Source organism: Musca autumnalis, unplaced genomic scaffold (assembly GCF_047663935.1).
Source record: "Musca autumnalis isolate F117 unplaced genomic scaffold, ASM4766393v1 scaffold_2, whole genome shotgun sequence".
Taxonomy (NCBI): domain Eukaryota; kingdom Metazoa; phylum Arthropoda; class Insecta; order Diptera; family Muscidae; genus Musca; species Musca autumnalis.
The window spans coordinates 194,990,735-195,062,823 of record NW_027411755.1 but is presented as its reverse complement, the minus strand read 5'-3'; the positions used below and the strand labels follow the sequence as shown (position 1 = coordinate 195,062,823).

The 72,089-nt window shown below is 35.8% G+C and overlaps 3 protein-coding genes across 3 annotated transcripts in view; 2 read left to right on the top strand and 1 right to left on the bottom strand.

The window, feature by feature from the left end:
• LOC141395059 (sialin) overlaps positions 1-8,093 on the bottom strand; it is an 86,302-nt gene extending 78,209 nt beyond the window's left edge. Inside the window, exon 1 of the mRNA XM_073970454.1 lies at positions 7,150-8,093. The gene's annotated coding sequence lies outside the window, so the exon portion shown is untranslated. The remainder of the gene's footprint in view (positions 1-7,149) is intronic.
• A 13,346-nt stretch (positions 8,094-21,439) lies between these two features.
• Positions 21,440-22,327, top strand: LOC141392483 (uncharacterized). The gene has a single exon (XM_073965420.1). It carries the CDS (start codon positions 21,440-21,442, stop codon positions 22,325-22,327), a length of 888 nt encoding a protein of 295 aa, XP_073821521.1.
• Positions 22,328-49,651: 27,324 nt separating this feature from the next.
• Positions 49,652-52,954, top strand: LOC141395058 (serine/threonine-protein kinase RIO3). The gene is made up of 2 exons (XM_073970451.1): positions 49,652-50,690; positions 51,772-52,954. The coding sequence occupies exons 1-2, from the start codon at positions 49,908-49,910 to the stop codon at positions 52,858-52,860; spliced, it is 1,872 nt and encodes a 623-aa protein (XP_073826552.1). The 5' UTR covers positions 49,652-49,907; the 3' UTR covers positions 52,861-52,954.
• Positions 52,955-72,089: the final 19,135 nt, after the last annotated feature.

Sequence of the window (72,089 nt, the reverse complement as noted above, 5' to 3'; positions counted from 1 at the left end):
AATGTATTATGTTTGGCTCCAAAAATTTTGTAACATCCCTGCAAGCAAAAACTATCGCGGAAGTGACATAGGCTTGTCGCCCAGGGCGATAAAAACAGTCGCGCCGAAAGTCGCGGAAGTCACCCTGAAGTGACCTCCATTGTGAAGAAATGAATCACACCGGCGTGTCGTCTTGGTAGTTACTCCAGCGACACTTCTAGAAAATCATTTCCGCGATAGTTCTTGGAACTATAAAAAAAAAATTATTTTTTTTATTTTTTTCTATTTATTTTTATTTTAATTTTTTTATTTTTTTTTATTTTTTTCTAAAGTAAAGTAATATTTAATTTTTCTTGATATTTCATTGCTTATTTCAATATTTTTTAAACATTAATGTTGTCTAAAATCGTCCACAATGCAAATTATTAAAAAATATAAATAAAAAAATGCATAAACTTTTAATTGTTCATGGTTCACAAAAAACAAAGAGTACGATTTTCCAATTTGCCTGTGTGCTAGCACACAGGCGTGCTCACCCCTGTGCTAGACCCTATTTTCTTATAAGTTGAGAGAGGATTTTGTCAAAGAGCGTAACAGCAAGACCCTCGCATATTTTATAATAAAGAGCTGTGTGTATGGTGTAATAGAAGACACGGAAGCGACGACGGGAGGATGAAAAATGTTGTTTTTGCTCTAGTTAAATTCTTTGTTGTTGCAGTTGCGATTAATTCTTCCACCAGTAGGCATTTGTTCCTTAGCTGACAACTAACTTGAAATCGACTTTCGCTTAAACTATTAGTCGAATTTTTGGTCTGAAATGTCTAAAAATCAAAGTCGACTTTAGGTTACAGATATTTGATTTTTCTACCCAGATACTTTTTATAGGACAAGTTCTGAAATGAACGCCTCTTTTAAAACAAGATATATTAATAAACAAAAAACCCGTTCAGTTCTGCCGAACTTTTTATATCCTCCACCATGAAATATTCCGAGCTAATATAGATTAGCTTACCGTTATATGGGGACTATAATAAAACGTGGACATATGCCCATAATTTTTGGTGGAGAAGTTTCTTTACCACTGGGAACCCTAAGTGCCAAATTATAGCTAATTTGGTCAGAAAATGTAGCTAAAACCCTCTTGTATTTGGCATTTTGTATGTACCTATGTGGCTGTTGTTGCTTTTGTGTTTGTATTTCTATGCATTTCAATAAAAGAGACAACCACCACAATTTATAAATGTGTGTATGTGTCTGTTTTTTATGGCTTTTGGGTTTGTATTTATATTTCATCCAAACAAATATTTATCTGCACCCAAACATATATTTGTTTGCAGGACCCAAACATATGTTATGTTAGGGACTGTTGCAAACATATATATGTTTGTTGCAAAATATGTTTCTTTTGTTTTTTCATAGTAGGCTGCTTTTTTCTAGGGGAGGGTTACTAACCCAGCGCCCAAACCCAAGTTTTTAACGTTCTTATGGGTGAACGCGCGGCACATTTTAGCTCACTACCTTTAACGGATGTTAAAGCCAGCTACCCCAGTTATGTTAAAGCCGGTGAGGACCGTTCCGGTGAGGACCGTTCCTTGGTATCTCTCATTCCCTACGTCACCCAAAATATGTTCGGGACATATGTTAGAGGGGCATTTTTTTCCACCATGTACACAAAGTGTCCACTGGATTCATAGTTTCATCTCAGCCGAAAAATAACGCATGTATTTTTTTTCTTTTTTTTTAATTCTTTCTTAACATTGTATTGTTATATAAACAAAAACTAATACAAATTTTAACTACGGAAATGCATTTCCTGCCTATTATAAGTATTTTTTAAAATATATTTCTAATTAATACTAATTAAAATATATTTAAATATAGAAATCGTTGACAAAATACCTAACCCTTTGAAGTCATTCAAAGTCTAAATTGACACACCTCTTTGTCGCTCCTCCGTAAGTTCAGCCCATTTAGGCTTTTAATACATTTATTAAATAAAATAAAAAAACAATAACCTTCATTTATTAAAACCCATAAATTGACACTTTACAAGCGAGTAATGTGTGAAAACGTGATATTGGAATAATTTAATATAAATTAATTTGCAAACAATTTGAATTGTTAAATAATAATTAACAACATTCCTCCATTGAAAGGAAGACGATGAGAACAACATGGCATGGTAAAAAACAAAGCAAAGCAAAGAAAATGTGTCATTTACATTTACTAAAAAATAAATAAATGGTCTTCTGTTTCATTACTAAAAGCAAAAAAAAAATAATTGTGAAATGTTTTGATTTATTAAAAAACAAAAAAAAATAAAGAAAATTTTAAGAACTACCAGTCGCAAATGAAATGCTCTTGTAATCCATATGAAATATGTAGAAGCTAGGGGCTCTATTTATATAAATTTCTTGTATACAAGAAGCACATGAAAAAGACAAAAAAAAAAACAATCTTGCAAAGAAAAAAAAAAAAAAAATAACGAAATAGTTTTGCTTTTGTTACCCAAAAATAAAATTTCTTATTCTCTAATAATAGATTTTTGATATTATATTTTATTTATCAAATGCTACAAAATGAAATGCTTTTTTAGGTGTGTTGATTTGATGGTCGATTATGTCGGGAGGAAGAGGCATATTTTAGTTCCAGACCAAATTTTTCGTAATTCCATGTGACACGAAACACAAGATTTTACAGAAAACAACCAACGTATTTTTTTCAATTAATTTTCATAATTTTAACATCTTATTTATATTGAAAACTCCATCTACTCTTGTGAAGCGTAGGGAATTCTGAAATATTATATGCATCTTCATATATGGTTTTCACACATTTTCACAATTTATCCATTAGTTTTTTTTCTAGAGGTCAATATCATGTGGAGTAGGTCAATTGGTGTCTCTTCACAGTTACACAATTACTGTGTCATAAAATAAATAGGGTGGTTCATTAATTAACTCTTCACTTCCCAGCAAACCAATCGTACCGACATCTTAACGAAATCGGAACAAAATTCGGACGATACGTCCGATGTCTGATCCGAAATCGTAACGATATCTTAACGATATCGAAGAAAGTATGAAGTGGTTGACATAATTTCGGAACGAAATGTCGGAGCGACATCGTATCGATTTCGATCCGATTTCGTAACGAAATCTGAAGAAAATCCTTGGGAAATTCGGAAAGGAAATTTCTTTCCGACATTCGTTCCGAAATCGGAACGAAATCGGTACAAAATCTGAACTATTTCCGCACCGGAAAATCGTTTAGAAATCGGAACGAAATCTGAACGACGTTGCTTCCGAAATTGTTCAGGCGTGTCGGACATCCGACATTTAGTTTGCTGGGTTCTTAGCAATCTAGGATTTGTGTGTGACTCAGAGTCGGATACAGCGGTGGATCATTTGAAGATTTGTTTATCAATTCAACAAGAAATAGACATTCGTTGCACGTTTTGTGGTCTGGTGGTACCTCAAAAATATTCTTAAAAATGCGTTTTGTGGTCTATTGGTCCCTCAAAAAATATTCTCTAAAAATCCAAAAAAAAAAATATTCTTTAAAAAATCCACAATTTGTGGTCCATTGGTTCCTCAAAAAACATTCTCTAAAAATAAAAAAATAAATCTTTAAAAAATCCACGTTTTGTGGTCTGTTGGTTGCTTTATTCTTTAAAAAATCCACAATTTGTGATCTATTTGTCCCTAAAAATATATTCTAAAAATCCAAAAAATATTCTTTAAAAAATCCACGTTTTGAGGTCTATTGGTAACTCATAAAATATTCTCTAAAAAATCCACGTTTTGTGGTCTATTTGGTCCCTACAAAATATATTCTAAAAAATCAAAAAAAAAATACTGTTCAAAAAATCCACAATTTGTGGTGTATTGGTTCCTAAAAAATATACTCCAAAAATCCAAAAAAATGTTGTTTAAAAAATCCACAATTTGTGGTGTATTGGTTCCTAAAAAATATACTCCAAAAATCCAAAAAAATGTTGTTTAAAAAATCCACAATTTGTGATCTATTGGTTGCTCATAAAATATTCTTTAAAAAATCCACGTTTTGTGTTGGAATTTACCTCAAAAAATATTCTTTAAAAAATCCACGTTTTGTGTTGGAATTTACCTCAAAAAATATTCTTTAAAAAATCCACGTTTTGTGTTGGAATTTACCTCAAAAAATATTCTTTAAAAAATCCACGTTTTGTGTTGGAATTTACCTCAAAAAATATTTTTTAAAAAATCCACGTTTTGTGTTGGAATAACCCTCAAAAAATATTTTTTAAAAAATCCACGTTTTGTGTTGGAATAACCCTCAAAAAATATTTTTTAAAAAATCCACGTTTTGTGTTGGAATAACCCTCAAAAAATATTTTTTAAAAAATCCACGTTTTGTGTTGGAATTTACCTCAAAAATATTCTTTAAAAAATCCACGTTTTGTGTTGAAATTTACCTCAAAAAATATTCTTTAAAAAATCCACGTTTTGTGTTGAAATTTACCTCAAAAAATCCACGTTTTGTGTTGAAATTTACCTCAAAAAATATTTTTAAAAAATCCACGTTTTGTGTTGGAATTTACCTCAAAAAATATTCTTTAAAAAATCCACGTTTTGTGTTGGAATTTACCTCAAAAAATATTCTTTAAAAAATCCACGTTTTGTGTTGAAATTTACCTCAAAAAATATTCTTTAAAAAATCCACGTTTTGTGTTGAAATTTACCTCAAAAAATCCACGTTTTGTGTTGAAATTTACCTCAAAAAATATTCTTTAAAAAATCCACGTTTTGTGTTGACAAATATTCTTTAAAAAATCCACGTTTTGTGTTGGAATTTACCTCAAAAAATATTCCTTAAAAAATCCACGTTTTGTGTTGGAATTTACCTCAAAAAATATTCTTTAAAAAATCCACGTTTTGTGTTGAAATTTACCTCAAAAAATATTCCTTAAAATATCCACGTTTTGTGTTGGAATTTACCTCAAAAAATATTCTTTAAAAAATCCACGTTTTGTGTTGGAATTTACCTCAAAAAATATTCTTTAACCCATTTCGTACTTGGTGTTCGATTTTTCGAACAGTAAAATCACTTTTTTTCGAAAAAATATTTATGGATGAAAAAGGTTAAATTTTAAACATGTTTTGGTATATGTACAAAGCCTAATCTGTCAGCAAATAAAAAAAATTGTTCCCTTGAAAACCCCACCCACCTCGATGTTAAGGGTAGATTTTTAAAACCTATATTTTTGGATCTTTTTTAAATTAATTTTAAAAAATTATAAAAAAAAAATGAAATTAAAAAAGTAATCATGGGGAATTATTGCCAATATATGTAGCCGTTTGACAAAATATAGAGAACTTGATTTAGATGCGCTAGCGCGACTTTACAGATGTGCAAAGTTGACTGTTCGAAATTTCGAACGCTGGTACTTAACCTACATATCGATGCGTATATCAAAACGTGGAAATTTACTGACAAATTGCGGGGAAAAGTTATTATAGCACCATATAAGACTAAATACTAATTTTCAGCTATTTCTAAAGGATAGTACGGCTAAAAGCCTGAAATACCCTAAAATCGTTAGGTACAATTCTATGGAGGCTATATAAAACCTGGACCTATGCTGACAAATTTCTGGAGGAAAGTTAAGTAACCTCAAAAAAGACTAAATATGTATTAATTTACAGTCATTTCTGTAGGATAATGCAGCTAAATCCTTGAAGTCTCCCGAATATCGGGCGGTACCGTTCTATGGGGGCAATCCAAAACGTGGACCAGTGCTGACACATTTCGGGGAAAGGTTTTGTAGGTCCAAAGAAGTCTTAATACCAATCTTCAACCATTTTTTCATACAAAAATGGTGAAATAAATCAGTAAAACGGCAAATAAATCAATTTTATTTTACTTCTATACATATAGCTTAAGTACCAGCGTTCGAAATTTCGAACACCACTTTCCGGGAAAACGAAAAATCGGAAAAATTTTTTGAGTTGAGTTTTGACATCAGTGGGTCTTAATTACCCTAAAAAGAGCTTTGTTTTTAAAAAAATAAATAAAAATTTTTTTCTCGGTACGATATGGGTTAAAAAATCCACGTTTTGTGTTGGAATTTACCTCAAAAAATATTCGTTAAAAAATCCACGTTTTGTTTTGGAATTTACCTCAAAAAATATTCGTTAAAAAATCCACGTTTTGTGTTGGAATTTACCTCAAAAAATATTCTTTAAAAAATCCACGTTTTGTGTTGGAATTTACCTCAAAAAATATTCTTTAAAAAATCCAAGTTTTGTGTTGGAATTTACCTCAAAATAAATTCTTTAAAAAATACACGTTTTGGGTTGGAATTTACATCAAAAAATATTCTTTAATAAATCCACGTTTTGTGTTGGAATTTACCTCAAAAAATATTCTTTAAAAAATCCACGTTTTGTGTTGGAATTTACCTCAAAAAATATTCTTTAAAAAAATCCACGTTTTGTGTTGAAATTTACCTCAAAAAAATATTCTTTAAAAAATCCACGTTTTGTGTTGGAATTTACCTCAAAAAATATTCTTTAAAAATCCACGTTTTGTGTTGGAATTTACCTCAAAAAATATTCTTTAAAAAATCCACGTTTTGTGTTGGAATTTACCTCAAAAAATATTCTTTAAAAAATCCACGTTTTGTGTTGGAATTTACCTCAAAAAATATTCTTTAAAAAATCCACGTTTTGTGTTGGAATTTACCTCAAAAAATATTCTTTAAAAAATCCACGTTTTGTGTTGGAATTTACCTCAAAAAATATTCTTTAAAAAATCCACGTTTTGTGTTGGAATTTACCTCAAAAAATATTCTTTAAAAAATCCACGTTTTGTGCTGGAATGTCCCTCAAAAATTATTTTTTGAAAAATCCTCGTTTTGTGGTCAAATGTTCCTCAAAAAATTCCACGTTTTGTGGTCTGTTGGTCCCTCAAAACATATTCATTAAAAAATTCAAAAAATATTCTTTAAAAAATCCAAAAAAATTCGAAAGATATTTTTAAACAAATTTAAAAAATATTCTTTAAAATATCCATGATTTGTGATCTGTTGGTCTCTCAAAAACTATTCTTTAAAAAAAATATACGTTTAGTGTTCCATAAATATTTAAAAGTTTCAAACTTTTCAATATTTCTACTAACTTCACTTACCTTCCAATTTGTAGAAAGAGAATAGTACCGGAATTTAGAAATTAAATTAAAGACACCTCACTAAACTATTTTTTACTCTAGGGATAATAGAAAATATCCCCGCGATAACACCGATAAAATACAAATTATTAATTATCAACAAAATAGTTTTCAATGTCACATTCACCGGAAAAACAACAAACAAAACACTCGATAAAACATTTGCAAATGACAGGCGCGGTAATTATTATTTGACAGTTCTTTTTATCAACGAAAAGCAAATAAACAAAAACCCGAAAAAAAAATATTTCGGTAATTGTAATGTCAGAGGCGAAAGAGTGGGGAGGAGGCTGATGATATCGCCCCAAAGATTTGTTGTTACACGACAGCGCGGCGACGTCGACGAGAAAGAACAGTTTTAGACCAAAAACAAATTAAAATGTAAATTGCAACACGAAATTCCTTTTGCCAAAAAGGTGGCAGACAGGGAAAATTTCAAATACAAAAAAAAATACGAACACTTTTTTTAACTTTTTATTTAAGTTGTTTTACCGAGAAAATTTTGTTAACATATGGTTTTGGTGTGGATTAAAATTTTTAAGGATTCTCGGTGGAGGGAAATGTTTTCAAAACTATGGCTTGGTTGGAAAGGAACAACAGCAAACACCAGGCGTTTTTATTTTAATTTTGTTTCACTTGTTTGCTGGGATTTAAAAATTATTTACAAAAACATTCGAACAAAAATTGAAAACCTTTTTTTTTTATTTGTAGTTTTGTTTTCTTTTGATATTCTTCTTGTAATATTGTTGTGTTGTTTGTTTAACGTTTTCAAAAAATAGTCAACATTCAAATCGAAGCGAACTATTGCGCTGTTGTCCGCCTTGCACGCAGAGAGATCGAAAACTGAAATTTTTGCTCGTTGTGACCGGCCTTTTTCTGTTTTCGTTCTCCTTAACAAACCCCAATAGCAGCAACAACACTGACAACAACAACAACCCGAGATCCAACAACAATAACATTGTCATCATCACCATCGACGACGAAAGCAGCAGCAGGCCAGCTAGCTATTGTGTGCACCCAATCTCACATTTGATTTTGTTACTTGGCCAAGTTGCTTGTTCGTAGTCGGGTGTTTTGAAGGGTCGGCTAGGAGACATTACATGACTGAATGAATAATCGTCACAACTGAAAACATCATCAGTGATATATGGACGAACAGAGCACACTACACTCTCCTAGCAAATTTATTGCGATATTGCTATCAAACACATTCTTACCTTCGGTTTCCCAGAATAAAATCTTAAAAAAATATTTGTTACATGTCTATTGGCCCCTCTACAAATATTCTTTAAAAAACCCAAGTTTAGAGGTCTATTGGTCCCTCAAAAAATATTCTTCAAATAATCCACGTTTAGAGGTCTGTTGGTCCCTCAAAAAATATTCTTTAAAAAATCCAGGTTAGAGGTCAATTGGTACCTCAAAAAATATTCTTTAAAAAATCCACGTTTAGAGATCAATTTGTCCCACAAGCAACGTTTTCTGTTCTTCTTGGACCTCCAAAATATTCTTTAAAAAATCCACGTTTTGTGGTCTTCCTGGGCCACTGAAATATTCTTTAAAAAATCCACGTTTTGTGGTCTTCCTGGGCCACTGAAATATTCTTTAAAAAATCCACGTTTTGTGGTCTTCCTGGGCCACTGAAATATTCTTTAAAAAATCCACGTTTTTACGTCTTCTTTGACCTCTGAAATATCCTCTAAAAAATCCAAGTTTTGTGGCCTTTGTGGACCTCTGAAATATTCTTTAAAAAATTCACGTTTTGTGGCCTTTGTGGACCTCTGAAATATTCTTTAAAAAATTCACGTTTTGTGGTCTTCTTGGACCTCTGAAATATTCTTTAAAAAATTCACGTTTTGTGGTATTCTTGGACCTCTGAAATATTCTTTAAAAAATCCACGTTTTGTGGTCTTCTTGGACCTCTGAAATATTCTTTAAAAAAATCCACGTTTTGTGGTCTTCTTGGACCTCTGAAATAATCGCTAAAAAATCCCCATTTTGTGGCCTTCTTGGACCTCTGAAATATTCTTTAAAAAATCCACGTTTTGTGGTCTTCGTGGACCTCTGAAATATTCTTTAAAAAATCCACGTTTTGTTGTCTTCTTGGACCTCTGAAATATTCTTTAAAAAATCCACGTTTTGTTGTCTTCTTGGACCTCTGAAATATTCTTTAAAAAATCCACGTTTTGTTGTCTTCATGGACCACAAAAGCTTTCCTTAAAAATTCCACTTTTAGTCTCTCAAAAATATTCTTTAAAAAATTCCACGTTTAGAGGTCTATTGGTCTCTCAAAAATATTCTTTAAAAAATTCCACGTTTAGAGGTCTATTGGTCTCTCAAAAATATTCTTTGAAAAATTCCACGTTTAGAGGTCTATTGGTCTCTCAAAAATATTCTTTAAAAAATCCACGTTTTGTGGCCTTCTTGGACCTCTGAAATATTCTTTAAAAAATCCACGTTTTGTGGTCTTCTTGGACCTCTGAAATATTCTTTAAAAAATCCACGTTTAGTGGTCTTCTTGGACCTCTGAAATATTCTTTAAAAAATCCACGTTTTGTGGTCTTATTGGACCTCTGAAATATTCTTTAAAAAATCCACGTTTTGTTGTCTTCTTGGACCTCTGAAATATTCTTTAAAAAATCCACGTTTTGTTGTCTTCTTGGACCTCTGAAATATTCTTTAAAAAATCCACGTTTTGTGGACTTCTTGCACCTGTGAAATATTCTTTAAAAATCCACGTTTTGTGGTCTTCTTGGACCTCTGAAATATTCTTTAAAAAATCCACGTTTTGTGATCTTCTTGGACCTCTGAAATATTCTTTAAAAAATCCACGTTTTGTGATCTTCTTGGACCTCTGAAATATTCTTTAAAAAATCCACGTTTTGTGATCTTCTTGGACCTCTGAAATATTCTTTAAAAAATCCACGCTTTGTTGTCTTCTTGGACCTCTGAAATATTCTTTAAAAAATCCACGTTTTGTTGTCTTCTTGGACCTCTGAAATATTCTTTAAAAAATCCACGTTTTGTTGTCTTCTTGGACCTCTGAAATATTCTTTAAAAAATCCACGTTTTGTTGTCTTCTTGGACCTCTGAAATATTCTTTAAAAAATCCACGTTTTGTGATCTTCTTGGACCTCTGAAATATTCTTTAAAAAATCCACGTTTTGTGATCTTCTTGGACCTCTGAAATATTCTTTAAAAAATCCACGCTTTGTTGTCTTCTTGGACCTCTGAAATATTCTTTAAAAAATCCACGTTTTGTGGTCTTCTTGGACCTCTGAAATATTCTTTAAAAATCCACGTTTTGTGGTCTTCTTGGACCTCTGAAATATTCTTTAAAAAATCCACGTTTTGTGGACCTCTGAAATATTCTTTAAAAAATCCACGTTTTGTGGTCTTCTTGGACCTCTGAAATATTCTTTAAAAAATCCACGTTTTGTGGACCTCTGAAATATTCTTTAAAAAATCCACGTTTTGTGGACCTCTGAAATATTCTTTAAAAAATCCACGTTTTGTGGTCTTCTTGGACCTCTGAAATATTCTTTAAAAAATCCACGTTTTGTGGACCTCTGAAATATTCTTTAAAAAATCCACGTTTTGTGGTCTTCTTGGACCTCTGAAATATTCTTTAAAAAATCCACGTTTTGTGGACCTCTGAAATATTCTTTAAAAAATCCACGTTTTGTGGACCTCTGAAATATTCTTTAAAAAATCCACGTTTTGTGGACCTCTGAAATATTCTTTAAAAAATCCACGTTTTGTGGACCTCTGAAATATTCTTTAAAAAATCCACGTTTTGTGGACCTCTGAAATATTCTTTAAAAAATCCACGTTTTGTGGACCTCTGAAATATTCTTTAAAAAATCCACGTTTTGTGGACCTCTGAAATATTCTTTAAAAAATCCACGTTTTGTGGACCTCTGAAATATTCTTTAAAAAATCCACGTTTTGTGGACTTCTGAAATATTCTTTAAAAAATCCACGTTTTGTGGACCTCTGAAATATTCTTTAAAAAATCCACGTTTTGTGGACCTCTGAAATATTCTTTAAAAAATCCACGTTTTGTGGACCTCTGAAATATTCTTTAAAAAATCCACGTTTTGTGGACCTCTGAAATATTCTTTAAAAAATCCACGTTTTGTGGACCTCTGAAATATTCTTTAAAAAATCCACGTTTTGTGGACCTCTGAAATATTCTTTAAAAAATCCACGTTTTGTGGACCTCTGAAATATTCTTTAAAAAATCCACGTTTTGTGGACCTCTGAAATATTCTTTAAAAAATCCACGTTTTGTGGACCTCTGAAATATTCTTTAAAAAATCCACGTTTTGTGGACCTCTGAAATATTCTTTAAAAAATCCACGTTTTGTGGACCTCTGAAATATTCTTTAAAAAATCCACGTTTTGTGGACCTCTGAAATATTCTTTAAAAAATCCACGTTTTGTGGACCTCTGAAATATTCTTTAAAAAATCCACGTTTTGTGGACCTCTGAAATATTCTTTAAAAAATCCACGTTTTGTGGACCTCTGAAATATTCTTTAAAAAATCCACGTTTTGTGGACCTCTGAAATATTCTTTAAAAAATCCACGTTTTGTGGACCTCTGAAATATTCTTTAAAAAATCCACGTTTTGTGGACCTCTGAAATATTCTTTAAAAAATCCACGTTTTGTGGACCTCTGAAATATTCTTTAAAAAATCCACGTTTTGTGGACCTCTGAAATATTCTTTAAAAAATCCACGTTTTGTGGACCTCTGAAATATTCTTTAAAAAATCCACGTTTTGTGGACCTCTGAAATATTCTTTAAAAAATCCACGTTTTGTGGACCTCTGAAATATTCTTTAAAAAATCCACGTTTTGTGGACCTCTGAAATATTCTTTAAAAAATCCACGTTTTGTGGACCTCTGAAATATTCTTTAAAAAATCCACGTTTTGTGGACCTCTAAAATATTCTTTAAAAAATCCACGTTTTGTGGACCTCTGAAATATTCTTTAAAAAATCCACGTTTTGTGGACCTCTGAAATATTCTTTAAAAAATCCACGTTTTGTGGACCTCTGAAATATTCTTTAAAAAATCCACGTTTTGTGGACCTCTGAAATATTCTTTAAAAAATCCACGTTTTGTGGACCTCTGAAATATTCTTTAAAAAATCCACGTTTTGTGGACCTCTGAAATATTCTTTAAAAAATCCACGTTTTGTGGACCTCTGAAATATTCTTTAAAAAATGCACGTTTTGTGGACCTCTGAAATATTCTTTAAAAAATCCACGTTTTGTGGACCTCTGAAATATTCTTTAAAAAATCCACGTTTTGTGGACCTCTGAAATATTCTTTAAAAAATCCACGTTTTGTTGACCTCTGAAATATTCTTTAAAAAATCCACGTTTTGTGGACCTCTGAAATATTCTTTAAAAAATCCACGTTTTGTGGACCTCTGAAATATTTTTTAAAAAAATCCACGTTTTGTGAACCTCTGAAATATTCTTTAAAAAAATCCACGTTTTGTGGACCTCTGAAATATTCTTTAAAAAATCCACGTTTTGTGGACCTCTGAAATATTCTTTAAAAAATCCACGTTTTGTGGACCTCTGAAATATTCTTTAAAAAATCCACGTTTTGTGGACCTCTGAAATATTCTCTAAAAAATCCACGTTTTGTGGACCTCTGAAATATTCTTTAAAAAATCCACGTTTTGTGGACCTCTGAAATATTCTTTAAAAAATCCACGTTTTGTGGACCTCTGAAATATTCTTTAAAAAATCCACGTTTTGTGGACCTCTGAAATATTCTTTAAAAAATCCACGTTTTGTGGACCTCTGAAATATTCTTTAAAAAATCCACGTTTTGTGGACCTCTGAAATATTCTTTAAAAAATCCACGTTTTGTGGACCTCTGAAATATTCTTTAAAAAATCCACGTTTTGTGGACCTCTGAAATATTCTTTAAAAAATCCACGTTTTGTGGACCTCTGAAATATTCTTTAAAAAATCCACGTTTTGTGGACCTCTGAAATATTCTTTAAAAAATCCACATTTTGTGGACCTCTGAAATATTCTTTAAAAAATCCACGTTTTGTGGACCTCTGAAATATTCTTTAAAAAATCCACGTTTTGTGGACCTCTGAAATATTCTTTAAAAAATCCACGTTTTGTGGACCTCTGAAATATTCTTTAAAAATCCACGTTTTGTGGACCTCTGAAATATTCTTTGAAAAATCCACATTTTGTGGACCTCTGAAATATTCTTAAAAAAATCCACGTTCTGTGGACCTCTGAAATATTCTTAAAAAATCCACGTTTTGTGGACCTCTGAAATATTCTTTAAAAATCCACGTTTTGTGGTCCTCTGAAATATTCTTTAAAAAATCCACGTTTTGTGGACGTCTGAAATATTCTTTAAAAAAACCACGTTTTGTGGACCTCTGAAATATTCTTTAAAAAATGCACGTTTTGTGGACCTCTGAAATATTCTTTAAAATATCCACGTTTTGTGGACCTCTGAAATATTCTTTAAAAAATCCACGTTTTGTGGACCTCTGAAATATTCTTTAAAAAATCCACGTTTTGTGGACCTCTGAAATATTCTTTAAAAAATGCACGTTTTGTGGACCTCTGAAATATTCTTTAAAAAATCCACGTTTTGTGGACCTCTGAAATATTCTTTAAAAAATCCACGTTTTGTGGACCTCTGAAATATTCTTTAAAAAATCCACGTTTTGTTGACCTCTGAAATATTCTTTAAAAAATCCACGTTTTGTGGACCTCTGAAATATTCTTTAAAAAATCCACGTTTTGTGGACCTCTGAAATATTTTTTAAAAAAATCCACGTTTTGTGAACCTCTGAAATATTCTTTAAAAAAATCCACGTTTTGTGGACCTCTGAAATATTCTTTAAAAAAATCCACGTTTTGTGGACCTCTGAAATATTCTTTAAAAAATCCACGTTTTGTGGACCTCTGAAATATTCTTTAAAAAATCCACGTTTTGTGGACCTCTGAAATATTCTTTAAAAAATCCACGTTATGTGGACCTCTGAAATATTATTTTAAAAATCCACGTTTTGTGGTCTTCTTGGACCTCTGAAATATTCTTTAAAAAATCCACGTATTGTGGCATTTTTGGACCTCCAAAATATTCTTTAGAAAACCCACGTTTTGTAATCTTTGTGGTCCTTTGAAATATTCTTTAAAAGAGATCCACGTTTTGTGGTCTTCTTGGACCTCAAACATTTTATATTTCGTGTAATGTGATATCAAGTCTTCTACTACAATATTTCCATTAGCTACTGATCGAGGGAGCCTATAGTTTAGTATGCTCTTGGCATTTCAAGTGTTTTATTTAGCTCTCTCCTAACCTTCGTAATGGGATGCAAATGTAAAGCATCTGCGTTAACAGCTACTGCAATGTGGACAAGTAAAGCATCACCATCGACAACTACAACAACAATTATCAACATCATGATTATCGTCGTCGTTGTAAATATCATTATAGATGATTAAGATTGTTGTCTCGAAACGTCATGATTGTCATCGTTTGTTCAGTTGAGTTTAGCTTAGTTTGAAATGCTAGGAGTTGTGTTTTTTCGATTTCTTTCTTCACTTGACTTGGCTATTGATGTAGATTTTTCTTTATTTTTGATTTACGTTCCTACGTAAATACCAATATAATAGGTGGACAGTTTTTTTATGGAAAAAGGTATTTACATGTATGCATATTTGTAGGTGGAAGGTTTATTCAGCAGCAGATAGTTATATATAAGAACTTATTTGAAGGGGGAAAGGGGAGACTTCTCTCATACCACTTATGGAAATATTTTTCATAATCAAAATACTTAGAAAATTTAGATACAATTTTAAGCCGAAAATCTTAACTTTTGGCCTAGGAATAAACCGCAGAACTTCTGTGTGCAAGGTGACGCCACTTCCGTACTGAATATATTTGAGACATTATCGATAGCATAATAATTCCACTCTTCCGATTTCCAAAAATCGGACTTATGACACTGTTTTTATTTTGCTTGAATAATAACACTTTACTCTCTAGCAAATAGCTAAACTGATCATACTACATCCCGCCATAGTTTGAGTTAAGTTAGCGCCGCCACATATTGACGGCATTTTGATTTGCTTGTTCTGTTGCACCGAATGCCACAACGTAGTTTTTATTATGTCAATTTTAAGTTTCTACGTTGCAGGAATGTTAGGAGCTTCTGGCTTAGGGAGATCTTTTCTTACGTTTGTAATTATACAAGCAAGCACTAAGTCAGAAAGCTTAAGTCGGATTTTCCGACAGATATGCACATACATATGGAGGTACATATACCCTCAGTAAGAAATGTTCTATCGCTTATTAATATATGAAGAAATAGTTTATTTATACAAGTAATAATAGTTTAAAAATTTAAGAATTTTTTAAAAATTTTCAAAATCATTTGAGAATTTTATATATTTATTTACATTTATATATACATTATTTTATATATAATTTATATTTTATAGTTTTAAATATTATGCCTATTTTATAATTTAAAACGTATATATATTTTTTATATTTCTAAATTTTATATTTTTTAATTTATAATTGTATATTATTTATAATATATAATTGGGTGCCACCGTGGTGCAATGGTATGCCACCCGCCTTGTACGCTGAAGGTCGTGGGTTTGATTCCAGGCTAGTCAACATAAAACACTTTTCAATGGTGGCAAAATACCCCTCAGTAATGTTGGCGACATTTCCTGAGTATTTCAGCCGCGTAAAACTTCTCTACAAGTGGTGTCTTAGAACGCCGTTCGGACTCGGCGATAAACAGTAGGTCCCATATCATTGAGCTGATATGAATCGGGGTGCACTCATTGATATGAGAGAAGACTCCCTTGTCCCGTATGGGATGTTTGTGGAACAATTATTATGTATTATTATTTATAATTTATATTTTATAATCTATATTTTTATGTATTTTATATTTCATATTTAATAACTTATATTTTATATTTTGCAAATTATATATATATATTATATCCTACATTTTATATTTTAAATTTTATACTTTATATTTATGTATGTTTAATATTTTTTATTTTATATTTTATTTTTTATATTTCGTATTTTATAATTAATAATCTATAATTATAATTTATATTTTATATATACATTATATTTTTTATTTTATATATATTTTATATTTCATATTTAATATCCTATATTGTATATTTTATTATTTACTTACTTAGCTGGCCCATTACAGAACATTTGTTCCATAGGCCGAACTAAGAAAAGATCTCCATTTCTCTCTATTTGTTGCTTCGCACTCTGGAATACCGCGCCTTTTCATCTCTTCATCCACTTGTTTGCGCCATCTATTCATTGGCCTGCCAATTCTGCGTGCACCGCCAAGCGGTCCGTATTTATATGTCTTTTTAGCGGGTTCATCTTCACTCATCATTATGATATGGCCTAGCCAACGCAATCGCTGCATCTCGATACGTTTAACAATATTGATGTTGTTATATAGCAGATACAGCTCGTGGTTCATGGGACGTCGATAATCACCGTCAACGCAGATTGGTCCGTAGAGCTTTCGAAGAAATTTTCTCTCAAACACACCAAACACTGCCGTGTCTGCTTGCGCAAGTACCCAGACTTCGGAGCCATACATCAGCACGGGTAGTATCAGTGTTTTGTAGAGCGTTATTTTTGTTTGACGAGATGTGGCTTTGCTTTTAAACTGCTTACTTAAACCAAAGTAGCATCTGTTGGCCAATACAATTCTTCTTTTTATTTCACAACTGATGTCGTTTGTTGTGTTTACGGAGGTGCCGATGTAGACGAAGTCTTTTACTACCTCAATATTATAGGAAACAACTTCCACAGTTGGTCCGAGCTCTATGAACGCTTTGCGCGTCGACACCATCAATTTGGTCTTTTCGCCGTTTACCGCCAGACCCACTTTCGCAGATTCTGCTTCGACCTTCCTAAAGGTATCAGTTACTTCCTTTACTGATCGTCCCATGATGTGTATGTCATCAGCATAGGCAAGTAACATGTGGCTATTGGTGTAAATTGTGCCATTTCTTTTGACATTTGCAACTCGTATTACTTTTTCCAGCAAAATGTTGAAAAGATCACACGAAAGGCTGTCCCCTTGCCTGAAACCTCTTTTGGTTCAAAATTCTTCGGAGAGGTTCTTTCCAATTTTAACTGAGGACCTAGTATCAGTTAAAGTCATCTTACAAAGCCGGATGAGCTTTGCGGGGATACCAGATTCAGACATTGCGTGGAATACCTTTGATCGGAGGGGACTGTCGAATGCTGCTTTATAATCGACAAAAAGGTGAAATGTATCGATCTGCATCTCTTGGGTCTTCTCCAGGATTTGCCGCAGGGTAAATATCTGGTAAATGCCAGGTCTAAAGCCACATTGGTATGGTCCAATTATATCGTTGACCATAGGCTTTAGTCGTTCGCACAATATCACTGACACGATGTTGTAGGCAATATGGAGTAGACTTATGCCCCTATAGTTTGAGCATACAGTCTTATCTCCTTTCTTGTGGACGGGACATAGGATGCTCAGGTTCCAATCGTCGGGTACTCGTTCTTCCTAGCAGATGGTGCTAACTAGCTGATGCATACACCTTATCAGCGCGTCGCCTCCGGTTTTAAACAGCTCGGCTGGTAAGCCATCGGCTCCTGCTGCCTTATTATTCTTCAGCCGATTTATTGCTGTCTTTACCTCATCTTGGCTGGGCGGTATAGATTCAATACCATCTTCTGGGATTGGATCTGTGGTATCTTCGTCGTCTTCGCTGCTATTGGATACCAACAGTTTTGAAAAATGTTCTTTCCATATCCTGAGCACACTATCTGTATCAGTTACCAAATAACCTTGCTGGTCTCTACAGGAGAATGTGCCTGTACCAAAGCCATCAGTTTGATGCTTGACTCTTTCGTAGAATTTTCGGACTTCATTCTGGTTCCTGTACATTTCGATTTTTTCACACTCCCGCTTTTCCATCTCTCTCTTTGTTGTGGGGAAAAGACGTTTTCCTCTCTCCTTTTCTCCCGATATCTCTCTCGTGCGCTGCGCGTTGCTACGGATTGTAAAGTAGCCCTATATGCCGCATTTTTCTCTTCAGTAGCAGCACGACACTCATGATAATACCATGGATTCCTTGGTGGAGGTCTCTGGTATCCAAGTATGGATTTTGCGGCTGTTTGCATGGAGTGGGCAATACTTTGCCATTGCGCTGATATGTTATCGGGATGAGGAGTGCTTTGATTAAGCAATTGGGCTAGTTGAGTGCAATATGCTGTGGCTATCTGTTGTAATTGCATCTTACCGATGTCTAACTTTCGTGTTGTGTCTGTTCGTACTTTGTTTGCTACGTTTCACCGAGTGCGTGCAACAAGGTAGTGGTCCGAGTCTATGTTTGCTCCTCGGAACGAACGCACATCCAACACACTCGATGAATGTCTTCCATCTATCACCACGTGATCAATTTGATTTCTTGTTTTCTGATCTGGAGACAGCCAGGTGCCCTTATGTATGTCGAAATGTTGAAATCTGGTGCTGCTAAACACCATGTTTTTTGCCGTTGCGAAGTCTATCAGCCTCATACCATTGTCAGATGTTTCACTGTGGAGACTGAATTTTCCGACTGTTGGGCCAAAGATATTTTCCTTTCCAATTTTGGCATTAAAATCGCCTAGAATAATTTTAATGTCATGGAAAGGACACCGGTCATATGTTTCTTCTAAGCGCTCATAAAATATATCTTTGGTCAGTTCGTCCTTGTCTTCAGTGGGTGCATGAGCGCAAATAAAACTGATGTTGAAGAATTTTGCTCTTATTCGAATTGTAGCAAGTCTTTCATTCACTGGTGTGAAGTTAGAGACCAGGTGTTTTAACCGAAAATCCGCAACCAAACTCATGCTTTATGTCATGGCAGCTATAATACAGTGCGTCACCTTTAGGTGTTGTTGTGACACCTTTCCCATTCCATCGTATTTCCTGTATGGCAGTTATGTCGGCCTTGTACTTTTCCAGTACATCTGCCAATGCGTAAACTGCACCTTCTCTATAAAGAGTGCGAACATTCCATGTGCAGATTCGCCGATCATGGTCCTTAAAACGTTTGCGGGGGTCGTCAACTTTAGAGGGATTTGTTTTTCTAGGGTAGGGTTACTAACCCTGCGCCCAAACCCAAGTTTTTAACGTTCTTATGGGTGAACGCGCGGCACATTTTAGCTCACTACTTTTAACGGGTGTTAAAGGCAACTACCCCACTTGACACCACGGGGAGGTCAGTTTCCACTTGAGATGAAAGAGGGACCAAGATAAATCCTGGACTTTGCCATTTTAAAGCCGGTCAGGACCGTTCCTTGGTATCTTTCATCCCCTACGTCACCCATATTTTATATTTTACATTTTATATTTTTATACTCTACAGCACTATGTGGGCAGCAGGGACGTAGCCAGGATTTCATTTCGGGGGGGGCCCACCTGACCAAAATTTTGAAAATTCTTGTTAGCGAAAATTTCTTATTTAATAATGATGTAAACCTTATTTTATACTTATATTACTGATAAAATAATAATCATTACTATTTTTAAATTAAAATGACGTAAGACTTCTTGGCCAATTTCCCCCAAAAGAACGAGTATACAATCGGAAAACCTTAGAAATATCTTAACCTTTCCCTTGTTTCCTACTTCACAAAAGTTCAAAATCATGGCTTCAATTTTCCACTATAATTTTATTGAGCAATTTATGGAAGGAAAATGGGATTAGTAGAGAATTGATTTATGCAAAGGGAACGTTCGGATATCATGGCGTTATCCACTAGTATTTTTTATATTTGCTGGTAGATTTAGGAGTTATATAATTAAAGGAAAAATTCCGAGACACGTGTTTTTTTTTGTCTTTTATCACGCTGCGGTGTCAGAATATGGTCAGTTTTTCAATTTCGGAAAGTCAGGTGTGCAATCGTTGTTACTGTTACTGTCATTGAAGTTATTCCCTAAAGATATTTTGGTGTCCAATCGTAGATCTTATCACAAAGAAATTCTGAAGGCCGATAGCGGTTTTCATGATAGAGAACTAATGCTGAGCAATAGTGAGTCTATCCATGATGAAATTCTAGCACCCAATCGTGGGTATGTAATGACAAATTCTGTCGCCCAATCGTGCACCTGTCAATAGACTATTTTGGCGTCCAATCGTCGGACTTCTCTTATAGAAATTCTTGTTTCCTATCGTGGATTTTCTCATAAATTGATCAGAAAACAAGAAAACTCTTGTCTTGTCAGTCTTGAATAATCTTACATATATAAAAATGGTGTAAAAAATGTATAGTAATTCATAAAATGAGAACGGCTAGGCCGATTTCTGTAAAATTTTTTTTCAGTTATTCGTATTTTCGAGGAGAAGGTCTTTACGGAAGAAAAATTTGGAAAATCCCTCTGGAAAAGTCGGAAAATTGGAAAAATCGAAAATTGAGTTTTTGTATGAAATCTTATTCTTTAATAGCTTTCCAAGTCATAAACTAGAAAGTTCTTTGTGTAAATCATAGAAAATCATGAAAAATTGGAAAAATCGCAAATTAATTTTTTTTACGAAATTTTGTGTGCAATTATTCCTTAATGCCTTCCCAAATTAAAAATATTAAAGTTCTTAGTGTAACGAGACGTCTTACAAGTTCACTTGGAGAACGGTCAGCGTGTCTACTTTACAGAAGCAAATGCAGCGCTAAGAGCAGAACGACCACCAGCGACAACATTAACAAATTTCTTTTCGACATGCCAAAGCGATCCATTCGCAAGGACTTTACTCTATTCTGAAATGCCACGATATTACACGTGGAACGCTGCATCGAAGAAATTCCAACGCCGGAAAAAAGGTGATACTGTTGCTGGCTTTGCTGATGTTTATTCGACTGATGCTCGGACGAATATACACAATTCATCCACGCCAAGACGAATGCTTCTATCTTCGCTTGCTTTTGCTGAACATTAGAGGCCCCACATCCTTCGATTCCCTTCGTACTGTGGATGGTGTGCTGTGCACCAATTTTCGGGAGGCTTGCCAACGTTTGAATTTGCTCGAAAACGATTCACATTGGGACTTAACGCTCGCCGATGCAATTGTTTCTGCGCCAGCGAATCAAATTCGTACATTGTTTGCGATCATCATAGCCACATGTAATCCATCGAATCCACGCATTATTTGACAAATACAAGGACGATATGGCTGACGACATTTTGCACAGAGTTCGCACGACAACTTTGAATTTCGATCTTGAAATTAACGAAGAGATACGCAACGAAGTTTTAGTTCTGGTCGGAGACATGTGCTTGCTCATGTGCGGCAGTCTCATGTCGACATTAGGATTGCCAGCGCCCAATCGTTCGATCCACGATACATTCAATTCCGAATTGCAACGAGAGAAAGCCTACGATCGAGATGAGCTCGCCGAAAGAGTCCGAACAAATGTGCCATTATTGAATCCCGAACAGAAGAACGTGTACGATTCTCTAATGAAGGTTGTTGACGATGGAACAGGAGGCATTTACTTTCTCGATGCTCCAGGTGGGACAAGCAAGACATTCGTCATTTCGTTGATTCTGGCAACAATTCGGTCAAGATCACAAATTGCGTTAGCTGTTGCATCTTCTAGAATTGCTGCCACATTGTTGGAAGACGGTAGAACTGCACATTCCGCTTTGAAGCTGCCGATAAATCATCACACTGTTGACGATCCAACGTGCCCAATAACCAAGAATTCGTCGACAGGCAAATTGATGCGAGAATGCAAAATCATCATTTGGGATGAATGCACGATGGCGCATAAACAAGCTTTGGAGGCAGTTGATCGAACAATGAAGGATCTACGAGGTGATTTAAGACGATTTGGTGGGGCTTTGATATTGCTCTCCGGAGATTTCCGTCAAACACTTCCCGTCATCCCGAAATCTTCTGCTGCTGATGAACTTAACGCATGCCTAAAATCTTCGTTTTTGTGGCGGCATGTCCAGAAGTTGCAATTGACCACAAACATGAGAGTCGCATTGCAGAACGACCCATCGGCTGCTGAGACAACTGCTGGAGCTTGGCAACGGCCAAATTCATATTGATGTTTCGACTGGATTGATATCGTTCCCTGAAAATTTTTGTGAATTCACATCGTCCAAGGAGGAACTCATCAGCAAAGTGTTCCCCGGCATTCCACAAAATTACAAAAATCTCGATTGGATTGCTGAACGGGCAATACTAGCAGCGAAGAATAAGGACGTGGATAGCTTAAACTTAATTATTTAAAGTCAAATCGCAGGGCAACTGCACACGTACAAATCTGTTGACTCCGTAACCGATCAAAATGAAGCGACTAACTACCCGACGGAATTCTTGAACTCACTTGATATACCAGGAACTCCCCCGCATAATTTACAGCTGAAGGTGGGACGGTCATAATTATGTTGCGGAATCTCAATCCTCCAAAATTGTGCAACGGTACGCGGCTGTCCGTCAAAAACCTAATGAACAATGTGATTCAGGCGACAATCATCAAGGGCAAATTCAAAGGAGAGGAAGTCCTTATCCCACGAATTCCCATTATTCAAACAGACCTTCCTTTCCAATTCAAGCGGATTCAGTTCCCCGTTCGATTGGCATTTGCGATAACAATCAATAAATCGCAAGGCCAATCACTCGAAGTCTGTGGGATTAATCTTGAATTTCCCTGTTTTTCGCACGGTCAGCTATACGTTGCATGTTGGGAAACCGTCTTCGTTATTTGTTTTTGCGCCGGAAAAAAAACCAAGAACATTGTTCATCAAATCGCTTTCTATTGATTACATCAAATAAATCATATTGAAAATTTAAACTTTTGTGTCGTATTATTACTCTAAAGTTTGTCTGAAGGCTTAAAATTGGGGCGAGACGAAGTTCGCCGGGTCCGCTAGTTTTAAAATAAAATTCTGGTGCCCAGATTTTTAGCAAAAATCCATGAACACAATTTTTCCCAATCTACATTTTTTATACTCTCAGCCTTTAGTCAAAATGTGCCTCATCGAAATAATGGTTTTAGGGCCAAAGTGTGTTTGGAAGAAATCTGTTTCAGAAAATTTGGAGTAGACTTAGCTATGTTCGTCCGTCGGGTTGGCTGCCTGGAGAACACTCTTTCGACAACCTTTCACAGAGTATTTGAAAAAATTTCAGAGAAGTACAGTTTAAGACCTCTCTAGATAATTAGTAAATATACCTGTGTAAGCTTAAGACCTCAGTATTCATGGCTTCACTTCCTTTATGCTAATAATTTATAAACATCCCAGATGGGACAAGGGAGACTTCTCTCATATCAATGAGTGCACCCCCATTCATATTAGCTCAATGATATGGGAACTGCTGTTTATTGCCGAGTCCGAAAAGCGTGTGCTAAGACACCACTTGTAGAGAAGTTTTACAAGGCTGAAATACTCAGAAATGTCGCCAACATCACTCAGGGGTATTTTGCCACCGTTGAAAATTTGATGTTGTCTGGCCTGGGAATCGAACCCACGACCTTTAGCGTGCAAGGCGGGTGTGCATACCATTGCACCACGGTGGCACCCATGCTAATAATTTAGCTATAACTAAAAATATGAAAAAAAAAATTATTATATAAATAAATTATAAAGACCTCTCTGGAAACGGTTTGCTTTTTTGCAACAATTGTTCTCGGGGCGCCTATTACTACAAGTTTTTTTCAGGGACATGCCCATACTTTTAGAGAAAATGGCCCGAAAGCTGTAAGGAACACCTGGGGCCATCATGTGTAGTGGCTGGTGCGCAAGACAACTTTCGAACCGTAGATGTTCGTAGATGTTGATTTTCGGTCTACTCCTTCTGTTATTTTCCCCCAAAATTCATGAATTGTAGCATGTGCGATTTTTCTTGAACGGAGCAACAGATATGTTGCAAACTTTGGTTTTAGTAATATTTTGTGTAAACTTAGTTTTAGCTCGAAAATGGGTACATCCCTACAAACCTTCAAAATAGTTGTTTAATGCAGTTTAAGGTCGGTATTCTTTGTGTGTGTATATTTTTTCTTGAAAAAAAAAAAACTGAAAATTATACTGTGACGCACTGAAATGAGTTGTGGGCGCAATATCTTTTAAAAGGAATGACTCCCAAAATAAGATATACTTCCAAAATGAACTATGTCGGACCGGTTCATTTCTTCAGTTACCTCCTCCGTAACATTTGTGATCAATGATAAAATACATATTTTGTTACGTCCGAAAATGGCTACACAATTCTGAAAATCTCCTAATACATAGCTTTGGGTTAAAGGATTTTGGTTGGGTAGCCGCTATTCGATCTGTCCATAGATTACAGTTTCAGTTCACACAGGCTCAGAGTATATTCCTATCCGCAAAGCTGACTGATACTTGTTGAGATTTCGACGAATCTGAATCTGTTTCCGATAATTTTTTATTTGATTTCGTTTGTCGTTATAAAGTCCTTTGCCGAAGAAGGAAAAAGGAACAATTCTAGAAATGTGCATCCATTGAAAAATAATTCCCAAAATACAATTCAAAGAGTAATCGACAGAAAAATCCCCGAAGATGAAATTCAATGTAATTTTGAAATATTTGAAATAATATGCAATAAATAAAATATAAACATTGACCTCAATCTCAATAATCTTGATTTTGTTAACATTCGAAAGATCGAACAAAACATAAAAATACGACAGAATCCTTTTTTGTACAATAGACTTTTACTAATTTGTAGGAAGAGATGAGTTTCAAATAATCTTAACGGACGACACTGCGGTGGAATAGAAATTATATCATAAAAAATGGTTGATATAGTTTTATTTGTTGCAAATTTCAAACATAATAAAGAATTTGTAATTGTTATGATGATCAAAATAGTTTATTACAAAAAGGTGTTAGAGACTATATACTTATTGCTCTTATTAAATGTTTCGACAATAAAAGATCGCAAGAATGTTTTTTCTAGATGTTGTTTATAAGGCAAAGTATTGGACGTAATATGCTACAAACGTTCAATAAATACAAAAAAACGTATTGTTCTGAATTCAAAAACACTTACAGTCAGCCTAAAATTACGATTAAACGCTTAAACAACACCTTAAAACTTAAAAAACAACTGCAGAAAATTGCCCAAAAAGTATAAAGTGTTCATAATTTTTATACTTTCAAATATGTTGGACAATAAGTATACCAAATGTAGTTAAATAATTATCTGTAATACTTCCTCCAAATACTTTACATATTTCTTGAAAAATTTAAAATAGTTTAAAATTTTACTCAAAAATTAAAAAAATGTGTAACATAAGCTAATATCCTATGGGAACGAAAATCATTTCGGGGGGGGCCCGGGCCCCCCGGGCCCCCCCCTGGCTACGTCGGTGGTGGGCAGGGTATTATATGTAAGTTGGTTTTGGCCAAAAAGTTTGTAACGCATCAAAATAATGGTCGTAGACCATACATATATATACCAAAATGAAGGTCTCGACGAGCTGAGGGGAAGAAGCCTATTGATTTTGGTGGTGGTCGGATAATATTTAGGGGTCGGAATGGGCAAAAAACTTATATAAATGTATTATATAAATATTTTATTACAAAGCGAATATCTCCGCTTCTAAATGGGGTATATCAAAATCAAAACCTGCTAATAAAAGAAAATATCACCTTTGCAACGATGTAACGAAGGCTGTCGTAGGTGGTCAAACAACGACCACGAATATCACAGCTTTGGTTGGAGACCTTCCAAAAACAAAGTCTGACTATAAAAGTAGAAGATTCCATCATTACAATGATGCAAACTAGGTTGGCGTAGGTGGTCAAACAACAGAGGTATCGCAATAGTCGGTAATGCATCCCTCTTTCCATTTTTTGTGCAATCACACTACAGGTCGGAATTTTGTTCGGATCCTCACGAAATTTTGGGGGTTGATGGGGGTCTCATAGAGAAAGAAGCTTATTGATGGTTGGCGTACATCCCACTTTTCGATTTTTTTATTTGAGTTGTGCTGAAGATGCACTTAAATGCGTTTCAACATAATTGGCCTGTACTAATGAAGACATTCAGAGCAAAGGCTCCAAGCTATCCCAATTTTAACATTTTGATATTTACGTGTAGGGTATCACATAGTCGGCCCCGACCCGACTATCGTCTTGGCTCACTTGTTTTTATATCCTCCACCTTAGTATGGAGGGTATATTAAGTTTGTCATTCCGTTTGTAACACATCGAACTAATCATTTGCGACCCTATAAAGTATATATATTCTTGATCAGGATAAAATTCTAAGACGATCTAGCCATGTCCGTCCGTCCGTCTGTGCGTCTGTTGTAATCACTCTAGTGTCCGCAATAATTGAGATAGGGTGCTGAAATTTTGCATCCGTGGGTCTTTTTTTCAAGTTCGAAGATGGGCTATATCGGGCCACTCTTTGGTATAGCCCCCATATAACGGTACCTCCGGATTTGAGGTATTTTGACGTTCTTCGCCACATTTGCAGACAGAATTAGCTATAATTTGGCACTTAGAGTTCCTAGTGATCAACAAACGTATACCCCAAAGGATAGGTCCATGTTTTGGTATAGTCCCCATATAACGGTACCTCCCGATTTTCGGTATTTTGAGAATTTTCGCCACAATTTTTACCCGAACTGTCTGCAATTTGACCTTTGAGGTTCTCAGTGGTCATGAAACATCTCCACGAAACATCGTCAACATAGGTCCATTTTTTAATATAGCCCCCATATATCGGTACCTCCAGATTTTCGGTATTTTGAGAATTTTAGCCACAATTTTTAACAGAACTATTTGCAATTTGACATTTGAGATTCTCAGTGGTGATGAAACATCTCCACGAAACATCGTCAACATAGGTCAATTTTTTTGGTATAGCCCCCATATATCGGTACCTCCCGATTTTCGGTATTTTGAGAATTTTAGCCACAATTTTTAACCGAACTATCTGCAATTTGACATTTGAGGTTCTCAGTGGTCATGAAACATCTCCACGAAACATCGTCAACATTGGTCCATGTTTTGGTATAGCCCCCATATATCGGTGCCTCCCGATTTTCGGTATTTTGAGAATTTTAGCTACAATTTTTAACCGAACTAGCTGTAATGATCGGTATTTTGAAAATTTTTGCTACAATTTTGTCTATTCAAAAATAATCGTCAATATAGGTCCATGTTTTGGTATATCCCCCCATATAACTGTACCTCCCGATTTTCGGGAATTTTCAGTGGTCACGAAATTTCTTCACTAAAATTCGTCAAAATTGGTCCATTGGACTCTATAAGTTCCCTGCAGCTATAAAACTTTTCCGCCAAAAAATTTAAAGATAGGTTGACTCTTTGATATAGCCCCGTAGGTGGTACCTTTCACCTAGGTGAACACATTTTTTTAGATTAGATTAGATAACACTGTGCAACAAAATGGAGGTGAAAGTCTGGGGCACGGAAAATTCCTCTTGGGGAAGATAGGCCTTGGTGAGTATATTATGAACCCCGGAAGGACAGATCCGCCGTGAGTCGAACTTCCGCGTTATTGCGTGATGCAATTTTTGTTAGAGACCCTGTGGGCCATCATGAATTAGCATTATATCTTTGTTTGTTGTTGCTTAAGTGCTCTACAAAAACAACAAACAAAGATATAATGCTAATTCGTGATGGCTTACAGGGTCTCTTGCGAAAACATCATCACGCCATAACGCATCTGTCCTTCGAGGTTTTTAATATACACACACCAAGGGCTTTCATCTCCAAAAGGAATTATCTCTGGCCCAACATTTGTGTTCACAGTGTAATTTAAGCAAAAGTGGGAGGTGTCTATCCATTGTCGAAAAATTGTTCCACCTAAAATTGTGAAAGGACCCTAATTATTCCATTTTAATTAAGACTATTTTATGGTGGAGGGTATAAAAAGTTCGGCCAGGCCGAACTTATCGACTTTTTACTTGTTAATTCAATGTTTTATAATTTTTAAAAATATCCAAAATCCAAATTAATATAAGAATTTGAACTTTCAATATAAAATTAATAAAAACAAGTAAAAAAGTATCAGTCGGCTTTGCCGACAGAGGTATACCCTCAGCATGTGTATATTGAAACAATTTTTTCTCAAAATACGTATGTATTTAGGGGGTTTTAAAAAATTTGGGCGTTTGAACCGACAAAAATGTTGATTAGGATTAAAGATCAAAAGTTTTGCGGAGGAGATACTGAAAGGAATGGATCGACATTGACCGTTATGGAAGTGGATCTCCAGCCACAACATATGGTGTCATAGGGGGTTTTTACACTCTTCGGGCTGTTTGCTCAAGAAGTATGGACTTGCCCCTAAAAAAACTTTCAACAAAAATCAAAGTGATTCGATACCAGGGTACCTATTCTGTAACTTTTTAACAATTTTTTTCATTGTTTATTTTACAACAATTTCATTTGTTTGTTTTGTAGTTGTTACAAAAACAAAAGAAATTTTAACAACTTTTCAATCGACAAAAGTTACAGAATAGGCCTACAGGTCTTAAAGTGAACTTATCCGAAATTTTGTGTGGGAGGTACCGGATGGAGTGGACAAGCACAGTCCATATTTGAACCTGATATGTATCTGGTAGATATATTAGGATGTGTAAAGTATAGACCAATTCGGTCACTCCCTTCAAGAGTTACCGTACGAACAATTTTTCCGAACATTTTTGAACTTTTGTGGGGGAGGTACCTGAAGGAGTGGACCGATATTGCTTATCTTCAAACTTAAACTATGTTTGAACAAAATATTACTAAGGCCATATTTTGGACCGAATCAGCAGATCCGTTCGAGAGTTATCTTGCGCTCCAACCACCTCACAGGGTGTCATAGGGGTTTTTTGCAACTTCCATGCTATTTTCTCAGGAAGTATGGACTTGCCCCTGATGAAACTTGTACCGTCGTATGGAGGGCAGTGAATACAAGTTGCTAAAACAAAAATCAAAGCGATTCGAGAGATGGCCCTAAACTGAACTTTTCCGAAATTTTGTGTGGGAGGTACCCGAAGAAGTGGACCTATTGAGACCATATTGGAACCTCATATTACTCTGGTAGAAAGTTTACGCTAGACAAAGTATGGACCAAATCGATAACTCCCTTCAAGAGTTATCGTGCGCACAAACTTTCCGAACATTTTCAAACTTTTGTGGGGGAGGTATAGGAACGAGTGGACCGATGTAGCTCATCTTCGAACTTAAACTAAGTTTGGGCAAAATATTACTAAAGCCAAAATTTGAACCGAATCGGTTTATCCGTTCGAGAGTTATCGTGCGCTCCAGCCAGCAGGACAGACAGACAGACGGACGGACATGGCTAGATCGACTCCAAATTGTCTGAAACACATTTCGTCCAAACATACTTGGGGTCTAAAACCACTATTTCGATGAGGCACATTTTCATCGTATCAAAGTGTATATACCCTCCTTAGCCTAAAGGCTGAGGGTATAAATATTGTCCATTCATATCAATAAATACTGTACCCTCTAATAATGTGTCTTAGGCCTTATAAGGTTCATAAAGAATTTATTAGACGCAATATAAACATTAATCACATCGCCTAGACCTTCTTCATTTGAAGTGATTCAGACTACCGCTATTGGTTCTGAATTGGAATTTGAAATATTTTGTTTTCTCTATCTGTCGTCCTCTATGTATTTGATTTCCTTGTAGACATAGAACGCACCGAACAATAGTAGTATATTGTAATAAATTCGTTATCAATTAAAATGTCAATTATTTAATCACGTTATATGCAATTGCAACATGCACCTTAATGTTATCAAAAAAATTGTATTATTGTTTTTTTTTTTTTTAATTGCACAGTTTTGATTAGAAAAAAATATTTTTCGAAGTCGATCAGTCTATGACGAATGTTGACTTTTGAAATTGACGTAACTAATCAATCAAATCATATGCAAATAAAATAATATTATTGATTTAGAAACGTGTACATGCAAATAAAATCTATATCGGATGATGAACTTTGTAATATACAGTCTTTAATAAAGTTAAAAAATAGTATGCCATCTACAGCCAAAACTACGCTTTTATCTCAGCTCTCTGTCAAATTATAGGTAATTTACCGGAATTTGCTAAAAATTTTTGATATTCGAATATATAACACGTATATGGGTGTATCTAATTTAGTAATATTATTTATATTATATCAGGTTTTTTAATTTAATTTTTTTAAGGGGAAAATTATGATATCATTTTTATAATTCCCCCAAAATTGTCATATGTAGTATGTACTTTATAGAGCAACAAAAAAACTGGCACGTGATGATGACAAATTGTCGAACAACATATTTTCATCAATTAACAAAATACTTATAAAACAATGATTAATTAACACCTGTTTTGAGCATTTTTTGGAGGGGTTACTTCATTTTATTGTTTTATCTGCTAGGTAGGTTTCTCGGAAAAGATTTCTGTTTCAAATAATCGTTTCGTTTACTCCATTTTCATGTGGCTAAACTGTACACTTTAAAGTGTAAAGACATTTCGCAAACATGAATAAATACATTTATGACATGGATGAATGTTTCACGCAAGGTTTACTTCAATCGGCACGTATTTGATTAAGCTCTTTTATACGTAATTATCACCTTTATTTATGAAATAAATAGGTGTTCAAATGGAATATAAACCTATATTAATGTACGTATGTATGTATCATATAATTAAACGCAATTATTATATATTTAAATATCTATATATAATGAGGGTGACGTAGGGGACGGAAAATACCAAGGAACGGTCATGACCGGTTTTAACATGGCAAAGCCCAGGATTTATCTTGATCCCTCTTTCATCTCAAGTGGACACTGACCTCCCCGTGGTGTCACCTGGGGAACTGCCTTTAACACCCGTTAAAGGTAGTGAGCTAACATGTGCCGCGCGTTCACCCATAAGAACGTTAAAAACTTGGGTTTGGGCGTCGGGTTAGTAACCCTCCCCTAGAAAAAACATCCTACTATGAAAAAACGAAAGAATAGAAAAACAAACCCCCCTAAAGTTGACGAACCCCGCAAACGTTTTAAGGACCATGATCTGCGAATCTGCACCTGGAATGTTAGCACTCTTTATAGAGAAGGTGCAGTTTACGCATTGGCAGATGTACTTGAAAAGTACAAGGCTGACATTACCGCCATACAGAAAATACGATGGATTGGGAAAGGCGATGTTTGTGGAGAGACCCTGCAAGCAAAAACTATCGCGGAAGTGACTTAGGCTTGTCGCCCAGGGCGATGAAAACAGTCACAGAAGTCACCCTGAAGTGACCTCCGTTGTGAAGAAATGAACCACGCCGGCGTGTTGTCGTGAAAGTCACTACAGCGACACTTCTAGAAGATCATTTCCGCGATAGTTCTAAAAATTAACAAAAAAAAAATATTTTTATACCCTCCACCATAGTATGGAGGGTATATTAAGTTTGTCATTCCGTTGTAACACATCGAACTAATCATTTGCGACCCTATAAAGTATACATATTCTTGGTCAGGATAAAATTCTAAGACGATCTAGCCGTGTCCGTCTGTCCGTGTGTCCGTCCGTCTGTTGTAATCACTCTAGCGTCTTAAATAATTGAGATACACGGTGCTCTTGAAACAATTTTAAATGGAAGGTGCTTACACCTTGGAAGTTTTTGCGGATTCTGAAACTACAATGTTCATAGATGAGAAAAATCAAAAAACAAAAAAAATCGCCGGAGCGCTTTTTAAATAAATCGCGATTTAAGTTGACATTTTTAAGAGTTGTTTAGGTTTTCACGATTTCGTTTAGAAACCACAAGTCCTATCAAAATGGGACTAACGAAAATGTTGTAGCTATGAAAATTCTCTACTAGATCGACCTTTATGGTATTTTCGTAGATTTTACCATTTTTGAGTTATAGAAGTTCAAATCGGGACAATGCACTGACTGTATCGCCCCCTTATAAAACAATGTCATGAAGGGTGTGCCTTAACTAACTTTTGATGAAAACCGCTTACACAGGGAAAGTTTTTGTGAATTCTGAAACAGCAGTGTTCATATATGAGAAAAATCCAAAAACAAGAAAAAATCGCTGTAGAGATTCTTAAATAAATCGCGGTCAAAATTCACATTTTTAGGTGTTTTTTTGGTTTTCACGATTTTTCTTGGGAACCGCAAGTCCAATCGAAATGGAGCTAAAGAAAAAGTTGCAGCTGTGAAAATTCTCTATAGGATTGACGTTTATCATTTGTTCCCAGCCTGTACCATTTTTGAGATAATGAAGCTCAGTTTATATTTTTAGTTTTTTTGTTAGGGTTTCGCGATTTTGAATACGGTAAGTCTTATCGATATGGGACCTGAAAAAAATCTTAAAGCTTTGAAAATTCTCTACAAGACTGGCTTAAGTAACTTATCCTAAGTTGTAACATTTTTTTAGATATATAAGTTTAAGTTGGGAATTTGCAGTCATGACATTTTTATAAGGGGGCAGTACAGAATTGAATTAAATTTGAATTGTCCCAATTTGAACTTCTATATCTCAAAAACGGTAAAACCGCCGAGAATACCGTAAAGGTCAATCTTGTAGAGAATTTTCATAGCTACAATATTTTCTTTAGTCCCATTTTGATAGGACTTGCGGTTTCTAAGCAAAATCGTGAAAACCTAAACAAACAACCCCTAAAAATGTCAACTTAAATCGCGAATTATTTAAAAAGCGCTCCGGCGATTTTTTTTTTGTTTTTTCTCATCTATAAACATTGTAGTTTCAGAATCCGCAAAAACTTCCGAGGTGTAAGCACCTTCCATTTAAAATTGTTTCAAGAGCACCGTGGATAGTATAGCCCCCATATAACGGTACCTCCGGATTTGAGGTATTTTGAAGTTCTTCGCCACATTTGCAGACCGAATAAGCTATAATTTGGCACTTAAGGTTCCTAGTGATCAGCAAACTTATATCCTAAAGGATATGGGCATAGGTCCACGTTTTTGGTATAGCCCCCATATAACGGTACCTCCCGATTTTCGGTATTTTGAGAATTTTAGCTACAATTTTTAGCCGAACTAGCTGTAATTTGCCATTTGAGGTTCTCAGTGGTCATGAAATATCTCCACTAAACATCGTCAACATAGGTTCATGTTTTGGTATAGCCCCCATATAACGGTACCTACCGATTTTCGGTATTTTGAGAATTTTAGCCACAATTTGTAACCGAACTATCTGCAATTTGACATTTGAGGTTCTCAGTGATCATATAACATCACCACAAAATATCGTCAACATAGGTCCACGTTTTTGGTATAGCACCCATATAACGGTACCTCCCGATTTTCGGTATTTTGAGAATTTTAGCTACAATTTTTAGCCGAACTAGCTGTAATTTGCCATTTGAGGTTCTCAGTGGTCATGAAACATCTCCACTAAACATCGTCAACATAGGTTCATGTTTTGGTATAGCCCCCATATAACGGTACCTACCGATTTTCGGTATTTTGAGAATTTTAGCCACAATTTGTAACCGAACTATCAGCAATTTGACATTTGAGGTTCTCAGTGATCATATAACATCACCACAAAATATCGTCAACATAGGTCCATGTTTTGGTATGGCCCCCATATAACGGTACCTCCCGATTTTCGGTATTTTGAGAATTTTAGCTAAAATTTTTAACCGAACTAGCTGTATTTTGCCATTTGAGGTTCTCAGTGGTCATGAAACATCTCCACCAAACATCGTCAACATAGGTCCATGTTTTGTGTGTAGCCCCCATATAACGGTACCTCCCGATTTTCGGTATTTTGAGAATTTTAGCTATAGTTTTTAACCGAAATAGCTGTAATTTGACATTTGAAGTTCTCAGTGGTCATAAAACATCTCCAACGAAACATCGTCAAGATAGGTCCATGTTTTGGTATAGCCCCCATATAACGGTATCTCCCGATTTTCGGTATTTTGATAATTGTAGCTGCAATTTTTAACCGAACTAGCTGAATGATCAGTATTTTGAGAATTTTAGCTACAGGGTCTCTTGCAAAAACGCGGAAGTTCGACTCACGGCGCATCTGTCCTTCGGAGTTTTCATCTTCAAAAGGAATTATCTCTGCCCCAACATTTGTGTTCACAGTGTAATTTAAGCAATAGTGGGAGGCAGTAGGAGTCTATCCATTGTCGAAAAGTTGTTACACCTAAAATTGTTAAAGGACCCTTATTATTTCATTTTAATTAAGACTATTTTATGGTGGAGGGTATAAAAAGTTCGGCCCGACCGAACTTAACGACTTTTTACTCGGTTTCTATTTATTTTTATTTAATTTTTTTATTTTTTTAATTTTATTCTTTTTTTATTTTTCTTTGCAATGTCCGCCTACATTAATTTTGTCATTTTAAAAATTTGATTTTTTTTACCTGACTTGGGAAGCGAACCCTGGTCTTCAGAGTGCAAAGCCAGTGTGCTTACCACTGCACCACCGCCTCATATAACCATCAGATAGAAAATGTTCTATATTTGTTCAAATGTGTTGACACATTAAATAAATGTAAACTATCGCCTTGGAAGTCACTCCAAAGGGTCGGCAAACGCGATAAAACGTAATCAAAATAAGGCTATAGAAATTCACCAACGATCTTCCTGGGCGTGTCTCCGGAGTGACCTCTTAGGCGAGGGAGTTCGAAACTCACTACCAATTGCTGGCAGGGGAGATTCGTATGCGTGAGACCGCAAACAATGAGTTTGTATTAGTGCCGATACCTGACGTAAAGCATGAATTTGGTTGCGGATTCGTAGTTAGTCGGTGGCTTTCTGGTATCCAGCTTCACCCCAGTGAATGAAAGTCTTGCTGTAATTCGAATAAAAGCTCAATTCTTCAACATCAGCTTTATTTGCGCTCATGCTCCCACTGAAGAAGAGGACGAACAGACCAAAGATATATTTTACGAGCGCTTAGAAGAAACATATGACCGTTGCCCTGCCCATGACATTAAAATTATACTAGGCTATTTTATTGCCAAAATTGGAAAGGAGAATATCTTTGGCCCAACAGTCGGGAAATTCAGTCTCCACCGTTAAACATCTGACAATGGTATGAGGCTGATAGACTTAGCAGCTGCAAAAAAATGGAAGTTAACAGTACCAGATTTAAGCATCTCGATATTCATAAGGTCACCTGGCTGTCTCCAGTTCAAAGAACAAGAAATCAAATTGATCACGTTGTGATAGATGGAAGACATGCATCCAGCGTGTTGGATGTACGATCGTTCCGAGGTGCAAACATAGACTCGGACCACTACCTTGTTGCAGCAAAGGTACGTACCCGTCTAAACGTTGCAAATAAAGCATGAACAGACAACGCGGAAGTTGGACATCGATAGGCTGCAAACACAACAGATAGCCACCATAGACTAATGAATTGTAAAGACAAGGAAATGCTCTCACCAATGTTGTTAACATTGAGTTTGTTGACAGAACAACTCAATTAAAAATGCGAATAAACACGATTTTATAAACAATTTGTTCTAACAAAAACTGTATGGGGTTAGTTTTTGACGAAATCTACATCCTCAGATAAAAATATAGAAAAAAATCTTTCCATTTTCCTCAAAAATCGCCTTCGAACAATTTTGAGTTTTTCTGTTTGAGCCGGTTGACAGCACATAACATGAGTATTTCTTTGTCTTTACAATTCATTAGTCTATGTAGCCACAGCATATTCCACTCAACTAGCCCAATTGCTTAATGAGAGCACTCCAAGTCCCGATAACATAACAACACAATGGCAAAATAATGCCCACTCCAGGCAAACAGCCGCAAAATCCATACTTGGATTCCAGAGACCTCCACAAAGGAATTCATGGTATGACCAGAAGTGTCGTGCTGCTACCGAAGAGAAAAATGCGGCATATAGAGCTACTTTACAATCAGTAGCAACGCGTAGCGCACGAGAGAGATATCGGGAGAAAAGGAGAGAGGAGAAACGCCTTTTCCGCAGGGAAAAGAGAGAGATGGAAAAGGGGGAACGTGAACAAATCGAGATGTACAGGAGACAGAATGAAGTCCGAAAATTCTACCAAAGAGTAAAACATCAAACCGATGGCTTTGGAACTGGCACATCCTCCTGTAGAGACCAGCAAGGTAATCTGGTAACTGATACAGATAGTGTGCTAAGGATATGGAAAGAGCATTTTTCCAAACTGTTGGTATCCAATAGTAGCGAAGTCGACGAAGATACCACAGATCCAATCCCAGACGATGGTATTGAATGTATACCACCCGGCCAAGATGAGGTAAAGATATCAATTAACCGGCTGAAGAATAATAAGGCAGAAGGAACTGATGGCCTACTAGCCGAGCTGTTTAAAACCGGAGGCGACACGCTGATAAGGTGTATGCATCAGCTAGTTAGCACCATCTGGCAGGAAGAACGCGTACCCGACGATTGGAACCTGAGCATCCTGTGTCCCGTCCACAAGAAAGGAGATAAAACCGTATGCTCCAACTATAGGGGCATAAGTCTTCTCCCTATTGCCTACAAGATAGTGTCAGGGATATTGTGCGAACGACTAAAGCCAATGGTCAACGAAATAATTGGACCATACCAATGTAGCTTTAGACCTGGCAAGTCCACCATTAACCAGATATTTACCCTGCGGCAAATCCTGGAGAAGACCCAAGAGATGCAGATCGACACCTACCACCTTTTCGTCGATTATAAAGCAGCCAGGCCAGGCCATGTAAAATGACTTTAACTGACACGAGACCCTCAGTTAAAATAGGAAAGAACCTCTCCGAAGAATTTTGTACCAAAAGAGGTTTCATGCAAGGAGACAGACTCTCGTGTGATCTCTTCAACATCCTGCTGGAAAAGGTTATTCGAGAGGCAAACGTCAAAAGAAGTGGCACAATCTACACATGTTACTTGCTTATGCTGATGATATAGACATCATGGGACGATCAGTTTAAAGAAGTTACCGATACCTTTATGAAAGTCGAAGGAGAATCTGCTTAAGTGGTCTGGCGGTAAACGGCGAGAAGACCAAATTGATGGTGTCGACGGCAAAGCGTCCATAGAGCTCGGACCAACTGTGGAAGTTGGTACCTACAATTTTGAGGTAGTTAAAGACTTCGTCTACCTCGGCACGGCCATAAACACAACAAACAACATCAGTTGTGAAATAAGAAGAAGAATTGTATTGGCCAACAGATGCTACTATGGTCTAAGTAAGCAATTTAAAAACAAAGCCACAACTCGTCAAACAAAAATAACGCTTTACAAACGACTGATACTACCCGTGCTGATGTATGGTTCCGAAGCCTGGGTACTAGCGCAAGCAGATAAGGCAGTGCTTGGCGTGTTTGAGAGAAAATTTCTTCGAAAGATCTACGGACCAATCTGCGTTGACGGTGAATATCGACGTCGTATGAACCACGAGCTGTATCTGCTATACATCGACATCAATATATTATAATAATAACGAGCGATGATGAACCCGAAAAAAATGTGTATAAATACGAGCCACATGTCGGTGCACTCAGAATTGACAGGCCAAAGAATAGATGGCTCAAACAAGTGGATGAAGAGATGACAAGGCGCGGCGCGGTATTCAAGAAAGCGAAGCGAAAAACAGAGAGGATTGGAGATCTTTTCTTAGTTCGGTCTATGGAACAAATGTTCTGTAATGGGCCAGCAAATTAAGTAAGTAATGTCTGTATCATTGGAAATACCAAATGACAGCTAATTCGGGCGAAAATGAAGATAAAATCCTAAAAATAAGTTTGAATTGGTGTCAATATTCCAATGCGTTTCAGAGAAAAACAGTTTTCTTTTAACAGAATGTTGTTATGATATTTGTAACAACGGAGCTTAACTCCATCTATTGGTAGTTTGGCCACAATTGACTTTTCCCATCTTAATATATGTATTTACATCTTTGGTATTTGTCAATAAAAATAGATGCATGTTGGTAGCAAAATAATGACCACACATCGTTATTCAGTAACGTGTATTTTTCAACTATTTTTAAGCATTCCTTATTGAGCTCCAAACGATCATTTGGCTCTAAAAAACAGAGATGATGATGCTGTCTTAATGATCATGTGGCGCTGTCCATCGTTTCGAAATTGGTAGCAGTTGCCAGTAGATTGAAGTAACAACCAGAATATTGTGGTGACTCCGTGGAGTGTTGCCATCAGACATAAATTAACTTAAGTCTAGGCAGGTCTGATATCATGTAAGGACCACTTCCTATAGTTGGTAATATAGAAAGTGTCCACTATTTCAAAATATTAAAAATATATCTTCGCTGTTAAACTCGGATGTAATGGCATCACAAATTAATTTCTTACGAAAAAATTGGCAACCCTGTCTCGATATTACCTATGAAATGTATGCCAGAGTTTATGTGCGAACGATCGAGTAAATTGTTGAGTGTATGTAACTATATACGTACATATGTATGTATGTACATATGTATGTATTTATTCGAATCTGTGTGTGCCATATTTTTTGGGGGGCTCGTTTAGTGTTGGCCTCCAAACAATGTTCAAATAAATTAATAAATGCTCAAACAAATATCTGTGTCTGTGTTGGTTTAGACGTCAGCTTTTCACGCATAAAATTGCTTTGAATCAGAAACAAAAAATCACAACAACAAGACGATGACACATAAAAAAAAACAATCAACTCTTATTTACTGAAAATTAATAGAAATTATTGGGATCAATTTACATATAGAGCGTACAGTCGATCATGACTATAGCGATCAAGGAATTTTTTCAAGATTATAAATTTTAAGAGGTCAAATGTTTCGGGGAGTATTAGATTCCCCTTTAAAAAATATACTATTATTATCCGGGTCACAAGGACTATCCGCTGTTAAAATTTCAAAACGACCCGAAAAGTGTCCTTTAATTGGATTTTGTTCCAAAAGCGTGGGTCTGACCCATAGTCAATCTTAAAACTTGATATATGCTTCTAGTGACCCACCAGCCATTTTAGATGGTCACCGTAGGATTTCTTAGATCCGTCAGGATGTGTGGACTTGCCCACGAAGAATATTATATCATTGTATACGGTACCACATATACGGTACCGTAGTTTTGATTATATCATTGTATACAGTACCACAGGAATTATCCGTAAAAAAAACTCACATCAATCAACATCATCGTTCTCAATCTCCGGCCTTGCTAGTATATATGTATATTAGAAGTTACTTGAGTAGATTTAGCAGAGCAGTTGAAAAGGTGCAGTGTGTCGTGCGGGTTTGTGCTGCGTGCTGGGTAGATGTTTCACACGGTGTTATGAATTCTTACCTTATAAGAATTTTGACGGCTGCACCATCTTGAACTTTATTGAGCCAAAAATTACTCTCGTTTATCGTGGAAGTTGACGTTTTTCAGCTGCGATAGATGGGGTATATAGTCCGAGGACCTATGTACAATCCTGGATTCACAATTGAAATGGAAGAGGAACGGACGAAGAGAGGTATGATTGCACTATATTCATGTAAGAATTCGATTGGGAAAAGCTGGGGATTAAATCCAGCTATTATACACTGGCTGTATAACACTGTTTTGAGACCCATCTTATCCTACGGATGCCTTGTCTGGTGGCACGCGCTTCGACATAAATCAAACTCCGGCAACATTGACAATGTGCAGAGGGCAGCCTCGATCCTGATCACTGGAGCTTTCAGAAGTACACCACAAGCAGCTCTAAATGCGATGTTGAACCTCCTGCCCATGAGACTCAGCATCAAAAGTCAAGCAGCACGTAGTGCCCCAAGGCTACATGAATTGAATCGTTGGCGTCACAGCACCTATGGACATGCATGCATTCTTCGGGAGCTAGGACCAAACCTTAGCTTAAATCTGCAGGGGAAAGTTAGCGACTACTTATCACTAGTCCAAAGATTTGAGGATATTTACGTTATCCCTAGTAGAGATGACTGGATCCGTAGTAACCCTCCTCTGAACGGTCTGGCTTTCTACACAGACGGTTCCAAGATGGAAGAAGGTACCGGAGCTGGCGTCTACTGCGAAAAGCTTTGTCTCGAATATTCATATAGATTGAACAGCGACTGTAGTGTTTTCAAAGCCGAAATCTACGCGATCAGAATGGCTGCAGAGTTGATAAAAAGCCAGGATGCAAAAATCTTTGAACCGGTGACTATCTTCGTTGATAGTCAGCCGACTCAGCCGGTGTAGAACTGCTTTGGTAAACCTCACAAACGCTGTCTGACTCTGCTGGGCACCGGGACACTGTGACGTTATGGAAAACGAGAAGGCAGATGAACTGGCAAGACACGGATCCCAATCAAAAAGTCCAGCAATCACTGACTCAATCAAAAAAACCCATTTGTAACATTTTTCGGAGACTGGAGACGTTCTTTGAAGAACGAGCCAAGGAACTATGGCATAATAAATCAAGGTGTAACGTGTCAAGGGCCATTTTGCCGACTCTATCAGCGAACAGAACAACTTCACTCTGATGGCGTGGATTATTGCAGGCTCTGTGAGGATGAGGAGGAAACGGAGACTATTGAGCATATTCTATGTCGTTGCCCGATGCTAACTCGAAAACGACACAGTTTAACAGGAGTATGATTTCCTCCAAGCCTAACCTTCTACTCAAACATGGAACCGACAATTATATATAGCATCATCAAAAATTTGAATTGGCTGGGACGGCGCAACTCATAAGCGTAGCTACCACCACCAAATAAACCACCCTTAATTTCTTTATTACATTTTCATTTTTCTTTTTAATAATCCTTTTATTATTTTTATTATTATTTTATCATTTAATATTACTTTCCCAACCCACTCTCCTTTTCCTTATTTTCTTTTCTTTCGTTTTCTTTTCTTTTGTCTTTTCAGGTACATCTGAACTTCTTCTACTTTATGGATGATCACAATGGACTGAAAGGTCTCCGAGTGGCGTAATCAATATATATATATATATTGGATACACATCCCCAAACCTAACCTAACCGAGTCCGAGGACCGCATTCACACGATAGTTGTTTATGACATCTGCGACTGCATCCAAACCTGCTTGATAGGCTTGCTGCTCTAAGGGTTCTCTCTAATATTGTTGTGCCGCTCTCTAGAACAAAACGATCCCTCCTGACATAGGATGGCTCTCAAGGTAACACCCGAGCAAGTGTTGCCGTACTTGCAACAAAGCATGCCATTGTGTTGTGGTACTGGAAGAATCTTTGTCTCTTCATGTTGATGGTCCACTAAAGACATGAGGAGGCACCCTGTTGCTGTTGTCAGAGCAGCATTCTGAGAGGTTTGAATATTTTCCCATCGCGTAGCACTTATAGCTTACCACAGACCGACCTATCACCCTATATGTGTTCACCAAGGTTTCTTTATCTGCACTCCACAAAGTGCTCCGGCTAGGGACTTGAGAACATTGTTTCTACATCTCCGCTTGTCGCAGATAGCTACGGCCTGCGCGGGCGACATGAACATGCTGTCAAATGTGACCCCCAAAATTTTGGTATAGTTTGTGGTCAGAATTCTGCTACCATCGACCATGATATTCAAATCTCTTCTCACCTCTGCCGTCCATGTGGTGAACAGAGTGGTCTTAGATTTAGTAAAGGGTTTGATCAGTCAAATAAAATGTCAGCCTTTCAGAAATGACATCAGGGAAGGTGCGTGACGCCAAGATCGCATACTTTACGATGTCAATGTCGTCATGATATTCAACTCTCTCACCTCTGCTGTCCATGTGTTGAACAGAAGTGGTCTTAGATGTGGATGGGGTTAGATCAGGCAAATAAAATTCAGCCTTTCACAAATAACATCAGGGAAGGTGCCTCACGTCACGATCGTACAATCATCCGCATTCTTTACGATCTCAATGCCGTCTGTGGGGGTAGAGGTTAAGCAGATCCGGAGATATCACTCCTGCTTGAGAAACACCCAGTTTCATTCTACGGGGCTTCAACTTTTTGTCCCTGAATTCCACTTACTGGCGTCCACACGGCTAGTTTTGGTGGAGTCCTCTACTAATATATGTGGAGATGGCGCGCAGCGCTTTTGCAGTTCTTTGCTGCTTACGGAACCCATGCTGATGATCGCCAATTGCATAGATATTTCTGATGTTGAGGAGGACTAAAGCCTCAAAGGTCTTTGCTAAGGGCAACAAAGCGAACTCGGCCGGTACGGTTCACCTTTGTTCGCATCTTTGTCTGGCATCAGAAGCGGGATCAACCTGCCCATTTTCCAGACTTCGGGAACGATATGGGTGGCTAGCGACAGATTGAGAATGTTCGTGAGATACATGAATCCCGGCACATCTAGCTGTTTCAGCATTACCATGGAGATCAAGGCCCAACGCATTGGATGATTTAGTGTTCCTGATGATATTTGCAACATCATCCTTTGTAAATTGTGGTGGTTCATCGTCGGCAGGAAGATATCTAATGCGACGTAGTGCTCTTCTCTTCGTTCTGTCACACCCAGGATGTTCGACAATATATCAATTAAAATTTGCGTGTGCATCTTGTCGATCAGTCAGCCTAACGTTGCCAAACGTGACTGACGTCCTATCTACCTTCTTTCCAGGGTTCAAGAGTGACTTATCCGTTGCCCACAATTCACTTATTGCGGCTCAGATGATTTAACCACTTGTTCCGTTTATGCTCATCGACCAACTTAATGACTTCCAGTGTCAGCTCATTGACTCTGGGGTTGAAACGATGAAGCTTATCACGCTCATTTGCTAGCCCCGTCGCCTCTGCTCGGAAGTTTGTTCTCACTTCGGGTATTTGATCAGCAGGTATATGACGAGCGGCTGCATCAGTGATGATGTCTCGGAACACTTTGATACCCGAACATCAGAAGGGTTAGGCAGATTTGGGAAGTGGTAATTAGTGAACTCTCTGAAATCAAGCATTCCCACGATTGATTAAAGTGCGGCATTCAGAAGTGATGAAATTGGCCGATCGGCTGATGGTGAAAATTATGGGGAAATGGTCTGACCCAAGAGAAACGAGGTTGTCACACCAGGTGACGCGATGGTTTTATCTGGAGAACTGTAAAACCTTCCGCTAAATTTGGTCCGCATTGGCCGTGGAAAACGTAGAGCTATCAGTCTGCTCAGCCAGCACTACACGCCTGTGGTCATTCCCGAGGACCAAATGCCGCAACTCGTGATGGATATTAAAGTCCTCTAAGACCAGTCGGTCCCCTCAGTAATGTTGGCGACATTTCCTGAGTATTTCAGCCGTGTAAAACTTCTCTACAAGTGGTGTTTTGAGACACGCCGTTCGGACTCGGCGATAAACTGTATGTCCCATATCATTGAATCGGGGTGCACTCATTGATATGAGAGAAGTCCCTTCTGGGATGTTTGTGGAACAATTATTATTAAGACCAGTCGTTTGGGGGTGGGCCTATAACCTGGAGTACAGCTACTTATCGGCAGGATTTATATGTTTAGCAACTCTACCTCGGCAGTTCCACACCTGACTGCTTCCCCCATACATTCCATGTACGGATTATTATAGGCTCAAGCGAGATAGGTCTGTATTGAACAGGCTGGTGCAATAAGAAAGCTAATCCCCCACCTCCACTTCTGGTACGATCCTTCCTCAGTACGTTGTAACTATCAAAACGCTGTAAGCTGCAATTGTTGTTGAGCTTGGTATCCTGCACCGCCGCTATTTCCTTAATCTTACCTCGGAGTCCATTGCAATTAAATTGCAAAAAATGCATTTTAAGGGATTGGAACAGCAACCACTGATGTTAGGTGCTGCGTGTGCGGCTGCTGTTGCGGGACTGCGGAGGAGTCTCGTATTCTAATGGCCAAGACTACTCACTGGAGGCTGTGTTCACGCAGCATGCTGCAACATAGTCCCTGTAGTAGTCCCTCACAAGGACGAGTTCAGAGCAACCCTTGAGATGCATTCACTACCGGCATCTCTCCAATGTTTGAGTGTGGTGGATGCGGATGTGACAAACTGATCAGAAATAAATTGGTACTGGGTTTTCCTCCGTCCCAGCATGGACCAAAAGAATCCTGAGCAGGCATTCAAATGCAAATATATGTACACGGAGGTGGCAGCCGCTGGCCAGAACACTGGTGCTGTGTGGTTTCTGGTCAATCTGGTATTGATGAACCCGTGGCCGTGGGAGTGCGTGCTCATCAGTAATTTTTGTTGGTGCCGACTGGGTTTATTTTAGATCTTTTGTGTAATAATCTGGACATGCCCATGACAAAAATACATAATTGTACTGAGGACCACAAGGACTACCTTGCGTAAAATTGACTACACCTTATGAAACATTTTTGAACTTCCGTGGCAGAGGTGAACCCAAAAAAGTGAACCGATATACTCCACACTTTTAATTTAAATGAATTATATCCCAATAAAAACTATTAATTTTTATTTTATTTTCAACTAAAAATTCCAAATATTCGATGTCTCTGCCTCAATATTCATTTGGTATGTAGTTGGGTAATTTACATATTTTTCTTCCCTGCAGAGAGCAAAGAAATATTAACCAAGACAGGCACTGCGGCATAGCAAAGTTCTTCTAAAGTTAATTTTATTGGTTTATGGCCAACTATTATTATAATGAACATTAATTGAAGATCATAATTAAGTTTGGGCCTCCACAACACAATGCATATTGTTGCTTCAAAATCCGGTTTTAGTTATTTTCAAATCATAGGCGAGCCTCCTTTTTTTCATTGGTGGCATGTAGCACCAGGCTGTGTAGCAGCAAGGAATCAAATGTTGTTGCATGTACCACATACTAGATTTCTGGTTGTTGTTATTGTTGTAACAAAAATGTGTTTGCTTTCTCAAGATGATGGTCTGATATAACGCCATGGTATTTATTGTCCGTCTTCTTATTGTTGCGAATGTTGGACTCTTAGCCTATTTGATTCTAAAAATAAAATGTGTTCCTTAGACACGGCAGATATGCAGTTGGCTTTATGCAGTTTTGTGTGCCTTAAGATTGCATCGATCGATTCTTGTTTGTTAAATGAATGCCTTTTTTAATCGTAAAATTTTATTATTTTTTATTAGGTTAGGTGAGGTTTAAGGATGCGCAGCCATCGTAACAACGGCTTGTACACATGGAGAGCCTATTGCGGCATTGTAGTTTTTCTATCAATTGGTCCCTCAAAAAATATTCTTTAAAAAATCCACGTTTAGAGGTCTATTGGTCCCTCAAAAAATATTCTTTTAAAAAATCCACGTTTAGAGGTCTATTGGTCCCTCAAAAAATATTCTTTTAAAAAATCCACGTTTAGAGGTCTATTGGTCCCTCAAAAAATATTCTTTAAAAAATCCACGTTTAGAGGTCTATTGGTCCCTCAAAAAATATTCTTAAAAAAATCCACGTTTAGAGGTCTGTTGGTCCCTTAAAAAATATTCTTTAAAAAATCCACGTTTAGAGGTCTAGTTGTACCTCAAAAAATATTGGTCTGATGGTGGGTCAAAAAATATACTTTAAAAAATCCACGTTTATTGGTCTGATGGTGGGTCAAAAAATATACTTTAAAAAATCCACGTTTATTGGTCTGATGGTGGGTCAAAAAATATACTTTAAAAAATCCACGTTTATTGGTCTGATGGTGGGTCAAAAAATATACTTTAAAAAATCCACGTTTATTGGTCTGATGGTGGGTCAAAAAATATACTTTAAAAAATCCACGTTTATTGGTCTGATGGTGGGTCAAAAAATATTCCTTAAAAAATCCACGTTTATTGGTCTGATGGTGGACAAAAAATATTCCTTAAAAAATCCACGTTTATTGGTCTGATGGTGGACAAAAAATATTCCTTAAAAAATCCACGTTTATTGGTCTGATGGTGGACAAAAAATATTCCTTAAAAAATCCACGTTTGTTGGTCTTATGGTGGACAAAAAATATTCCTTAAAAAATCCACGTTTATTGGTCTGATGGTGGACAAAAAATATTCCTTAAAAAATCCACGTTTATTGGTCTGATGGTGGACAAAAAATATTCTTTAAAAAATCCACGTTTATTGGTCTGATGGTGGACAAAAAATATTCCTTAAAAAATCCACGTTTGTTGGTCTTATGGTGGACAAAAAATATTCCTTAAAAAATCCACGTTTATTGGTCTGATGGTGGACAAAAAATATTCCTTAAAAATCCGCGTTTATTGGTCTGATGGTGGACAAAAAATATTCTTTAAAAAATCCACGTTTATTGGTCTGATGGTGGACAAAAAATATTCCTTAAAAAATCCACGTTTATTGGTCTGATGGTGGACAAAAAATATTCCTTAAAAAATCCACGTTTATTGGTCTGATGGTGGACAAAAAATATTCCTTAAAAAATCCACGTTTATTGGTCTGATGGTGGACAAAAAATATTCCTTAAAAAATCCACGTTTATTGGTCTGATGGTGGACAAAAAATATTCCTTAAAAAATCCACGTTTATTGGTCTGATGGTGGACAAAAAATATTCTTTAAAAAATCCACGTTTGTTGGTCTGATGGTGGGTCAAAAAATATTCTTTAAAAAATCCACGTTTGTTGGTCTGATGGTGGGTCAAAAAATATTCTTTAAAAAATCCACGTTTGTTGGTCTGATGGTTTGTCAAAAAATATTCTTCAAAAAATCCACGTTTGTTGGTCTGATGGTGGGTCAAAAAATATTCTTTAAAAAATCCACGTTTGTTGGTCTGATGGTGGGTCAAAAAATATTCTTTAAAAAATCCACGTTTGTTGGTCTGATGGTGGGTCAAAAAATATTCTTTAAAAAATCCACGTTTGTTGGTCTGATGGTGGGTCAAAAAATATTCTTTAAAAAATCCACGTTTGTTGGTCTGATGGTGGGTCAAAAAATATTCTTTAAAACATCCACGTTTATTGGTCTAATGGTGCGTCAAAATATTCTTTAAAAAATCCACGTTTATTGGTCTGATTGTGGGTATAAAAAAAATTCCTTAAAAAATCCCCGTTTATGGGTCTGATGGTGGGTCAAAAGATATTCTTTAAAAAATCCACGTTTATTGGTCTGATGGTGGGTCAAAAAACATTCTTTAAAAAATCCAAGTTTATTGGCGTGATGGTGGGTCAAGCTTTGACCTTTGATCTAAACTAAATATAACATTTACACCTAACAGCAACTAAAGAATACAACGTACTCTTATGGAAGGGTCTAAAAATAGTCATTCCTATTATTACTTTTGCACCATAAGTGTCCATAAATCACAAATAGTCATAATTTCACTTTCAAACTGTGAGGCGCCACAAAAGAATAAAAAACAACTAAAAAAGGTATGTAACTTTAATTAAAACTTTGAACCACTTGTTAACCATCGCACAAAGTAGTAGTCTCTAGGACCAAACTAATTGTTAAAACTGCATAATAAATTGTTGGAAGATCTATTTTTAAACTCTACTGGCGACTATGTCCGTATCCATTGTATTACAATAACAAAACTTGTTTCTTTTGTAGCTTCTATGCTACCACGAACATAGTTTACTACAACAAACGAAAGAGAACGCGCCAAACAACGATTGTGGAATTTCAAATCAAGGATCATTATCAACTGTGGCTACAAACAATGATGTTGGAAAAAGATGATCATTATGATGATCTTCTTTATAATCATAATCATTAGCTGTGTCAAGAAATTCTCTTGGTTAATTGCTAAGGTAGGGGCGGGTTGTATTTACATTAATTTTAGTTTAACAAATTTCAAATTTTTAAGTATTTCTAATTTGAACTGCACTAGGACAATTAGTACACCAAATTCTATAAAATCATCCTTCAATCACCTGGGGAAATGGGAAGCTTTTTAATATTGCTAAGAATTTGATATGACACCGACAACTCTTGTTGGCCAAATCTGCTTCAGCACTCATTTGTTGGAGACAAGTCATATAAACTTCAGAGTATTGACCATAATTTCGATAAAAAGAATGGCCCTAAATCAAATCGATCATACCTGTTCATCTTCATAACCAAACCAATTTTTTTATTTACAATATTTAAATTTTCCTATTTAGTAAACAAATTCCTGAAGATGATATTTAAATGAATTCTAAATTGGTTTTATTGATCTTGTTTATTAAGACACATGGTTTCCTCCTCCTGCATTGCAGGGCATATAAACGAACACACAATGAATTAGATTGGTGGATACCAAATAATTCATTCATATAATCGCTATATAACTTGCACCCGCAAATTTATTTTAATCAAAATGGAAAACAATTTATTTCAATTGGCATTGTGGGACACATAACATGATTTATGGATTTATTTCTGGGTATGCACATCCAATGCCAGTAGTTCAAGGAGAAATGTTCTTAAAATTGCTAGAACAAATCAATCCGCACAAAATATTCTTCTAGTCTGAATTAAAACGTGAAAGTGTTGAATTTTTGTGGAGGGAATAGAATAGACTGACATAGTCCGTAGTTTGGGTCATCTGCCAGGAAGTATGGATTTGCCTACGATAAACATTATAGAGTTGTATTTAGAATCACCAAGAGTACCTTCGCCAAATATTCGTTAAAAATCCAGGCCTAGTGGTCTAAAAGCCCCCCTCGAAATATTCCTTAAAAATCTAGTCTTTTGCTCTAAAAGTCCCTCTGAAAATATTCTTTAAAAATCCACGTCTTGTGGTTTAAAAGTCCCTCTCAAAATATTCTTTAAAAATCCACGTCTTGTAGTCTGAAAGTCCCTCTCAAAATATTCTTTAAAAAACCACGTGTTGTGGTCTAAAAGTCCCTCTCAAAATATTCTTTAAAAAACCACGTGTTGTGGTCTAAAGGTCCCTCTCAAAATATTCTTTAAAAAACCACGTGTTGTGGTCTAAAAGTCCCTCTCAAAATATTCTTTAAAAAACCACGTGTTGTGGTCTAAAGGTCCCTCTCAAAATATTCTTTAAAAATCCACGTCTTTTGGTCTAAAAGTCCCTCTCAAAATATTCTTTAAAAATCCACGTCTTTTGGTCTAAAAGTCCCTCTCAAAATATTCTTTAAAAATCCACGTCTAATGGTCTAATAATCCTGATGGTCTAATCCCCCACAAATATTGTTTAAAAAATCCACGTCTAATGGTCTAATAGTCCCCCACAAATATTGTTTAAAAAATCCACGCCTAATGGTCTAATAGTCCCCCACAAATATTGTTTAAAAAATCCACGCCTAATGGTCAAATAGTCCCCAACAAATATTGTTTAAAAAATCCACGCCTAATGGTCTAATAGTCTTCATTCATGTTTAGTGGTTCAAAAGTCTCTCACAAAATATTGTTTAATGTTTCAATGGTAGAGTCTGGGCGGAATTATGTCTAAATGTAGATTTTTACAAAATAAAAATTGTAAACGCATACTTCTTCAAAATAAACACGCTTTTCCAATAGGTAACACGGCTAAAAAAGCTCACCAAAACACATTATTTTCGGGTACAGTACATTGTGAAATTAAGAACGAGTGTCATCACAACCAAGTGAATGCCATTTAACAAAAGCTGTCAAAACATTTCACAAAAGATTGGAAACTAGTTTTCTTAAAGTTAAAAAACAAAGCGAAATAGAAATATTTCGCAATTTTTATACCAACGCATCGTCGTACCGTATTATAAGTACAATAAATAAAGGATCATCAAGTAATTTTAGAATATATAGTAAGTAAACAACAAGATCAAACACACACTAACATGGCCAACGCAAACAATCAACAACTTCCAATTACGTCGTCGTCTTCATGCTGGGGTACTGTTCCAAAACCCATTGTTGAAGATATGAATTTTGCTGCAATTGTCAAAAATCAGCAAAAGGAAAAGGTCATCAAGCAAGCAACCGAACGAGAAAAACGAAAACAACAAGAGGAACGTGAACTTGAAGAGGCTTTGGTAAAAAGTCTAGAAATGGCCACCATGGAAGATGCTGCTGCTGTGGATGAAGAAGATGAGTGGGATTTACTCAATCAAGATGATGATTTCAAATTCATTTTACCCCCCGAAGTTTTGGAATTCCTCAAAAGTGAAGAAGAAGAATTGGCAGCTGCGGAGAAGGCAGCATTAGAAGGTTGTGAATCCGATGCTGTAATAGCTCAAATGCTACAGGCTCAATTCGATAAGGAATACAATGAAGAGTTGAAACGTATTGAAAAGGCCCAAAATAAACAATCGAAAATTACTGTATGTTTGGATAAATATATGAAGCCCTATATACGAGATGTTGGTGAAGATCTGGAAAGTGATGACTACGAAGAAGATGAGGTGCATCGTGAAAAACGTGATTGGGATCGTTTTGACACAAATGAACGTTTATTGGAGGCCATACCAAAATGTGGTTATGCCCTCGATAAAGATGGTGAAATGATCACCAAACATGATGAAAAATTGTGTGGTGTGAGGAATGCCTGTCGCATGATGTCATTGCCGCTGGAATTTGCAACAGGTGACGGTGCTGGCTTTGATATGAAACTCTCGAATAGGGTAAGTAGCACCACCTATTTTCATTAGATTATAGTTTATAAGTTTTGGATGTTCCTTTTACAGTAGTAAAATTTAAAAAAGTATCCGTGGCCTTATTGATTGTTGCTAAAATATTTTTGGAATATCCGCGACGTACAACAAATTATAGAATATGAAAGAAATATCTATATATCATGGATATATATCTATAAAAATCCATGAAGCGACGAAACCAAAATTTTTCTTAAAAAAATCCAAAAACCTTTAAAAGTACTCTTTAAAAAGCGATGGCCTCTAAAAATACTCTTGTAATAATATCCAACTATAAAACTATTCTTTAAAAAAAAACCACGACCTCTAAAAATATTCCTCAAAAAATTCACGAGCTTTTAAAATATTTTTTTAAAAAATACACGAACAAAATATTTTTTAAAAAATTCACCACCTCTAAAAATATTCTTTAAAAAATTTACGAACTCTAAAAATATTTTATAAAATATCCACGACATCTAAAAATATTTTATAAAATATCCACGACCTCTAAAAATTAAAAAAATCTGCGACCTCTAAAAATATATATATATATTTTTTTAAATTCACGACCTTTAAAAAAACCATAAACTCTAAAAATATTCTTCAAAAAAAAAAAAAAAAACAACGACCTCTAAAAATATTTAAAAAAATCCACAGCCTCTAAAAATATTCTTTAAAAAATTCACAACATCTAAAAAATATCCTTAAAAAATCCACGGCTACAAAAAATATTCTTTAAAAAATCTACGGCCTCTAAAAATATATATTTTTTTTTTTTTTTTGAAAAATCCACAACCTCTAAAAATATTCTTTAAAAAATCTACGACCTCTAAAAATATTCTTTATAAAATCCACGACCTTTAAAATATTATTTAAAAAATATCCACGATCCTATAAATATTCCTTAAAAAACAACGACCTCTAAAAAATATTTAACAAATCTACGGCCTCTAAAACTATTTAAAAAAGGGTTTAGTTTTTTAAATCCTTAAATATATTTTTGAATCCACGATATTAAATATTTCACCCCTTTCTTTAACTAATATTTATTTTTTAATGATTTTTTTAGGTTTTTAACGAATTGAAAACCTACTCCCGTAAAGGTCAAAAGAAAAATGCCCGTATGCAGGATCGTAAGGATAATGTGGCTACGGCTGAGATGGGTGTCGATGGTCGCACACGTTTAATACTCTACAAGTTGATTAATAATCTAATTTTGGAACAAATTAATGGTATTATTTCCACCGGTAAAGAGGCTGTTATATTACACGCTTCCTCAGATCCAGCTTTTGTTGGACCCGATCCCGAAAATCCTCTAATTATGCCAAAAGAATGTGCCGTGAAAATATTCAAGACCACTCTGAATGATTTTAAGCAACGTGATCGTTACATTAAAGATGATTATCGTTTCAAGGGACGTTTTAATGTGAAATTTGGCAAACAAAATAATTTTGTCATTATTAATATGTGGGCCGAGAAGGAGATGCATAATTTAACACGTATGCAAGCTGTTGGCATTAATTGCCCTGAAGTTGTTATGCTCAAGAAACATGTGCTGGTCATGTCATTTATTGGTGAAAATAATAAGGCAGCTCCAAAACTTAAAGATGCTATTTTAAGTGCCGCCGAGTGGATTGCTGCCTATGACGAAGTGGTAACTGCAATGTACAAACTGTACAATGAGGCTAAATTGGTACATGCAGATCTGAGTGAATACAACATCTTGTGGCATGATGGTAAATGCTGGTTCATTGATGTTGCCCAATCTGTTGAACCACAACATCCTTCCGCCTTGGAATTCCTAATGAGAGATTGTAACAACATTGTGAGTTTCTTTGAAAAGAAAGGTGTGCCCAATTGCCATACCAAGGAACAATTGTTCGAACACATTACTTCACTTAATGCCGAGACGATCAATGTGGCCATGCTCGAAAGAATTCATACCAAAGGTGCCAACATACAATTGGCCACAGCACCAAATCAAGATGAATGTCCTCTAGAAGCTAAACCATTGGAATATCCATTTGATTTAGCATGGGAGAAGACTATCCAAAATGTCAATATGGAATGTAAGGTTCAAGCCGCATTGGCAGAGAACAAAAACGATTTGCCACAACCAATTGTTGTCAATTCTATTACAGACACTGCCAACATTTAATTATTTACAATATAAGGTTTACTTAATAATATATATACAGAATAACACGTTTATTGTATCTTCCTATAAAGAATTACACGTACATTAATTTAAATTATTATTATTATTTTAACATAAATTGTTGTGTGCAGAAAGCAACATCCATTATTTTGACAATGGTAATAAATGGTAGCTTTAAAAAATCTTGTTGCTTCATTTCAAATCCAAAGATAAAGCTCTTAGTGTGGAGTATATACCTTCACCTTCTTGAGCTAGAGCTCTGGTTAGGTTTTGTTAATATGTTTTTATAACTGTCTCCATATAGGGTTTTCTTCATATTAATCTGCTTTGTGTCCCAGCTGATCTTGATCCTAAACAAAGTTTTGGTAATCAATTGCCTCTCATTCTAGCGACATGAACAAATCATATTTTGGTTTGTATAATGGCTATCTAACCCTGTCACTCCTGGTTTAACTATTACACGACGTAGATACTTCATTTCTGATGTGCGGGTGTTCATGAATCCAAACATCAAAAATTAAGTAACTAACAAGTAAGAAAAGCGTTAAGTTCGGTCGGGCCGAACTTTTTATACCCTCCACCACAAATTTCAGCCATTTCGGTGGATTAATGTGGCCACAACCTTCAAAATACCAAAATTCGGAAGGTACCGTTCTATGGGGGCTATATGATGGCGTGGACCTATACTTACAAATTTCTGGGGGAAAGTTTTATACGCCTAAAGAAGACTAAATACCAAATTTCAGCCATATCGGTGTGATAATGAGGCTAAAACGTTCAAAATATCGAAAATCGGGAGATATTGTATTATGGGGACTATATAAACACGTGGACCTATATAAACATTTTATGGTAGAAATGTTTCTTAGCCTCTGGAAACACAAAATACAAAGTTACAACCGATTCTTTGGTCAAATGGGTCTAATACATTCAAAATCTATTAAAATGACGCGTACTTTATAAGGGGTCTTATATGGGGGCTATATCAAAACGTGGACCTATATAAACACTTTACGGTGGAAATGTTTCTTAGCCTCTGGAAACACAAAATACAAAGTTACAACCGATTCTGTTGTCAAATGGGACTAATATATTCAAAATATATTAAAATGACGCGTACTTTATATGGGGCCTTATATGGGGGCTATACCAAAACGTGGACCTATATAACCCAACTTTGGTAGGAATATTTTTTGGCCTCTGGAGACACAAAGTACCAAATTACAACCAATTCGGTGGTAAAATGGGCCAAATATCTTAAAAATTCCTTAAAACGACGACGCGTCACGCGTCATTTTGTATGGGGGCTATACGAAAGCGTGGACCTACATAGCCCGCTTTCAATACCAAAAGTCCTACGTAAATATAAGATATTTTCCCAAAATTTCATCAACCTACGTCAATCCGTTCGGACGCTAGAGTGATTTCCACAGACGGACAGACAGACGGACGGACATGGCTATATCGATGTAGAATTGCACGCTGATCAAGAATATATATACTTTGTGGGGTCTACAATAATTATTTCGAGTAGTTACAAACGTAGTGACAAACTTAATATACCCCGATCCTATGGTGGAGGGTATAAAAAACGATGAGAATGCAATCTCCAAGCGAAAATGAAGGTTACGAATTCATGGAGGCCATTATTCTGTTTGATTGAAGGCTATGAGTACATACTGATTAAACTCTGACACAAAATGGAACTCAAAGTCTGGAGGGTGGAAAATTTCTTTTGGAGATTAAACCCCTTGGTGCGTATATTAAGAACTCAAAAGGAAATTTTTCGCCATAGGTCATGTTTCTGAAATGTGGCGTGATTTTTTTTTTTTTATTTTCCCATGGTTGGCGATATTGTAGCTTCGTTTTTAATTTACATATCATAAAAGTATAAATTTTAATGCGGAAATAGAAAATTCTATTACTAAATTTGCTGTGGGCAACGCAACTGGAGTTTGGTTGTTATCCATAATTTTGTTATTTGCGAATCTCATTGATTTCTAATCGATATTGTCACATTTTCATAGTCCTTTTCCACATATTCCCGGACTTGGTTCAGAATAAAACTATGTCTTGCTTTTCTGCATATTCGTTATTAATTGGTTATTATAGGTTATTGCTTTCACGAGTATAGACATCTGGAGTACATCAAAAATATTTACCATATATAGATCTAGTTATGTTCTTGGAGGATTGATCCGGTTTTCTTATTTTTAACAGGACATTCCGAAGTCTTTCAAGGATTGACCTTCTTCCTATTTATGCGCAGTGATATTTTCCCTTAAAAACGGTTTTCTTTTTATACCCTCCACCATAGTATGGAGGGTATATTAAGTTTGTTTTTCCGTTTGTAACGCATTGAAATACTCATTTGCGACCCTATAAAGTATATATATTCTTGATCAGGGTAAAATTCTAAGTCGATCTGAGCACGTCCGTCCGTCCGTCCGTCCGTCCGTCCGTCCGTCTGTGGTAATCACTCTAGCATCCACAAAAATGAAGATAGGACGCTGAAATTTTGGGAAAATGCGTCTTTTGTTTGCAGGCAGGTCAAGTTCGATGATGGGCTATATCGGTCCACGTTTTGGTATAGCCCCCATATAACGGTACCCCCCGATTTGCGGTATTTTGACGTTTTTAGCTAAATTTTTAGACCGATTTAGCTATAATTTGACATTTAGGGTCCTTAAGTATCAATAAACTTATATAACAAAAGTTGTGGACATAGGTCCACGTTTTGGTATAGCCCCCATATAACGGTACCCCCCGATATACGGTATTTTGACGTTTTTAGCTACATTATCAGACCGATGTAGCTATAATTTGACATTTAGGGTTCTTAAGTGTTAATAAACTTATATATTAGAAGTTGTGGACATAGGTCCACGTTTTGGTATAGCCCCCATATAACGGTACCCCCCGATTTGCGGTATTTTGACGTTTTTAGCTACATTTTCAGACCGATGTAGCTATAATTTGACATTTAGGGTTTTTAAATGTCAATAAACTTATATAACAAAAGTTGTGGACATAGGTCCACGTTTTGGTATAGCCCCCATATAACGGTACCCCCCGATTTACGGTATTTTGACGGTTTTAGCTACATTTTCAGACCGATTTGGCTATATTTTGACAATTAGGGTTCCTAAGTGTCAATAAACATATATAACAAAACTTGTGGACATAGGTCCACGTTTTGGTATAGCCCCCATATAACGGTACCCCCGATTTACGGTATTTTGACGTTTTTAGCTACATTTTCAGACCGATTTAGCTATAATTTGACATTTAGGGTTCTTCAGTATCAATAAACATATATAACAAAAGTTGTGGACATAGGTCCACGTTTTGGTATAGCCCCCATATAACGGTACCCCCCGATATACGGTATTTTGACGTTTTTAGCTACATTATCAGACCGATGTAACTGTAATTTGACATTTAGGGTCCTTAAGTGTTAAAAAACTTATATATTAGAAGTTGTGGACATAGGTCCATGTTTTGGTATAGCCCCCCAAATAACGGTAACCCCGATTTGCGGTATTTTGACGTTTTTAGCTACATTTTCAGACCGATGTAGCTATAATATGACATTTAGGGTTCTTAAGTGTCAATAAACATATATAACAAAAGTTGTGGACATAGGTCCACGGTTTGGTATAGCCCCCATACAACGGTACCCCCCGATTTACGGTATTTTGACGGTTTTAGCTACATTCTCAGACGGATTTAGCTATAATTTGACATTTAGGGTTCTTAAGTATCAATAAACTTATATAACAAAAGTTGTGGACATAGGTCCACGTTTTGGTATAGCCCCCATATAACGGTACCCCCCGATTTACGGTATTTTGACGTTTTTAGCTACATTTTCAGACCGATGAAGCTATAATTTGACATTTGAAGTTCGTAAATGTCAATCAACTTATGTGACAAAAGTTGTGGACATAGGTCCACGTTTTGGTATAGCCCCCATATAACGGTACCCCCGATTTTCGGTATTTTGACGTTTTTAGCTACATTTTCAGACCGATATAGCTATGATTTGACATTTAGGGTTCTTAAGTGTAACTAAACTTATATAACAAAAGTTGTGGACCTAGGTCCACGTTTTGGTATAGTCCCCATATAACGGTACCCGCGATTTACGGCATTTTGACGTTTTTATCTACATTTTCAGACCGATTTAGCTATCAATTGACATTTAGGGTTCTTAAATGTTAATAAACTTATATAACTAGTGGACATAGGTCCATGTTTTGAAATAGCCCCCATATAAAGTTACCGCCCGATTTCAGGTATTTTGAGAATTTTACCAACAAGTTTTAGCCGAATTATCTGTAATTTGAACATTTGACATTTGAAATTCTTAGTGGTCACCACACCTCTCCACCAAAAATTGCCAAGAAAGCCACCCTATAACGGTACCTCCCGATTTTACATTAATTTGATGATTTTAGCTACAATATTAAACCGAAGTAGCAGTAATTTGACATTTGAAGTTCTTAGTGGTCACAACACCTCTCCATCAAAAATTGTCAACATAGGTCCATGTTCGGATATAGCTCCCATGTAACGGTACCTCCCAATTTTCAGTAATTTGTCAATTTTAGCTATAATTTTTAACAGAACTAACTGTAATTTGACATTTGAAGGTTGTAGTGGTCACCACACATCTGCATCAACAATTTTCAACATAGCCCCAATATAACGATACTTCCCGATTTTCGGTACTTTGAGGATTTTACTTAAAATGTTTAACCGAACGTAGGTCCATGTTTTTGTATAGCCCCAAAACAAACCTCCCGATTTTCCGTACCTTAGCTTTATTTTTTGGACGAACTTTCTGTAATTTGAAATTTAAAAGTCAACAAAAATTCTGCAACAAAATTGTTCATTTAAGTTCATATTTTCGTATAGCCCAGATACCTCCGAACTAGCTGTTAATGACATTTGAAGTTCCCACGTTATGTACCGATTTTCGATATTTTGAGGATTTTTAACCGAATTAGGAGTTATTTGACATTAAAGGCTCCCATCAAAAACGGTCAACATAGGCCCATGTTTTATTATAAGCCCTATATAACAGTACCTCCCAATTTCTAGCCCACCAAAAATTGCCAACAGTTAGATATAGGCACCATAAAAAAGGGCCTCCCGAATGAAGCATTTTATGTACATTATCTGACATTTTAACGTACTCACTTAAAGTTGGGGACAGGAATGAATATTTTATGGTGGAGGGTATGAAAAGTTCGGCCCGGCCGAACTTAATGCTTTTTTACTTGTTTGTTCTAGCATCGATTTGACAGAAGGCATCTAACCTCAAAACGAAACTACAATATCGCCGACCAGAGATATAACGTTATTTTCTCAAGTATTATAGGGGAAACATTAAAAAATTATCAAGCCATATCTCTGAACCCAATATTTCATTTCGGATTCTACCTATAAACTATACTCACCTAGGGCTTCCCTCCAAAACGAATTTTGCAACCCCAAAAATGTTGTTGCTACATGAAGATGTCGTGGAGGCCTCAGTAAAAAAAGTTTTCTACTCAGAGAGCTAGTTAATAACCAATTAATTTTCTATTGTATTAACTATTTGATGTAACTTACCTGTTTGTTAATCCAATTTTAACATAAGTTGGGCTGAAATTTCTTCCCTGATCACAATTTTTTTATTTTTATTATCACCATTTTGTTTAACCACGCTTTCGTTCCAAAAATTCCCTTGATAAAGTCCGACTACTTAGAGAAAAATATAAATGTTTAAAGAAAATTTTGTTTGCGTAGTGTGTCAGCCTAATTTTCAATAGAAAATTTTATTTCCAAATCAGTCCTTTATTCATCGATGGGCAAGAACAAATAATACCTATAAAAACTAACCACACACATTAACAAAGTTTTTTAGATTTCTCGAGGAATTAAAAACAGATTAACAATCACACGATATTCGTCTAACATAAAATGTATATGCTAAATGCATTTCACAAACACAATTCTTTAATATGATTATTTATGTAAAATGTAAAATAATTTGATAACTTCACTCGCGAACGCCAGAAAGAAAGAAATTCCAATTAAATTCATTGAAAAATAACTGTTCCTTTATGCCAATCATTGGAAAATGATATTCTTTCGATTGTACTGTACACATTGATAGTACGATGAACACGTTTACAATTAATCTGTACAGTATACGTCAGAAGATATCATTTTGCGTTGCGTGGCTAAAAAGAACAGTTATAGATTTCTATTTGTCAATGAATTTAATTCGAAGGGGACTTTTTGGAAGATTTCTGTAATTTAATGTATACACATTACACTAATAAATAGTTTAAATAATTGTGTGTTTAATAAGTGCGTTAAGCATAAATGTATATGGTAACGTTAAGTAACTTTGATTCATGTCGCGACGCGACTTTTCTCCCGAGAGATCATTGTAGGACTGATATCGACATGAAAACTGAACCGTTGAGACTTGGATTAACAGGTAAGTTACAACAATTTAATATTAGTACAATACAAGGAACAAGTTGAGTTTACGCACTAGGCGAACAAAATTTTGGCATAAGATGAGTTTACGCACTAAGCTCGGATCGGGACGGCGGCATAAATTGAATACTCTACCAGCTGGCGGACAAATCTGAAATGTTTACCTTTACAAAAATATAAAGTTTGTTGGGGGGAAGTCCATACTTCCCGAGATATGGGCCTCTGAAGTTCCGAAAATTCCCTTCTTAAAGCAAGGAAAAATTTTAAATTAAAAAAAATTTGTCCCCGTGCCCTAAATTGGCTCCTGTCCATAGGAGAAAGTCTCTAATCCCCGGCCGAAGGGCGGCTACTTAGAAAAAACTAAAAATTTAAAAAAAAAAAATCAGATTTTTTCCGCCAGCTGGTAGAGTACTCAATTTGTTCCTCGTTTTTTGAGAATTATCGATAACAGCCAAAGGCATAAGTTGAATATACGGACTGGATTTGGATCGATGATGAAAAAATTTTCGGTTTGAAGGAAAATTTTGTTCGCGTTAGCCGAGATTTGTTCCTGTCCATAGGAGAAAGTCTTAAATCCCCGGCCGAAGGCCGTCTATATATGAAAAAATTTCGATTTAAACTAAACATATCGTCAAAACCAAGGGATTTTTTGAACTTTCGGAGCCTGTATCTTGGGAAGTATGAACTTCCTGCCCATGATGTATATATTGGCGTGATCAGCAATGCAAGCCCTATCTGTGGTAAAAATATCAAGTCGATATGAATCCAGTCCAAACATTCATCCTGCTCCGTTATTTTAAAATCCGGTCGAGGTTTTTCTCCATCAGCTCTTGTTTTTGAGATATAGCTCAAAATCGGTTTATACGAGTTTTACTCAGAATTTCGCTATTTCCGGATACAAACAAATATTTTTGTGGGTTTTTCGACACTAATATATTAAGGAGATGCTGTACGTTCGATACAAACAGTTTTTGAAATAATTATAGTGAATATATGTATATCAAAAGAATATAGAAAACATACGACGGACCTTGTAAAAATTGCATATTTTGAGTATTTTAAGCTGTGATTACGTCATCGGGGGAAGTCATAGGATCTGCATATGGCATACCGAATATGCTTAGGGTGTCTACTATATGGTCTAGTATTCAAATACCTATATAATATAAAGTTCATAGCTCCCATGATTCGATCATAACCTAAAAATCATCATGAAGATTGCATAGGAAAAGTAAATGGCTTATGTTGTAATGATGTCACTGGTAATGATATCTCTTTAGCAGTCTTCATGACGATTTTTAGGTTATTGCCGAAGCATGGGCGCTATGAACTTTATATTATATATTTGAATACTGGACTATATAGTAGACACCCCAAGCATATCCGGTGTGCCATATGAAGATCCTATGACTTCCCCCGATGACGTAATCACAGCTTAAACTACTCAAAATATGCAATTTTGACAAGGTCCCTCATATGTTTTCTATATTTTTTTTGATATATATTCACTATAATTATTTCAAAAACTGTTTGTATCGAACGTACAGCATCTCCTTAATATATGTATTAGTGTCGAAAAACCCACAAAAAATATTTGTTTGTATCCGGAAATAACGAAATTCTGGTTAAAACTCGTAAAAACCGATTTTGAGCTATATCTCAAGAACAAGAGCTGATGGAGAAAAACCGCGACCGGATTTGAAAATAACTCGCCGATTTCAGTTAGAAACAACAACAACTTCGGCTGAAACATTCAGCTTTTTCAATTTTGTTGAGCAGTGTTATTTGAGCAAAACTGACAGTCAAAACTGATCGAGTGTAAATTATTTATTTAAGATCTTTATTTCATCACATTGGCCTTTTGGTCAATGCATAATAATAACACAACATTGTTATTGATTTCTGAATTACTTTATTATTAGTACGAGCTAACCGCTCCCATTAAAGGTATAAACGTAATTGAACTAAAACTAAAAGTATAGCTAGCCACCACCAAATTGTATAATAAGCATATTGTGGCAATTTGGGCATTGACACAAAGTCAGCACCTTATTGCCCTACTTAATATTCTTATTGTCGCAATCAGGGCGTTAACAGCTATGTCAGCACCTTATTGCAACTATTCAAATTTATTAATAATATTAATTTATATTTTTAACTACATATTTAATAGCATATTTGTTTCCTGATAACTGCTCTCCCTTTAAGAAGTGGGTGTCCCAGCCACGACATAGCTTTCAACAACTCGTTGAATTTTCTTAGAAGCACGTCTTGTCTTAAGATATTGGCAAAGGGTGATAGCGCCACTAAAAGATAGACTTGCTGTCATTGCAACGGCAAACAACATTTTTGGGGAGCCATCTGATGCAACGTCATCCCTAAGTTCCTTTATGATTTTCAGGTTTTGCTCATTCATTCGGTGCAACATCGGCAGGCTTAAAACATCATTATGGCCAATGATGTCCAGTAACGGTGAAGAGGCTATTCCTGGTGCTTTCATTAGGTTTCCATTGTGGTTTATGTAATTGGTATCATTTATTGTAGCTGTGCTCTCAAAGGTGATGAGATAAGTACCGCTTATGGTCATTTCAGGGCTGTTATCTGTTCTAACCCTTGCGGATTGGTCGTTGATTACTATTACACCCTCGTCCACGATGGTTATAGGTCTTAAGTGACTTGGTTGTGTGTGGCATTGGGCAGAACCTCCTGAATGAATTGCACGCGCACAGGTATCGCTTTTCATTACTCTGCAGAATGTTGCTTGGTTGACCTTTGCACAATTGTTGACAGCTATGACCCTATCGTCGCATTCTGCAACTGTATTTTCTTCCAACTGCAATATGGTGTCGTTATGGTTTACAGGAAATATTATGACCGCTTGGCAGCTGGACTCTACTCTAGGATATTCGGATTTCGTGAAAGCGAGTGGATCCAGGAGTGTGGGTGAAAACATGTCTTATGGTGACACTATCGGTACTTAGTAGTGCGCATGATGGAATAATAAGGTGGCGTAAAATAGCTTGGTGGTTGGTTTCAATCTGTCAAAACTGTCTGTCTGAAAACTTAAACAAACATTTTGATATTTTGAAGAATTTTCGGCCAAAGTTGGGTTGTTGTTGTGCTCTTTATGTAACCTGGTAAATACATCTTGACCATTATTTAGTCGCGCGTTTAGATCGTCGTCGCTCGATCATCGTGGTTGCTGTTTGTTTGGTGATTTATTATTCAATCCGATCGCAGGTGAGCTACATATATTATAAATAATACATGCACTACATAACTTATTCTAAATGGTTATTATAAATTCACATTAATTAATAATTTTACATTAACTAATAATTTTAATTAAATTGCAAAATTATAAACCTTTCAATAAATAGACTTCAATTTATTATTCCCTAAATTTGGGGAGTTTTTAACGTTATATTTAGCTAGTGTGACAATAATCTTAAAATTCAGAATTTGAGCGAAACTGTGCAATTTTGGTCACTATTATTACTTATATCCAAGATTTGCCTATGAGTTGGTTTCAGTTGCCTTTCCGTCCCATTTCCCTATTGATTTTTTAACCGGCATATAAAAAAGAAATTGATCTCTTGAATTATCTTTGTGGACCTAACGGCAATGCTATTGTGATATTGATTTATTAAACAGAAACAAAAATACAGCTTGGACAATGCAATAAAAGGAAAGAAAGCAAATAAATCTATCGCAAATTGACCTTTCGGGCCACTCCCCTTCTAAAAAATCGTCGAAAAATTGTTCGAATTATTATTAAGATACTAGTCATGGAGTATTTATATAAGTAAAAACTCAGATTGCTGACCTGTACTGTAATATAAGTGTCCATTTCAAAACGAAATTTTGTGCTTTTATTTCTATTTTCGATGAGGTTAAAATACCATTAAAATCATTTCCCACGGAGGATGAATTCACTCATATCCATGATAGAGTTTTCAGAGAATGCGGCAATCAGTTCTAAGGGTTTTAGCTATGGCTAAAGTAATGTCCAAGATTGTCTAAACATTATTATGCCCTTTTTTCTCACATGCAAAATTTAAGAGCTTTTGTGTATTCATTACAATAACAAACATGTCGATCTACTGAACATCTTTAGTGACCGATTTTTCTCTAAAAATCATGTACATCCGATTTAGGAAATACCTAGTCTGTCAAGTTAAGGTAGCGGTGAGCGAAATTGCGATATGTAAATCATATTTTACACATAAATGTAATCCAAATTAATAAATTTAATTAATAAAAAGTTGACACCAACTTTAAAGTTGCCTAATGCTCATGAAATAAGGTAAAGTTTGCAATAGACTCAACTCAGAACAAACAATACCTAAGTGGATACAATGCGAAAACCTTGTTAATATGTGCGGTATTTTGTTGAATTTGAAAAAATAAAGCCCTAATATGCATATGTACGTGTGAATTTTGATTTGCAAAACAAGGGTTTGAAAAGCGTCAATTAATTCTTAGCGATTTCGAGTATTTTGAAAGAGTTATATTTTCTGCGAGTTATTAGTGAAATGACATAGAAACGTTAAAAATGAAAATTATATTTAATCAAATGTTACATTTTTTAATTAAAATATTTTATTGACACTTCCTTTGTTTTGTTTACAAATGCCTATAGTTTAAATTCTACCTTCGCAGCTCTGAGAGGTTTCTTGTAGAAGATATCTGATGGTAATATGTGTTTTGTTTTAATGATACTAGAAATTGCTCTATTAATAGACCAACATTTGCCTTGGATCGTTTGTTTGCATTCGATTTACTATTATTCTGCCAATCTTAATGATGGACTAAGCAATTGGACAAATTGCGTATATTTATTGTAGTAAAGAAATTAGGGTAAATTTTGAATTTTGGTGGAGGTTCGTTTGTTAATTCAACTTGAATTTAATCCAGAGAAGGATTTAAGAAATTTCTAATTGATGGTAAAGTGAGATCTTTGCTAATAAATTCATTTAATAAAATTCAATTATGTTAAAAACAAATTTTTAACAGATCAAGAGTGTCCTTTAATCAAACTTCTAAGATCGTTAAACATTTTTTCTTCCATAAAACAATGTCCGAAGAAAGGAAAATTAAAAAGAACAAAAATTTAGAGAAAAAATCTGAGTGCACCAATGATTTTTTTACTTTGGCTAAGAAAGAACAATCCCTTTCTTAAAGTGCGGAAAATCATGTAATCATTTGAATAAAAAATTGGAAAATAAATAAGTTATTCTCAACTAAGAGGTAGTATTGAGTTTCTAAAGATTAATATGCCAATGTTAGGTAGAAGCTAGAGTTAGGACAGATAGTAATATAATTGCTAGGACGAATCATGGAATCATGGCTTAAATAGAACGGTTTGCTAAAGCTGTCGTCAGTTTGCAATTTTTTCTTCGGTTGTCTTATAAAACTTCAACCTGTCTGCTGAATAATATGCTAAAAATGGGATTGTATGATATTTTAAAACGTTTTTAGAAAATTTGTATGAACAAATGTATCATTTGGTGTTGAAATAAACACTTAATCATATCTATAAACCAATTTTGTGGAAAAACCTTGGAACTTATTAATTTTTCGCATTTTTCTAAAATACTCATAAAAATCTTATAAAGGAGCTCACTTGATGATTTGCTTGTATTTACTACTTTCGAAATTTTATGAAACGAGGACTCTAATAGATTACTAAGGGCAAAATATGAGATTAATGAATATTACTAATAATGCGAAATATTAAATGGATAAATTAATATTTTTTAAGAAAACAAACATAAAAATCAACTAAATTGGATTAAATACAAATAAGATTAAATAAGATAAAAGATTGCAAAAAAAATTTAATAAAATGAGCAATAAGTATGAAATGTGGATAGTAGGCTTTTTTGCCTTTGTCAAACACCCTATTTTGCCTGTGTGTATTACATCTGCTTAACGGGTTTTTATTGTTTATTAGCAAACGATGTAGTACTTTATATCGACTCTTCTTTTCTAAGAGCAAACCATGTGTTATAATTTTGTGTGAGTTCTTTCTTACAAAATTTTTATTAATATATTTAACCCTCTTGTCATTTTTATCAGACTGTGTTACTTCTTTTGGCTGGAGTATTTCATTTTTTTATTTTAAATTCACTTTTAAATTGACTTAATCTGATTTTGATATAGTCATGAAGATACATTTTATTATAATTTTTAAAATCTTTCTTGTAATCCATAATGGAAACTTCATTTATTTCATTTAAATTTTCAATTAACTTGTCGCTACTGTTATTTTCTTTTTGTTTGTCCTCCAAAAATAGGGGATATCTAAGTCCTTTATTTTTAAATTGAGATTTAACTTTAATAGGTATAATTTTATTTTATTTTTTTTTATTGCCTCGTTTGAGGTCAAAAATTCTTTCGGTTTATTTATATCCAATTGTTTATAAGTGCTCGACACTTTTTGTAACGTGTGATTAATTATCGGAGCTAAAGTGTTTAAGGTTATAGCCTCGTTAGAGGTCGAATATACCTTAGACTTCTTCAGGTCTGATTTCTTAAAGTTATTCCGTATTTTATTACGGCTTTTTGATTGTTCAATTATCTGAACTGAATTTGAATTATTTGTATTTATTGGAACTAAACTGTTTAAGGTTACTGCCTCGTTAGGGGTCAGTAATTCCTTGGGTTTATTTAGTTCAATAAAGTTATTCCGTATTTTATTACGGCTTTTTGATTGTTCAATTATCTGAACTGAATTTGAATTATTTGTATTTATTGGAACTAAACTGTTTAAGGTTACTGCCTCGTTAGGGGTCAGTAATTCCTTGGGTTTATTTAGTTCAAATTTTTTTAATTGTTTCCTTTAATTTATTAGGGAATTCTATTTGTTCATCTGGTGTCCCGTAACCAATTTTAACTGAAGAGTTGACCATTTTCGCTTCGTTAGAATTCGAACATTTTTCCGAAAAAACATTCATGTTTTTACATGAAGAACTATCGTCAATTTTCCGTCTATCCTCTTCCGTACCTAAGGAGTATCTATTGGCATAAATGTGGTCAAATCTTGATGTTATATCGTCAAATTGAAGTTGGAATTGTTTCTCTAATCGCTCCGTTCGTTCGCGGACGGCATTTTTCACCGCCGCTTCTATCACCTTCTGTAGCTCGATTATATCCATGTCTATTATGGACGAGCACTTCAGGATGAAACTTTCACGAAAGAAAAATTTAGCCGAAAAAACTATTTTTAGTTACATGTTACGATATCACTTACACTGAATTATTAAATTCTTGTCACATTTTCTAAAACACATTTCCACATTATTTTTTTAATTCTTTTTTTTTCTCAAAAAGTGCATAAAATTTTGAAGTCTATGTTTTATCAAAAAGTCTACTTACATGTCTTTATTTTTGATTAATTTAATATTTACAAATATAAACTAAATCTCCAGTTGCTTGTTGATCCAAATGTAGATGATGGTGTTGTTATAGTTGGGCGTGGATGATCTTACTTTGTTGGGCGCCAATTATTTATTTAAGATCTTTATTTCATCACATTGGCCTTTTGGTCAATGCATAATAATAACACAACATTGTTATTGATTTCTGAATTACTTTATTATTAGTACGAGCTAACCGCTCCCATTAAAGGTATAAACGTAATTGAACTAAAACTAAAAGTATAGCTAGCCACCACCAAATTGTATAATAAGCATATTGTGGCAATTTGGGCATTGACACAAAGTCAGCACCTTATTGCCCTACTTAATATTCTTATTGTCGCAATCAGGGCGTTAACAGCTATGTCAGCACCTTATTGCAACTATTCAAATTTATTAATAATATTAATTTATATTTTTAACTACATATTTAATAGCATATTTGTTTCCTGATAACTTGTACTCCACTTTAAGCCCAACACAAAAAATGAATTGAATTCTGTAGTGCGATTCTTTTAACTCATTTTTGAGTTACCGACAAAAGTCGTTGAAATTAAAATGCTTATAAATTTGGTAATTAATACAATGTTAAGATTAGAGTTTTTTGCCGGGTTAAACTTTTAAGAGGATTTATTTGACGTATACGCAATGCAATTGACATTTGAACCAGTGTGTACAGATTTCCCCTAAAGAACGAGGAATCTGCAATTATTTGTTCTAAATTACAAGCGTAACTTAGAGCCTTGAATATTGTAATATTTGTTGCCGGCAAATGCAACAACTACAACACAGCAAATAAAAATGGACACCACAAGTATTTAAATACTTACGTGATGTTGGTTTGGCACAATAAGAAAAAAGCACTTTGACTTTATAATAAAAACACTCCCAGAAGACAGAATTTATTTTTTGATTTTGTTTGGGGGATTTGGTTTGGGTTTTTAAATTTGGCGATCAGGGCAATCTTCACACTTCACGACTGAGGTACGAAAAGTCGTTAGAGATGGGGCCATCTCGATCATTGCAGATCGATATCGATCAAATCGTCATCGATGGATCCTGTCTCCATTGGGGTGGATCGCATTGCTGGATGGGGTCGAACTTCGACATCCTCCCCCCCCTTGCACGGGTGCAACCTTTATGATGGACGCCATCACCTGCCCCGCTTCTGCCGTTGTTGACCTCGACCATTTTGCCTTTTCTTCTTCGATTGGAGAGCCCCTTGGTTGTTGGGATGCAGCAAGGTATGATGCCTCTCCCTGCATATCAGGCATCTTCCGGAGTTGCAGTCCCTCCAAAAGTGGTCCCTAGACAGGCAGTTGAGGCAGTATTTGTGAATTCGAGCCGCATATAACCTGTCCTCAGGAGTCATTCGCCTGAACATCGCGCATGACTTGAGCTGGTGACTTTTGAAGCAGACGAAACACTTGGGGGATGCTTCTTTCCGACAATTCATGTTCTGGAAAGAGATGTAAAGAGCGAAACACACAAAGGGTTTGACCATACGATATATGGTCCGTTAATAAAGTGGGATCTTTCCAAAACACATAGACGACACTTTGGACTACTTGTTTTCTACGGGTAAGACGCATAACTTGGAGATAGGCCTCGTTATTATGCCATCGGCAGTTTTTACATCTGCCACCCTCACATCTTCATCGTCACCTATGTAGGTCATTACTACGCGCCCCATTTTCCAATCGTTGGGGGGTAAGTTGTCCTCTTTGATGAGAACAAAGTCGCATTTTTCCGCATCACGTTCGGGATATTGCCATTTATATCTCTTATGCAGTTCTTGCAAATATTCAGTTTTCCACCTCCTACTGAGTTCATGATGCAAGACCTTGAGCTTTTCCCATCGATTTATATCCGAGATATTATCTAGGGGTAATTCTGGTGCGAATAATAAGGGACACCCTCTAAGAAAATGAGCAGGAATAGGACGCGAATTCAACACACTTTCTATTCTAACTAGAATCGTAGTAAATTCCTCAAAATTGTATTTTTGCTGGCCAGTTAATTTTTTGAAATGAGCTTTAAAACTCTTTACTCCTGCCTCCCATAAGCCACCCATATGTGGAGCGCCAGGAGGAATAACTCTCCATTCGAAACCTCGAAGCGCATATTTATTTGAAATGTCTTTTGCTGAAATCTTGATAAAAATATCGAATTCTTTCAACAGTTCCCTGCTCGCACCAACAAAATTGGTGCCGTTATCAGACATGACACATTTTGGCAAACCTCTTCTCCCTACAAATCTCGCAAAGGTAGCATGGAACGCATCAGACGTTAAACTGGTACACGTTTCCAGATGTATTGCCTTTGTTGCGAAACACACGAAAACACAGGCATGTGCTTTTTGAAAGTGTGAATTTTTTAGGTTCCCAGCCTTAACTTGAAACGGACCAGCAAAGTCCACACCTGTATAGGTAAATGGCAAGGTAAGCATTGAACGTTCTGGAGGTAACGCTGCCATCAATTGTGTTTTCACATTTTGTTTGTGCCGAAGGCACACTAAACAATTATGAACACATTTTTTAACGGTTCTTCTCAGTTGAGGAATATAAAATTGGATTCGAATCGTTGACATCAATAGTTTGGTGTCGGCGTGAAATAATATTTTGTGAACAAAGTTCACGAAAAGACCACATAAATGTGAGTTTGTTGGTACGATGATTGGAAATCTGATCCGGTTATATGTAAACGTACTATAACGATATTATTCTGGTAAATGACTAAAGACCAAGTTCGACCTAATAAAAAGATTTCAGAATCACACTTGAATTAGGTCGAACTTGGTCTTTAGTCATTTACCAGATATGACTTAAGCAAGAATGCCATGCTTCTTATGTGTCGGAACCTGTTCCCTCCTTCATATTCTAGCCATCTGTGTAGATGGCTAGCTTATCCGAAAAGGGTTGAACATTTGTCCAATCATTTCTCTCTGGTAGATAATTCTTGAAATTAAGGATTGGTGCGATATAGTCACTAACATTAGATCCGACTCGACAGTTGGTCACCTGAAGGATGCTGGCATGCCCCAGGTGTGAAGGACGCCAAGCTTGAATCCCATTGAGCTCTATTGCACTCCTAGAGGTTAAGTATTGAACTGCTACGTCAAGGTTTAGGATTTGACATGTCTACCTCATGGTACATTAAGGAAGGTAGAACCGAACTCACATCTGATTACATTGTAATGATGTTAATGATTCTTGCTCGTTTTTCGAATTTCTCACGAGGCTTCAGGCAAACAGAATTAACCGCCCTACATTTCTCAATCCGTATAGTAGCCACACGGTGAGTTTTGCCGAAGAAACAGACGACCATTTGCTTCGAAGTGCTTCTTTCTTTGAATTTGGCTCGATTTCGAAGACCTAATCGGTGGATTCCTGGTTTGTTCCTGGCTCCTAAGCATTGATCCAAGATTCGTCGTCTGTGACGATCTTATAAACGTCTTTGAAGTACCGCGATCGTTTTTATTTACAATTTCTTTGCACTAATCCACAAGAGCCTTTTATTTGCTGGATATAACGAGAAAAATCGATTTTTGCTGCCATGTGTTCATGCAATATCAAATATTAGTTGGTGGAAGAAATGCCCAAAGATGTCTCTATCTCACGATGTTTATTAAGATAAATTCGTATTTAATTAGCGAATGCACAAACCACTCTAGCGGAGACACAAAGCGCTCTGTTTACGGTCTTGCTAACAGCGCGTTAGCAGAGCACTGTTAAAGATAACAAAGCCATTAAAAAATGGTTTTCTTTATAAAACATTCCTTTTAGGACTTTTAAGGATCTGTGGTCAAAATAAGTATCCTTATTGCAGGGCTATTCCCAAAAGCGGAAAATATTGCTACATCGGGCAATATTTTTTAAAGATTTTATTAGCTCAGGGGATAGCTGTCTCGATATGCTTTCCAATAGTACCCATGTAGTCCTGGCAGAATTTTCTTAAAAAGTCCCAAAAAGGATATTTTTGCAAATAACCCCATTTTTGAATAGCTCTGGTATCTGCGATCGCGCCGTTAGTAAAAGCGTTAATAGAGCGCTTTGTGTCTCCGCTAGAGAGGTTTGTGTCTTCGCATAAATACGAATTTATCTTAATGGACATTATCTCACGGTATATAACATGGACATCTTGCATTTTCCTTTCACGAACGGCTTATTTTTTTCCTGGCACAACGGCCGGACGAAAAATGTTCACAAGTAAATTCAATTTTTTTTTTGCAAAGTGATTTTTTTAAGTCACTGTAAACAACGCATCACATGGTAGTATGACAAACTGTCCTGAATACTTTTAGGCTAAAAAACTGTCAAATTTTCCAAAGAAAATTGGAAATGCCACCTGGCAACACGCGGTGTTGCCTAGGCCAGAAAGTTTTCGTGCATCCCTAGTACAAGAAAGTTTCTCGGATGAATGAGAACTTGACAAGCACGCTTATTTGCGGAAATGGATCATGACCTTGAACGGCATACACATTGAGAGCTTTGAATATCAGACCGTGGCTTCAAGAATAAATACTTACTTAGCTGGCCCATTACAGAACATTTGTTCTATAGGCCGAACTAAGAAAAGATCTCTATTTCTCTCTGTCTATTTCTTCTCTTTCTGGAATACCGCGCCTTGTTATCTCTTCATCCACTTGTTTGCGCCGTCTATTCTTTGGCCTGCAAATTCTGCGTGCACCGCCAAGCGGCTCATATTTATACGCCTTTTTAGCGGGTTCATATCACCGCTCGTTCTTATGATATGGCCTAGCCAACGCAATCGTTGCATCTTAATACGTTTAACTATATTGATGTCGTTGTATAGCAGATACAGATCGTGGTTCATGCGACGTCGATATTCACCGTCAACGCAAATTGGTCCGTAGATCTTTCGAAGAATTTTTCTCTCAAACACACCAAGCACTGCCTTATCTGCTTGCGCAAGTACCCAGGCTTCGGAACCATACATCAGCACGGGTAGTATCAGTGTTTTGTAAAGCGTTATTTTTGTTTGACGAGATGTGGCTTTGTTTTTAAACTGCTTACTTAGGTCAAAGTAACATCTGTTAGCCAATATATACAATTCTTCTTTTTATTTCACAACTGATGTCGTTAGTTGTGTTTACGGCGGTGCCGAGGTAGACGAAGTCTTTTACTACCTCAAAATTATAGGAACCAACGTCAACAGTTGGCCCGATCTCAATGGACGCATTGCGCGTCGACACCATCAGCTTGGTCTTCTCGCCGTTTACCGCCAGACCCACTTTAGCAGATTCTCCTTCGACCTTCATAAAGGTATCGGTTACTTCTTTTACTGATC

Coding starts and splice junctions, on each gene's coding strand:
- LOC141392483 (XM_073965420.1), top strand. CDS start 21,440: ATGGCTGACGACATTTTGCACAGAGTTCGCACGACAACTTTGAATTTC.
- LOC141395058 (XM_073970451.1), top strand. CDS start 49,908: ATGGCCAACGCAAACAATCAACAACTTCCAATTACGTCGTCGTCTTCA. Junction 50,691..51,771: donor ATATGAAACTCTCGAATAGG/GTAAGTAGCACC, acceptor TGATTTTTTTAG/GTTTTTAACGAATTGAAAAC.